This window comes from Lynx rufus, unplaced genomic scaffold (genome assembly GCF_022079265.1).
Source record: "Lynx rufus isolate CCGP_SWC_20201006 ecotype Redwood Valley unplaced genomic scaffold, mLynRuf1.p SCAF_13, whole genome shotgun sequence".
NCBI classification, from domain to species: domain Eukaryota; kingdom Metazoa; phylum Chordata; class Mammalia; order Carnivora; family Felidae; genus Lynx; species Lynx rufus.
Window position 1 is genome coordinate 33,927,629 of NW_025814827.1, and position 71,606 is coordinate 33,999,234.

The 71,606-nt window shown below is 43.9% G+C and overlaps 2 protein-coding genes across 4 annotated transcripts; one reads left to right on the forward strand and one right to left on the reverse strand.

Annotated features, from left to right (window-relative positions):
- Nucleotides 1-8,633: 8,633 nt before the first annotated feature.
- RPUSD2 (RNA pseudouridine synthase domain containing 2) lies at nucleotides 8,634-13,564 on the reverse strand. The gene is made up of 3 exons (XM_047074508.1): nucleotides 12,938-13,564; nucleotides 10,907-11,203; nucleotides 8,634-9,918 (listed from the first exon to the last, which is right to left on the reverse strand). The coding sequence occupies exons 1-3, from the start codon at nucleotides 13,562-13,564 to the stop codon at nucleotides 9,184-9,186; spliced, it is 1,659 nt and encodes a 552-aa protein (XP_046930464.1). The 3' UTR covers nucleotides 8,634-9,183.
- Nucleotides 13,565-20,944: 7,380 nt separating this feature from the next.
- CCDC32 (coiled-coil domain containing 32) lies at nucleotides 20,945-36,705 on the forward strand. Of its 3 annotated transcripts, none has more exons than XM_047075311.1 (4): nucleotides 20,945-21,003; nucleotides 23,062-23,312; nucleotides 27,707-27,863; nucleotides 31,104-31,749. In XM_047075311.1, exons 2-4 carry the CDS (start codon nucleotides 23,069-23,071, stop codon nucleotides 31,240-31,242), a joined length of 540 nt encoding a protein of 179 aa, XP_046931267.1. In that variant the 5' UTR covers nucleotides 20,945-21,003; nucleotides 23,062-23,068; the 3' UTR covers nucleotides 31,243-31,749. The 3 variants fall into 3 exon arrangements, with proteins under 3 accessions (XP_046931267.1, XP_046931268.1, XP_046931266.1); XM_047075312.1 differs by lacking the exon at nucleotides 31,104-31,749 and adding an exon at nucleotides 36,230-36,705 and having other exon boundaries at nucleotides 20,949-21,003; nucleotides 23,057-23,312; XM_047075310.1 differs by having other exon boundaries at nucleotides 20,949-21,003; nucleotides 23,057-23,312.
- The last annotated feature ends 34,901 nt before the right edge of the window (nucleotides 36,706-71,606 follow it).

Genomic DNA, 71,606 nt, shown 5'->3' on the forward strand with positions numbered 1-71,606 from the left:
ATTGTGGTATCATTTGTATTTCCTTGATGATGAGTGATGTTGAGAATTTTTCATGTGTCTGTTAGCCATCTGGATGTCTTCTTTGGAAAAGTGTCTATTTGTGTTTTGCCCATTTCTTCACTGGATTATTTGTTTTCTTGGGTGTTGAGTTCGATAAGTTCTTTATAGATTTTGGATACTAACCCTTTATCTGATAATGTCATTTGCAAATATCTTCTCCCATTCTGTTGGTTGCCTTTTAGTTTTGCTGATTGTTTCCTTAGCCATGCAGAAGCTTTTTCTCTTGATGTGTTCATTTTTGCTTTTGTTTCCTTTGCCTCTGGAGACGTGTTGAGTAAGAAGTTACTGCAGGCAAGGTCAAAGAGGTTTTTGCCTGCTTTCTCCTCTAGGATTTTGAGGACTTCCTATCTTACATTTAGGTCTTTCATCCATTTTGAGTTTATTTTTGTGTATGGTGTAAAAAAGTGGTCCAGGTTCAATCTTCCATATGTTGCCATCCAGTTTTCCCAACACCATTTCCTGAAGAGACTGTCTTTATTCCATTGGATATTCTTTCCTGCTCTGTCAAAGATTAGTTGGCCATATGTTTGTGGGTCCATTTCTGGGTTCTCTATTCTGTTCCATTGTTCCAAAAAACTAGTCTGTTTTTGTGCCACTGTTTTTGTGTCTTGATGATTACAGCTTTGCAATACATCTTGAAGTCTGGAATTGTGATGCCTCCAGCTTTGATTTTCTTTTTCAGGATTGCTTTGGCTATTCAGGGTCTTTTCTGGTTCCATACAAATTTTAGGATTGTTTGTTCTAGCTCTGTGAAGAATGCTGGTGTTATTTTGATAGGGATGGCATTGAATACGTAGATTGCTTTGGGTAGTATCAACATTTTAACAATATTTGTTCTTTCAATCCATGAGCATGGAATATTTTTCTATTTTTTTGTATCTTCTTCAATTTCTTTCATAAGCTTTCTATATTTTTCAGTGTAAGTGTTCTTTTTTTAATGTTTATTTTTGGGAGAGAGAGTGAGAGAGCACGCACAAGTGGGGGAGGGGCAGAAGAGGCTCTGAAGCGGGCTCTGCACTGACAGCAATGAACCCAATGTGGGGCTCAAATTCACAAACTGGGAGATCATGACCTGAGCCAAAGTCAGACCCTCAACAAACTGAGCCACCCAGGTGTCCCACAAAGCAAGTGTTCTAAGCAGAATGAGTGCTTTGGTGATGATATCTCTGACTGTAAACTTATCCATTTAAAACCTGGTCATATTCCTTAGGCTGCTCTGCTTTTGGTTTTCAATAATTCTATGTTCTACAAAATCCTCAGTCTTGGGTACCAGTGATCCAAACGCCAAAGAGGCTATAAAATGAGCCCATTTTCTCTTTGGGAGAAAAGGCTGACCCAAGCAAATCTAGGTCATTCATTGAGAGATTCAGACATTCCAGGAAACCCTTGGTTCCAATCCACAGTTGGAACTAAAGCCAACCTTGAAAATGCAGCTGCCAGACCAGCTGTTTTAGTCACTGCATTCACCTGTTTCTGCCTCTCACACTGCTTACTGGAAGGAATGCAAACTGGTATAATCTTTTTTGGAGGCAGTTTGATATTACCTATCAATGAATATTTAAAGCTATCAACCTCATATTACACTAAAAATGTATTCTACAGAAACACTGGTACAACTACAAACAGATGTAAGGATGTTCACTACAGTTTATAATAATGAAAAATTTCAAACACCTAAAATTCCACCAATAGGGGATGGTTGAAATTATAGTGTAGTCACACAATGTGATGCAATGAAGCTATTAAAAAAGATGTTCCAGAAAAGGGTGTTGCAGAACAATTTGTATGGCATGATCCTATTTTTATTAAAAAAATACATAAACATTTATGCATCTATAAACAGAAAACAGGAAGAGACCACTTAATTATTAAGAGTGGTAACCTCGAGAGTAGGGGTGAAGAGAGGGAGGCTATACTAAGAGTTAAATTTCTAAAAAGGGTATTATGGGGTGCCTGCGTGGCTTATTCAGTTGAACTGTGGACTCCTGATTTCAGTTCAGGTCATGATCCCAGGGTCGTGGGATGGAGCCCTGCACTGGGCTCTGCACTGATCACGGAGCCTGCTTCAGATTCCCTCTCTCTCCCTCTGCCCCTCTCCCCAGTTCACACACTCTCTCTCTAAAGTAAAAAACATAAATGAAAAAATTTAAAAAATTAAAAGGAGGCACCTGGGTAGCTCAGTCGGTTAAGCATCCGACTTTGGCTTATGTCATGATCTCACGGTTCATGAGTTTGAGCCCTGCATGGGGCTCTCTGCTGTCAGGGCAGAGCCCGCTTTGGATCTTCTATCTTCCAGTGTCTCTGCCCCTCTGCAGCTCTCTCTCTCTCAAAAATAAATAAAGTTTAAAAAATGTTAAAAAAATTAAAAGGATATATATTTTTTGATGCAAAAAGGTGATTTTATTAAAGCACGGGGACAGGAGCCATGGTCAGGAAGAGCTGCACCTAAAAGGATATCGTTTTACAAGGGGAAATACTATAGGAAAGATCAACTGGATTCAACCTGAGCTTCCTTAGGGCAATACCTTTTTCACAGGTTCTATATATTCTAGCACTTAGCCCAGCATTTGACTTGACAAAGAGACCAATTAGTACTATGTGCAAGATGGCAGAACACATGCGTGTGCATGGACACCTCTGTTTTTAAAAATCTTTTTTTTTAATGTTTTATTTATTTTTGAGACAGAGAGAGACAGAGCATGAATGGGGGAGGGTCAGAGAGAGAGGGAGACACAGAATCTGAAGCAGGCTCCAGGCTCTGAGCTGTCAGCACAGAGCCCAATGCGGGGCTCGAACTCACAAACTGCGAGATCATGACCTGAACCGAAGTCGGACCCTCAAACCGACTGAGCCACCCAGGCACCCCAACCTCTGTTTTTAAAGCATCTGCAGTGGAACTGTTGTCGTCAGGAACTCTTGTTTGCAATAAAGGCCTTTGAAGCAATGCTATTCAATAGAAACTTGTGTAATGATGGAAATGTTCTGTATCTGTGCTGTCTGATATGGTAGCCACTAGACCAAATGGCTTTAAAGCCCAGTATGTGGCTAGTGCAATGGAATAACTGCATATTAAATTTTATTTCATTTTAATTAATTTAATTTTTTTTTTCAACGTTTATTTATTTTTGGGACAGAGAGAGACAGAGCATGAACGGGGGAGGGGCAGAGAGAGAGGGAGACACAGAATTGGAAACAGGCTCCAGGCTCTGAGCCATCAGCCCAGAGCCAGACGCGGGGCTCGAACTCACGGACCGCGAGATCGTGACCTGAGCTGAAGTCGGACGCTTAACCGACTGTGCCACCCAGGCGCCCCATCATTTTAATTAATTTAAATTAAATAGCACATATGCCTAGGAGTAGACAATGAAGACTTGAAGGATCGGCTGAAATAAACAGGAAAATATACACATACACAAAATTTTGCATACTATTTCAAGAGATTCAGGGACCCTCTCAAGACCATCCATGTGTCCTGTCATCAAATACCTTTGAGGCTGACCAGAAGAATGAGAATAAGATAAACAGGACTAGAGAGGGAAAGAGTACAGAACTAAAGAGCTGAGATGGAAAATGCTACCATTCAGAACCCCAGAAGGCAAAAGACAAGATATGAAGATAGTTTCTGCCTCTTTCCTCCTCCCACCACAAAGAACATTTGCCTCACTGTTAACTGTTTGTTTGTCTTCCCCACAGTGGACCGTACACTGTAGACTATATACTCCCTAAGAGCAGGGACAACATCTATCTTACTCATCATTATATACAGAAAGCCCAGTATAAACCTAGCATACAGTTAGCACTCAAATATCTGCTGAATGAATGAGTTTTCCCAGGCATCTGATTCTTGCCAGTCCTAGGAAACCAGAGCTCCTGAGTTAAGGAGGGTCTTAGTGATAAAACGAATTGGCTGGCTCATGAGAGATACAGGGTTTTCACAAAATTGAGCAGATACTCAGATCCATGAAAATCTTGTCTCACCCAGGCTGTCCCTGTGCCTGATCGTTTGGAGTTGTTGATATACAAGCCATGGAAAGACTTCAATAGTGACAGTGAACCACACATACACTGGGGCCAGAGAGCCAAAAGTCCCCAAAGCCCTTCTCCTTGGATGTCTCCTCTATTTCCCTCCCTCTGGAATTCGCCTGCCTTCTCTCAGATTGCCCCTCCACCTGCAATCTTTCTCTTATGTCTCTACTGGGCAAATTCTGACTCATTATTTGATGCTTTCTCTCTCTGAGAAAACTGTGCTGGCACTTCCAGGCAGAATTATACCACATCTCCACTGGTTCCCTTTGTATTTTGCACATCTCATCATGTGTGCTCTGCCAGGGCAGGGCTAGTTATTCATTTTGTATCCCAGCATTAAATAATGTTTGGCATATCACAGGTGGCCAACCAGTATGGATCACAAAAAGAATATAAACTCATTTGTTTTTCCCCATCACGCCGTGACTGCTTAGTGTGTGCTGATCAAAGTCTACAGATTAGTTAATGAGTCTGTCTCATTCACACTGAAGAAGCCTGAAAACAAAAATTCAGGGGTACTCCAAAGAAATAGGAAATACACGACAGAGAAATAATAAAAGGAACAGAAAGCAGAAAACATGCACCTGAACAGAAGAGAAGTCAAAAGGCTGACCAGGTAGAAATGCAGGGCAAGAAATAAGCAGTAAGAACATCCTGAATATGGTAAAGGGACTTTAAGAAAAGCCCAGAGCTAACATCATACAATGGTGAAAGACTGAAAACTTTCCCCCTAAGCCACGGAGAAGACAAAAATGCCCACTTTCGCTCTGCTACTTCTATTCAACATTGTACTGGAATCACAATGAGATATCCAGAGCAATTAGACATAAAAAGAAATAAAAGGCATCCAATTGGAAAAGGAAGAAGTAAAATTATCTCTAGTCCCAGATGACATGAAAAAAATACACACACACCACCCCCCCCCCCCCCACATTAAGAATCCACACACAGGAGCACCTGGGTGGCTCTGTTGGTTAAATGTCCGACTTCGGCTCAGGTCATGATCTCGTGGTCCCTAAATTCAAGCCCTGTGTTGGGCTCTGTGCTGACAGCTCAGAGCCCGGAGCCTGCTTCAGATTCCGTCTCCTTCTCTCTCTGCCCCTCCCCTGCTCGTACTCTCTATTTCTCAAAAATAAATAAACATTAAAAAAAAGCGGGGGGTGGGCTGGGCACCTGGGTGGCTCAGTCAGTTAAGCTCTGACTTTGACTCTGGTCATGATCTCACGGTTCGTGGGTTCAAGCCCTGCGTTGGGCTCTGTGCTGACAGCTCAGAGCCTGGAGCCTGTTTCAGATCCTGTGTCTCCCTCTCTCTATGCCCTCCCCCTCTCACACTCTGTCTCCGTCTCTCCCTCTGTCAAATAAATAAACATCAAAAATTAAAAAAAAAAAAAAAAGAATCCACACACACAAAACTATTAAGCTAATAAATTCAGCAAAATTGCAGGATAAAAAACCAACACAAAAGTCAGTTGTAATTCTATACTCTTGCAATGAACTATCCAAATACAAAATTAAGAAAATTATTCATTTTATTATTTTTAGTTCATTTTAAATAGTATCAAAAAGAGTGCAGGTGCCTGGCTGGTTCAGTCAGAGGAGCATGTGACTCTTGACCTTGGGGTCATGAGTTCGAGTCCCGCATGGAGTGTAGAGATTACTTAAATAAATAAAACTTAAAAAAAAGAATAAGATGCTTGAGAATAAATTTAACCAAGGAGGTATAAGACTTGTACACTAGAAATGACAAAACATTGCCAGAAGAAATTAAAGATCAAAAAATTGGAAAGATATTCCATTTTCATGGATTGGAAGACTTAATAATGTTAAGATGGTAATATTACCTAAAATATTACCTGGGTGGCTCAGTCAGTTAAGCATCTGACTTTGGCTCAGGTCATGATCTCGCAGTTCAGGAGTTCAAGCCCCATGTCAGGCACCGTGCTGATAGCTTGGAGCCTGGAGTCTGCTTCAGATTCTGTGTGTCTCTCTCTGTCCCTCCCCTGCTCGTGCTCTGTCTCTCTCAAAAACAAATAAAAATATTAAAAATAATTAGTAGATTCAATTCAATCCCTATCAAATTCCTATCAGCCTCACAGTCCCAAAAGAAAAAACAGACAAAAGGTACTACATCAAACTTAAGAAACTTTTGTGGATCAAAGGACATAACCAATAATAAAAGGCAGCCTATGGAATGGGAGAAAATATTCATAAGCCATGTATCTGATAAGGGGTTAATATCCAGAATACGTAAAACTCCTACAATTTAGGGACAAAAAAAAATCAAACAACCTGATTGAAAAATGCACAAAGGATTTGAACAGACATTTTTCTAAATGAGGTACAAAAGGCCAACAAGAAAATGAAACGATGTTCAATGTCACTAATCATCAGGGAAATGCAAACCAAAACTACAATTAAATGATATCTCACACCCACATAAAGAAAACCCAAACAACAAAAAATAACAAGTGTTGACAAGGATGTGGAGAAATTAGAACACTTGTACATTGTTAACAGCATTGTAAAAAAGGTGAAACTAGTATGGAAAACAGTATAGTGGCTCCTCAAGAAATTAAAAATAGAAATACCATACAATCTAACAATCCTATTTCTTGATATATACTCAAAGAATTGAATGCAGGGTCTTCTTTTTTAAAAGTTTATTCATTTCTTTTGGGGGAGAGGGGCAGAGAGAGGGAGAAAGAGAATCCCAAGAAGCCTCTGTACTATCAGCCCAGAACCTGATGCAGGGCTTGATCCCCAAAACCCACGAAATCATGACCTGAGCTGAAATCAAATGTCGGACATTTAACTGAGACACTCAGGCGCCCAGAAGCAGAGTCTTAAAGAGATATTTGTTCACAGCAGCATTATTTATGAAGGCTAACAGGTGGAAGCAGCCCAAGCGTCCATCAGCAGATGAATGGATAAACAACATGTGGTACATACGTACAGTCTTAAAAAGGAAGAGATCCCGTCACAAGCTACGACATGGATGAACCTTGAGGACATTAAGCTAATGAAATGAGCCAATCACAAAAAGACAAATACTGCATGATTCCATTTATATGAGGTATGTAAAATGGTCAAGTTCACAGAAACAGAAAGTAGAATGGTGGTTGCCAGAGCCTGGAAGGAAGGGAAGAGAGGGGAGTTGTAGTTTAAAGGGTATAGAGTTTCAGTCATGCAAGACGAAAAAGTCCTGGAGATCTGTTTCACAACAATGTAAATATAATTAACATTATTGAACTGTACACTTAAAAAATAGCTAGGATGGTAAATTTTATGTCATGTAATTTTTACCAAAATAAAGATTTAATTTTTTCAAATATTTATTTTTGAGAGAGAGAGAAAGACAGAGACATCAGTGTGGGAGGGGCAGAGAGTGAAGGAAGACAGAGGATCCTAATCAGGCTCCGTGCTGACAGCAGAGCTGGATGTGGGGCTCGAACTCATGAACCATGAGATCATGACCTGAGCCAAAATTGGACACTTAACAGACTGAGCCACCCAGGCGCCCCCCAAAATTTGATTTTTAAAATCCCACTAGCCTTTTTGCAGGAATGGAAAAGTTTATCTTAAAATTCGTAAGAAATCAAGAGACTTGAAGAGCCAAAACAGTCTTGAAAAAGTTGGAAGACTCACTGTTCCTGATTTCAAAACTTATTACAAAGGGCATCTGGGTGGCTCAATCATCTGAGAGGCTGACTTCGACTCAGGTCCTGATCTCGCAGTTCGTGAGATTGAGCCCCGAGTTGGGCTCTGCACTGGCAACACAGAGCCTGCTTGGGATTGTCTCTCCCCCTCTCTCTGCCCCTCCCTTGTTCATGTGCATGCACTCCCTCTCTAAATAAATAAACATTAAAAAAATCAAACCCAATGGCCAATGACTTAATAAATTGTGCCTAAGTATAGACAACCTACAGAATGGGAGAAAATATTTGCAAATCATTTATCTGATAAGGGTCTTGTATCCAGAATATATGAATAACTCTTATAACTCAACAACAAAAGACAAACAACCCAATTCAAAAATGGCAGAAGACTTGAATAGACATTTCTCCAAAGATACATAAATGGCCAGGAAGCACATGGAAAGATGCTTGGAGATGCTCAATAGGGAAATGAAAATCAAAACCACAATGCATGAACACTTCACTCCCACTAACAGACCATAATCAAAACAACAGAAAGCAACAAATATTGGTGAAGATGGGGAGAAACTGAAACCCTTGTGCACTGCCAGTGGGAACGTAAGATGGCTCAGCTGTTGGGGTAAAAAGTTGGTGATTCCTCAAAAAGTTAAACATAGAAGGGCGCCTGGCTGGATCTCAGGGCTCTGAGTTCACGCCCCACGTTGGGTGTAGTGATTACTTAAATAAATATGAACGTTCATAACAGCACTATTCACAATAGCCAAAAGGTGGACACAACCCAAATGTCCATCAACTGATGAATGGATACACAAGTGTGGTATAACCATATAAGAGAAAAATATTATTTGGCCATAAAAAAGGAATGATGTACTGATACATGCTATAAATTGGACAAATCTTAAAAACACTATGCTAAGCAAAAGAACACAGACCTAAAAGGTCACATATTGTATGATTCAATTTCTATGAAAAGTCCAGAATTGGCGAATCCAGACAGACAGAAAGGAGATTAATGGTTATCAGAGCTGTGGGAGGAATGGGAAATGGGGAGTGACTGTTTAATAGTCATGGGTTTCCTTTTGGGTAGGGGAAATGTTTGGAAACTAAGTGAGAGGTGATGGTTGCACAACCTTGTGAATGTACCAAATGTCACTGAACTGCCTATCTTAAGATAGTTAATTGTACAATATGTTATTTTTACACACAAAAAAAGTAAGAAAACCAAGACACACAAGGTTTTAGAAAAAGGGATATATTTACAAACCAACAAGCTCCCAAACTCCAGCTAGAGGGAGAGGAAAGGAGGTAGCAAGTATAAGCAGATCCTTTATGAACCCAACCTCACTCGTGTAGAAACCCTGAGTACCAGCCCATAAGATCAGCTCCTACTCCATGGCCCATTTGTCTTCTAGTTCAAGAAGCAGTCCCTCGACCACAGCCTTCAGTCTTCTTGCCAGTCATCCTGTGCCCAGGCAGGCATGGGTGAAAAGTACTCAAACCCAGGCCCTTTATAACGGAGAGCGTGCAGGAACATCACAAGGTCCTGGGGCAAGGGGTCCTGTCGCACCAGCCGGCACTCTGCACACAGAGGGTCTATCTCTTGATTCACAAAATCAGTTTCGGCTGCCTTCCCTGGTGCCAAGGCCACTGTGTCCAGATCCTGAGGGGCTGCATCAACCACTCCATCCATCTTCTGGGCAGATGCAGCCAACTCTTCTAGGTGGTCCTTACCCAACTCTGAGGAGGGAGCTGTAGAGTCTATTAGTCCTGGGGACAGGTCGCCCTCACAGAGATCTAGCACATCCAGGCTCTGTTTGGCCTGGTGCTCTGCCACGAGATCCCGAAGCAGTTCCTCATCCGTTTTGGGAATGTGGCCGCCCCGGCCGCGGGATGGACCCCAGGCAACTGAGTTGTAGATGGGGTCATTGAGAATGGGGTGTCCCAGGAACTGGAGGTGGACTCGGATCTGGTGAGTGCGGCCTGTGAGTGGCCGGCACCGCACCACACTGGAGTGACCATTGTAGCTCAGTCTCTGGAATACTGTCTCACAGGGCTTGCCCCGAGTATCTACACGGCACACCCCTACCTTGTAAGATACCACCAAGATGGGTTCCTTGCAGGTCACTTCCTCAGTGGGGAACTCCCCCTCCACCCGGCACACGTACTCCTTCTCCAGCTACATTGGAAGGAAGAAGAAGAAAGTCAGCACAAAGCCCAAATTCATGAAGTTCAGACCCAATACAGTGACAAGAAATGCATCAGTGTCAGACAGAAGAGGATTCAAACCCCAGCTCCACCATTTGCCAGCTGCAGGATTCTAGGCACATTACTTAACCTCTTTAAATCCAATTGACTTGTCTAGAAAACCTACGATTATTGGGGTGCCTAGGTGGCTCAGTCAATTAAGTGTCTGCCTCTTGGTATTGTCTCAGGTCATGATTTCAAGGTATGAGTTTGAACCCTGTGTCAGGCTCCGTGATGATGACAGGGGGCCCGCTTGGGATTCTCTCTCTCTCTCTCTCTCTCTCTCTCTCTCTCTCTCTCTCTCTCTCCCCTCTCTCTCTGCCCCTTCCCCCTCCTCTCTTTCTCTCTCTTTCTCTCTCTCAAAATAAATAAATATACTTAAAATAAGTTATTTTAAAAAAAAGCATTTATCTCACAGGACTGTTAACAAGGATTCAGTGAGTTAGACTCTAATGTACTTGGTACTGAACCTGGTACACAGTAAACACTCAATAAATGTATTGCAATCAGATCCAAAAGTACAAGCCTCAAGACTATAGTCACTACCATTGAACTCTTCTTAAGTTTCTTCCAACTTCATCCAGAATTTTTCTACCAAGTAGACTCTCCCCACAACCTTAAAAATCTTAATCATCAAAAACAAACAAAACCGGAAAACACCTTGGTCAGCCTGTCAGCACTTTAAAACTTCAAAATGGCAAGCTACTAAGAAAGGCAGTATATATGCCATCTCAAAAGATCTTTTGAAACATAAGAGATAATAACCTGTCTTTGACATTTTCAGTGTTGACCTTCCTGAAGATAGGAAGATTGGCCAGATAACATGAAGGGCCACTTCAACAGAACTCAGTGACACAATTCTGATACAAAGCATTCATGAGCCCAGGAAGTGGCATGCAGGAGACAGAAACCCAGCTCACCTGCCGATCCCGAACCTGCTCATGAATTCTCTCTGAGACAGCCGCCGTCTTGGCAAACATGAGGACACCTGAGGTAAGGCGGTCCAACCGATGCAGTGGATGTAGCTCCTTGAGTTGGTGCTCCTTGCCCAGGATGAAGATGACAGTGTTGTGTCGGAAGCGGCCACAAGGGTGGACAGGAATGGAAGAAGGCTTGTCTACAACCACCACATCCTCATTCTCAGCCAGCAGGCGGACAGGTTCCGCTGTGACCGGTGGCTCATGCCTGTGCACTCTGTTCCGCAAGAAGTCATTGTCCTGCCAATGACAAAGGCAACTCATCAGCCCAGAGGCCAGCAACCTGTAATCAACTTCACACACCGCTTCCTGTTCCTTACTGACACACAATGGACACAGCACATCCTTAACCAGAAAATGCAGTGTGCATTGTGTATTCTTATTTTGCAAAAGTACAGATAGACACGCAGGCAGATAGTAGGCACTGAAGAAGTACTAGAAAGATATACACAAAAATGTTTTGGTATTTCTGGGTGGTGGTATTATGGATTTTTTTTTTGGTTTTGCTCATTTGTATTTTCTCTACAATAAAGTTATATTCAAAAAATAAAGTTTTAAAAAAAGATAAAGTTTTCTAAAATGGAGGGGAAAAACCTCCATAAAATCATCACTTACTGTGACCGTGAACAAACAACACCAAGATCTAAGTCCAGACATCTGGCCTTTAGACTTGAACTGCCACAGGCCCACTGCATGTCATTTAACTTCTCTGGGCCTCAGTTTCGTGATCTGTAAAATGTGAGGGTTAGGCCAGACCTGTACTTCTCCAAATAGGAATAGGAGAGGGGATTCAAACCACTCGATCTCCAAATGCTTACATTGTCTTGTCTCCCCTTACAACCTGGTGAGTCAGTGTTACTGACAGGGGTGTCTGGTAGCTCTTAGCTGTGATGGACTTTTAAATGGTCAAAGCACTGGGCTAGACAATTCTAGACTCTATCCCTGACATTTCACAACTGTACCGTATCAGGCTCTATGATAAGTATTAAAAAAATTTTTTTTTAAGTTTATTTATTTTGAAGTGCGGGGAGAGGTAGAGGAAGAGTGAGAGAGAGAGAATCCCAGACAGGCTCCACGCTGTCGCGCAAAGCCTGACTGGGGCTCCAACTCAGGAACTGTGAGATCATGACCTGAGCCAAAATCAATAGCCAGAGGCTTGGGATGCCTGAGTGGCTCAGTTGGTTAAGCATCTGACTTCGGCTCAGGTCACGATATTGCAGTTCATGGGTTCAAGCCCAAGCATCAGGCTCTGTGCTGACAGCTCAGAGCCTGGAGCCTGCTTCAGATTCTGGGTCTCCCTCTCTCTCTCCATCTCCTCTGATCACACCGTCTGTCAACAATAAATAAACGTTAAAAAAAAACATTAAAAAAAAAAAAAAGAGTCAGAGACTTAACCACTGAGCCAGCCAGGCGCCCTTTTACGATAAATAATTTAAGTAGTAGTTATAAGAACACAGGGTTTGGAGGTGACACTGTTGTCTTACCTCTTTGAAGTTCACTTTAGTTGTTTCCTCACAGGTAAAATGAGGTGGCAATACCTATCCCACAAGGCTGTCATTAGAATTTAATATTAAGTACATAAAATGCTTACCTTTGTGCTAGCACACAGTAAGAACACATAAAAGAGAGGCTCTGTTATTACTATTTGTACAGAGATCTATAATGCAAGATAGATATCAGTGCCAGTGCTACAAGGCAGTGCACAAAGGGAGCTTTGAAAATTCCAACTTCTGTCCCTTGGAAACAAGGTAGCCGCCTGGATGGAAAGGATAAATGGGCTGAGTTTTGAAGCACAGAGGCTACTTCTGCGGAGATGGGATGAGAGAAGAGGCCTCTTAAAAGAGTGTTCCAGGTGAAAGTGAAGATGCTTCAGAATTACCACGATTTTAATCCAGTAACTAAGCCCTATTTACTCTGAAAAGACCCCTGCCCCCTTTCCTCGCCTGCTTCCAGCCGGCCCCATCAGGACTCCACCTTGAGCACGATGTTGAGGTCCTGTACCGGCTCCTCGTTGAGGTGCAGGCGACCCGCCCGGACTGCGGCCTCGTAGTAGGCCAAGGGCTGAGCTCGGAATTCGGTGCTGAAGACGTGCAACAAGCTGTGGCCCACCCAGCGGCCTTTGCAGTAGGTCCGGAAGTCAAAGTAATAGGGCCGCACTTTGCGCAGGCCGCCCTCGAAGTAGTAGCTGGTCTCTGCAAAGTGCTCATCGCCGAAGCTCACCCCTGCCCGCCGCTTCTTCGGGGGTGGCACGACGCGCTCTCTGGTGGCGTCCCGTCGCTTCTTACGCTTGCCTGAGCCTGAAGCTGCAACTGGGGCCTGCTCCTCGCTCGCTTGGGTCGGCTTCCCGTCCTCCCGGGCCGGCTCCACTCCCGGGCCCACAGGCTCCGGGCTCCCGGAGAGCAGCTCACCACTCGCGTCGCCACTAACGTCTCCGTTTTGTTGAGCCGGAGTCTTCAGCCCGGCCGCTGCCTCGGCCCCAGTTGAGGATGTTTCCGCCATTGGACCCCTACAACCACCCCAAGTACTGGCAGCAATGAGACGCCGGAGGTTGAAGCACCCTTGTACGAGAACTGGCAGCCACGGCCGGCCTCTCAGCCACATGACCCGCGGCCTCCACGTTCTGCGTCGCGGTCTGAGGACGTCACCGGGCATCAGCCAATCAGCGAGGCCCAAGTGCCGAGGCGGGGACTGAGAAGAGAAGGCGTGAGAGAGGGAGAGAGTTGAAGGAGTGGAAATGTGAGTTGAGAGTCAGTGGGTGAGACTAAGGGAGTGAATTGAATTGAGAGGCAGTGAGAATAACTTACCAGAAGTGTAGATTCACGTAGATATGCTCAAAGTCCCTTGGATCTGGAAAAACGAAAGGAGCTTTACTCAAATGAGAATGAGGATTGCTAAACTCTTACTCTCCTGAGAAGCGCCGTGCTGTATACTTCAAAGCATGTTATAGTATGTGACTTATTACTCAATAAAGCTGTTATGTATGTATTTAAACGCACATGGGCGTACACACACACACGCACACACACTCCAGAAGCAATGTCTTTACATCTATCCTTCCCCCTAACAGTAGAATTAAAGAGCTTCCATTTGCCTTCCATATGCTCCTGTCCTGAGATTGAAACGGCAAGTGGATCAGTAGATGCCTTTGTCAGAGTTCTTAAATGCAAGATATGAAACCAACTCTGGTTAACTTCATCAGAGAGGGAATTAGTGAAAGGATATTAGTACTTCATAGAGTACATAAGAGAGCTGGAGAACAGGCTCAGAAACAGCCAAATCAAGAGAACACAAGTCCTCTGAAAACCAGCCACACGACATAAGGGTGAATAGTATGGAATGTGAACTATATTTCAATAAAGTAGTTTTTTTTTAAAGACTTTTTCAGAATGTGTCTGAAGCACAGAAAAGGAATGAGATACTAGAATGTTATAGAGAGGAAGTCCTTGTGGGATTGTATAAAGCCTTGCTTCTCAAAATGTGGTGTCTGGATGAGCAACATGGGAAACACCTGGCAACTTGTTGGAACTGCAGAATCTTGTTCCTTCTCCCCCCCCCCCCCCACCTACTGAATGAGAATCTGTATATTTTTAATGTTTATTTATTTTTGAGAGTGGGGGGGTAGCGGGAGGGGCAGAGAGAGAGTTGGAAGCAGGCTCCAGGCTCTGACCTGTCAGCACAGAATCTGATGCAGGGCTTGAAGTCACAGACTGCAAGATCATGACCTGAGCCGAAGTGGGTCACTTAACCAACTGAGCCACCCAGGGGCCCTGAGAACCTGTATTTTTTTTTTTAAAGAGGGTGGCAGAGGGAGAGGGAGAAAAAGAATCGTAAGCAGGTTCCATACCCAGCACAGAACCTGACGTGGGACTTGATCCCATTACTATGAGATCATGACCTGAGCTGAAATCAAGAGTTGGACGCTTAACTGACTGAGCCACCCAGATGCCCCTAAAATTTTTTAAATTATTATTTTTTATTTTTAGAGAGAGAGAGAGAAAGAGAGTGCAAGCAGGGGAGGGGCAGAGATACAGAGAGAATCCCAAGCAGGCTCCACATTGTCAGCGCAAAGCCTGATGTGGGTCTCAAAATTCACGAACTGTGAGATCATGACCTGAGCCAAAATGAAGAGTTGGATGCTTAACCACTGACTGAGCCACCCAGGCACCCCAAAAATCTGTATTTTAACAAGACTCTCAGATGATTTTTCTGCATATTAACGTTTGAGAAGCACTGGTATAGACCATGAAGAGTAGACATTTGTCATATTCTTTGGATATCCAGCATCTTCTTAACACTCTTCTTTTATGTGAGGAATTTCCCACATCATAAGTACTATCTCCAATGATGTGGTTGGTGCTAGAATGTATTATACTAAGCTAAATAAGTCAATCAGAGAAAAGACAAATACCATATGATTTCACTTACATGTGGAATTTAAGAAACAGAAGAACATATGGGAAGGGGTGGGGGGAGAGATGAGAGGGAAACAAACCACAACAGACTCTTAATGATAGAGAATAAACTATGGGTCGATAGAGGGCGGTAGGTGGGAGATGGGCTAGATGGAGGATGGGTACTAAGGAGGGCACTTGTGATGAGCACAGGGTATGGTATGTAAATGATGAATCACTGAACTCTACTCCTGAAACCAATATTGCATGGTATATTTAACTAAGATTTAAATAAAATTAAAAAAAAAAGTACAGCCTCCAAGAGGTGGAAGCCAGAAACTGGCCTTCCCAATTCCCTTGCAGCTTGGGCATTCATCACCTGGGCTCCACTGATCAGGCGGAGCCTTTGGCTCAGAGGCACACAGCAGAGGAAGCAGGCACAGTGTAGAACCCATGTGTGACAAGATAGCATTGGAAACATCTGATTTGTTTCTTTAAAAATTTTTTTCCATGTTTATTTTTGAGAGAGATAGAGAATAGGGAAGGAGCAGGGAGAGAGGTGGACACAGAATCCGAAGCAGGTTCCAGGTTCTGAGCTATCAGCACAGAGCCTGACATGGGGCTTGAACCCATGAACCACAAGGTCATGACCTGAGCTGAAGTGAGACACTTAACTGACTGAGCCACCCAGGAGCCCCTGGAAACATCTGCTTTGGAGGGCTAACAGCAGGGGATTATTGTGTCCAGTGCTCATCAGCAATGACCGCTGCAGTGTCTATGTTGAAAGGCATTTGGGTATTCCGTGAGCAGTCCCTCAGTGAAGTTTAGACACTGTTCCTTGCTGTATAGACCCCATGCCTCACACTGTGGTCCATCTTGATTTTCTGTGCACTACTTAATATCCTTTAATTCTGTACTCTACAATAGAGTAAAAATTAGCCACATGTGGCTATTTAAATTTACATTAAATAAAATGAAAGAAAATCTAAAATTCAGTTCTTCAGTTGTACAAACTGCATTTCAAGTGCTCAAGAGCCACATGAAACTACTGGCTACCTTTTAAAAAATTTTTATTTATTTATTTTGAGAGAGAGAGCAAGAGAGCACATAATGCATGCAAGCGGGAAAGGGGCATAGACAGAGAGAGAGAGAGAGAGAGAGAGAGAGAGAGACAATCACAAGCAGGCTCCATACTGTGAGCACAGAGCCCAGCGCAGGGCTCAATCTCACGAAGTATGAGATCAGGACCTGAGCCGAAATCAAGAGTTGGATGCTTCACCACCTGAGCCATCCAGGTGCCCCAAACTAGTGGCTACCTTATTGGACAACTCAGATACAGAAAATTTGTATCACCACAGAGAATTCTATTGGACAGAGCAGCTTTAATCTTTTTTTTTTTTTTTTTTTTTTACTGCTTATACTGGTTGAATGAATTCTATTGTTTGAACTAAGAACTCCAACTAACTTGCCATGATAAGGATTTAAGTCTTTAAGAGCAATGGGAAATCATCAAAGAGTCTGTCGTGTGCGCGCACGCGCGCGCGCGTGTGTGTGTAACATGATCTGATCTCCATTTTCAGATCACCTTGGTAGCACAGGGAAGAAGGAACTCAAGAGGGAATCATAGCTCTAGCTGCAGTTCTGTGTGGTCTTGGACTATGAGAGTTCTAATTCAAACACTCCCATACCAAATACATTTTGAACATTTCCTAGGCATCATTTGGTTCTGGAGATACAGAGGTAAAAAAGACATGGTTCCTGATCTTAATGACGGCCTACGCTGGTCAAGCATCATACAAATAAAAAACATATTTGTGCTAGGTTACGCTGCAGTTAATGCAGGGTCTGAGATAGAGGGATGTGACTGCCCTCATGTGGCTTCCCAGTATGAAGAGTCCTTGGGAAGTGGCAGATCACCATGGCTTTTGCAAGTCCAGGATCTGGTTTTGATTTATTCATCACACACACTAATTAAACTCAGGGGACATCAGTGAATCTGTAAGGGCACCAATATGTTAATTTACAACTGTAACTTTAACTTAGAAAATGTATTCTATTTCATACCAGTGACTATTTATACCTACTGTTAAAGGCACTCTTATGCTTGTTCAAGATATCTGAGAGGCCACATTTGAAATAAAAAAATTTGTTTGTGAGCAGAAAACCAGAGAAAAGGGCATAAGTGAGTCGAAAGGTTATGGAGTAGCTTGATGAAGTACCCGTAAACCTATGACAGTGACCTTTTCTATGAATCAGATGCTTCCAGATTAGGTCTTCAGTTCTGGTGGCAGTTGAAGGACTCTGGGGATCCCTCACTGGTAGACTTGGCTCTGGGCCCCCTACTTATTCCTTATAAATAAACACTGAAAAAAATCTTGCCTATTATTTGCTCCTTTGCTTCCTAATCTTCTTGCTTTCCACTTCCCTCTGTTTGCATATGCTCTCTAAGGATGGTTATAAATATGAGCAACAGAGTTCCTCATAGTTCCCTTTTACATGATGGTAGTTATTACCACAGTAGCCACTTTGGCTTTGGACACATCTAGAGACTTTATCCTCAGCCAAGTTATGTCTACCGATGGTTGGCTGATGTCTTTTCTCACTTGATTCTTTGAGAGAGAGTAACGGGCCCTGGGAATTGGGGGTGGATAGGTGGGGGGAGGAAGGGTTGCATCTCAGCGAATTGATAATCCCTGAAAGATATCGAAAGTCATCTTCTTTTAAAAAGCCTTCCTGACACACTCCCGTGGCACTCTCTCCTTTATGTACACCGGCCACACTTCTGTCATATCTTCTGTAACTCTTTGCTGTTATTTGTAAAGTTTTCTGCCCCCATGGCACACCCTCCTATACTTAGCTATAAAGACCTGTTGGACCCCTACCAACTCTTACTTATTTTGAATTCCCGCTTAACACAATGCCTGGAACACAACAGGGGCTTGATGTCTATTGACAAATTGAATAAGAAAAAGCTTCATTCTTAGCCTCTGCAATCAGATAACACAAAGAAATAAAAGGCATCCAAATCGGCCAGGAGGAGGTCAAACTTTCACTCTTTGCAGATGACATGATACTCTATATGGAAAACCCAAAAGATTCCACCAAAAAACTGCTAGAATTGATTCATGAATTCAACAAAATTTCAGGATATAAAATCAATGCACAGAAATCGGTTGCATTCCTATACACCAACAATGAAGTGACAGAAAGAGAAATCAAGGAATCGATCCCATTTACAGTTGCACCAAAAACCATAAAATACCTAGGAATAAATCTAACCAAAGAGGTGAAAAATCTATACACTGAAAACTATAGAAAGCTGATGAAAGAAATTGAAGAAGACACAAAGAAATGGTAAAAGATTCCATGCTCCTGGATAGGAAGAACAAATATTGTTAAAATGTCGATACTATCCAAAGCAATCTACATATTCAACGCGATCCCTATCAAAGTAACACCAGCATTCTTCACAGAGCTAGAACAAATAATCCTAAAATTTGTATGGAACCAGAAAAGACCCCGAATAGCCAAAGCAATCTTGAAAAAGAAAACCCAAGCAGGAGGCATCACAATCCCAGACTTCAAGCTATACTACAAAGCTGTAATCATCAAGACAGTATAGTACTGGCACAAGAACAGACACTCAGATCAAGGGAATAGAATAGAGAACCCAGAAATGGACCCACAAATGTATGGGCAACTAATCTTTGACAAAGCAGGAAAGAATATCCAACGGAACAAAGTCTCTTCAACAAGTGCTGCTGGGAAAACTGGACAGTGACATGCAGATAAATGAACCTGGACCACTTTCTTACACTATACACAAAAATAAACTCAAAGTGGATGAAAGACCTCAGTGTAAGACAGGAAGCCATCAAAATCCTCTAGGAGAAAGCAGGCAAAAATCTCTTTGATCTTGCCCGCAGCAATTTCTTACTCAACACGTCTCTGGAGGCAAGGGAAACAAAAGCAAAAATGAACTACTGGGACCTCATCAAAATAAAAAGCTTCTGCACAGCAAAGGAAACAATCAGCAAGACTAAAAGGCAACCAACAGAATGGGAGAAGATATTTGCAAATGACATATCAGATAAAGGGTTAGTATCCAAAATCTACAAAGAACTTATCAAACTCAACACCTGAAAAACAATCCAGTGAAGAAATGGGCAAAAGACATGAATAAACACTTCTCCAAAGAAGACATCCAGATGGCCAAACGACACATGAAAAAATGCTCAACATCACTCATCATCAGGGAAATACAAATCAAAACCACAATAAGATACCACCTTTCACCTGTCAGAATGGCTAACATTAAGAACTCAGGCAACAACAGATGTTGGCGAGGATGTGGAAAGAGGACCTCTTTTGCGTTGTTGGTGGGAATGCAAGCTGGTGCAGCTACTCTGGAAAACAGTATGGAGGTTCCTCAAAAAACTAAAAATATAACTACCCTATGACCCAGCAATTGCACTACTAGGCATTTATCCACGGGATATAGGTGTGCTGTCTCGAAGGGACACATGCACCCCCATGTTTATAGCAGTACTATCAACAATAGCCAAAGTATGGAAAGAGCCCAAATGTCCATCGATGGATGAATGGATAAAGCAGATGTGGTATATATATATATATATATATATATATATATATATACACAATGGAGTATTACTCAGCAATCAAAAAGAACGAAATCTTGCCATTTGCAACTACGTGGATGGAACTGGAGGGTACTATGCTAAGTGAAATTAGTCAGTCAGAGAAAGACAAAAATCATATGACTTCATTCATATGAGGGCTTTAAGAGACAAAACAGATGAACATAAGGGAAGAGAAACAAAAATAATATAAAAACAGGGAGGGGGACAAAACAAAAGAGATTCATAAATATGGAGAACAAACTGAGGGTTGCTGGAGGGTTTGTGGGAGGGGGGATGGGCTAAATGGCGAAGGGGCATTAAGGAATCTACTGAAATCAGTGCTTCACTATATACTAACTAATTTGGATGTAGATTTTAAAACATAAAAAATAAAGTTAAAATGTGAAAAAAAATAAATAAAACGTTAAAAAAATTTTTTTAAAGAAAAAAAAAGAAAAAGGTTCATAACTTGGCTAATAGGGCCTGGGTCTCCTGTGAGAATAAGGAAAGTAGTCGCCTCCATTCCCATCTGAGCTGCTGAAGTACTCTAATTTGGGTAGCAAAGGGCTGAAATTTTCACAGACAAAACACCAACCCAGAGAATTGCGGAGGAGGTGAATTTCCTCAGGGAACCAAGAAAACACAAAAGGCCTCGGCAACTGGGCTTCCCCTATCCGAGAAGGTGATGGCAGAAGGCGCTGTCCGCGCGCCAGGAATGCTCAGATGCGCGTGGAATCTACCTGCCCCAGGGAAGTTGGAGCCAAGGCCAAGTGACTGCCCTATATCCCGGCAACAAGTCCCGCCTACCTCTTTCTCTCACTCGGCCCCTCACTTCCTCACTTAGCCGAGCTCCCCTCAACCAATCGACGCACAGAACATCGTCAGGTTGGCCGGTGGTTGGAGGACTCCCGGGATCCATCACTCGGAGACTCCACCCCCCCCATTTCTTCACAGCCTTCAGCGACGGAACTGAGCCGAGCGTTTGTGGGCTGCTGGGCAGGCGGTTGCGGTAGGTGAAGAGGGGCAGGGGTACCTACAGTTTTAGATCCTCGGTCCGGGTCCTATCCCGGGATACCACAGAGGAGCTTCGGGGCCTGACTCGTATTGCCCAGCCAGGTCTTGAGGTCAGAGTGACGGAGGCCCGGGTCTGGACACTGGCATTGCCGGCTCTGTTCTGGACTTCCTAGAGAGAAGGGGGGAGGACTGGGGCTCCGGTGCGAGCAAAGTTTTGGTTTGGGTGGGTTCAAGCGACTTCCGGATGGGAGTGGAGGTTCACTGGGACCCCGGCATCAATTCATCCAGAGCCTCTGTGACATTTCTGCCCCTTTTACTTCTGGGCCCTTGCGCAGGCTGGGCTCTCTCCTGGAATTATTCAGACCTTACCCCAGGCAGCCTTCCTAATCTCAAAGGTCCTTCCTGAAGGAGGGTATCAGCCCAGGCTGTAAGACTAGATAGTTATGAAAGCCCCAGCAGCGAGGTATTGGATAAGAACATGGATTTTGGAGCGGCAGAGGTGTGGTTTCCAATCAAAGAATCACCATAGATGTCAGTAAGGTACCCTAGACTTTTGTTATCCTTCTGATCCTCAGTTTCTTCATCTGTAAACTGATGGAAATGCCTCTTCCAGTGTTTCTGACTATTAAAATAAGAACTTATAAAATAAGGTATATAGTCCAGCTTCTACATATAATGAGCACATGGGGCTTTGCATATGGCATTACTCTCTGACAGTATTTTCCAAACAGCATTTTTATTATCCTCATGTCTATGGAACTGTGCAAGACCTTTGATTCATGTCCTATTGAAAACAGAATTTAATTGGCTGAGGACAGAGTGGTTGCATTTTGGAGATCTTTGGAGCAAAGTGCAGAATATTTGTCTCCACTGGAAATGTCCTAGACATTTCTTTGTGTGTGTGCGTATGTGTGTGTTAAAACACTCATAATGTAAAAGGGCCCATTTTAACTGTTTAAAAAAATAATTTAAAAAAAATTATTTATTTACTTATTTAGGGAGAGGAAGAGTGAGAGGGGAGGAGGGAGAGAGACCAAATAGTCTCCATGCTCAGAGTGGAGCCCCCGACTTGGGGCTCAATCCCACGACTGTGAGATGGTGACCTGAGCTGAAATCAAGAGTTGGACACTTAACTGAGTGAGCCACCCAGTGCCCCTAAAATTTGTAAATTTTTATTTTTAGAGAGTGTGAGTGGGGGAGAGGGGCCGAGGGAGAGAGAATTCCAAGCAGGCTTTGTGCTGTCAGCTCTGAGCCCAATGGGGGGCTTGATCCCATGACTCTGGGATCAGGGACCTGAGCCGAAACGAAGAGCCAGACACTCCACTGACTGAGCCACCCAGGCGCCCCTCATTTTAACCATTTTTAGATGTACAATTCAGTGGTACTCACATGGGTGTGCAACCGTCATGATTATCCATCTCTAGAACTTCCCATTGAAACTCTGTACCCATTAAACGTAACTCCCATTTCCCCCTCCCCCAACCCCCTGGCCACCACCATTCTATTTTCTGTCTCTATGGATTTGACTGCACTAGGTACTTCTTACAAGTGGAATCATTTGATATTTGTCCTTTTGTGTCTGGCTTGAGAAATTTCATTTTTAAAAACAAACTTTATTATGAAAACAACTGGAATGCCGAGCCAGAAGAGGAACCCAATTGCCCTTTTGTCATCTTTATATCTATAACATAGGAATCTAATAAAAGACATTTTTTTTTCAACGTTTATTTATTTTTGGGACAGAGAGAGACAGAGCATGAACGGGGGAGGGGCAGAGAGAGAGGGAGACACAGAATCGGAAACAGGCTCCAGGCTCTGAGCCATCAGCCCAGAGCCTGATGCGGGCTCGAACTCCCGGACCGCGAGATCGTGACCTGGCTGAAGTCGGACGCTTAACCGACTGCGCCACCCGGGCGCCCCAAGACATTTTAAGTTTAGAGAAACTTCTTAAAAGCCTATTACCTTCCTTCAGTAGGGAAACAAATATCTCAGTACTGCATACTTATACTGTATCCTTAGAGCCAGTCCTTACAGTTCTGTTTTTCCAGCTCAGATTCCAAATGAAAATGTTTGAGAGCGTTGACTCTACAGCTACAAAATCTGGCCCTGATCTTTGGGCTGAAATCTGTTCCTGTCTGCCAAATCCTGATCAAGAAGATGGTGCCAACAATGCCTTTTCAGACTCCTTTATGGATTCTTACCCTGCAGGCACAGGCCAGAGGGAGGCCCCAGATTTTGCTGATCAGCCAGCTACAAAGCCTTGGGCTCCCTTGCAGGATTCAGAAGTGTATTTAGCATCTCTAGGTGAGTTAAATTACTTTCTTTTATGTTTTTAATCATAAGCTGGTGGTTGTAAGGAAGCATGTTAAAGTTACATCAAACCTGTTTTTTTAACATGTATTTTTCTAATGTGTATTTATTTTTGAGAGAGAGAGGGAGACAGAGTGAGAGCGGGGGAGGGGCAGAGAGAGGGAGACACAGAATCCAAAGCAGGCTCCTGACTCTGGGCTGTCAGCATAGATCCTGACATGGGGCTCGGGCTCGAACTCACAGACTGCGAGATCCTGACATGAACCGAAGTCAGATGTTTTAACTGAGTGAGCCACCCAGGCGCCCCTCAAACCTGGTTTCTAATCTTAATTATTATTATTATCATTTTGTATTATTATTTTATTTATTTATTTTTATTTATTTTTATGTTTACTTTTGAGAGAGAGAGAGAGACACAGAGTGTGAGCAGGGGAGGGGCAGAGAGAGAGAGAGAGAGAGAGAGAGAGAGAGAGAGAGAGAATCTGAAGCAAGCTCCAGGCTCTGAGCCATCAGCACACAGCCCTATCTGGAACTCAAACTCACAAACCGTGAGATCGTGACCTGAGCCGAAGTCGCTTAACCAACTGACCCACCCAGGTGCCCATTATCATAATTTTTTAATGTTTATTTATTTTTGAGAGAGAGAGACAGTGTGAGTAGGAGGAGGGACAGAGAAAGAGGAGAGAGAGAATCCCAAGCAGGCTCCGTGTTGTCAGCACTGTGCCGGACACAGGGCTCAATCTCATGAACTGTGAGATCATGACCTGAGCTGAAATCAAGAGTCAGCCGCTTAACTGACTGAGCCACCCAGTTGCCCCCTTAATTAGTATTATTTTTAGTCCTCACCACATGTATTTGTCAGATATAATCCTAGGGGGTTTCAGGTTGGTTGTTGGGAAGGAGCACCCTTTTCCTTGTATATCCCTTAAAACTCTCTTTGTTACCTCCTGCCTCTGACTGTATTATCTGAATTCTGCTTCATTTCTTGCCATTCTGTACAATCCTCTTGCCTACTATTGGTGGCCCATATAGTCAGATAACTCAAAAGTGTCAAACATTATGCCATCCTGAAAGAAAAGGGCATGGCCCCAGAGCTGCATTTGGATTTCTGATGAAACTATTATATTGAAAAATTGTTGTACTAAAAAACTGTTGTATTAAATAGGTTGATTGTTGGAATGGGACCATGTTGACATAAAATTCATTCTACCTCTTGTTAGTTGTTTAATTTTGAAAATATTTCCTGAATACATCTTCTGTCCTGTGGCCTTAAGTATTAATATTTAGAGAGACTCCAAATACAGGAAAGAGATTCAGATTGTCCCATGCAAGGGGAAAGAAAAATATCAGTCTAGGGCAGTGACTGCTTTCGAATTGTGGTATCCTTTTATTATTAAACACCCATGAGATTCATCCTTGTGTCACAAAACCAAACCTAGGAATAATTATTTAAGAAAGGAAAGGCAATTCAGGAAGAAGCTTTTGAGGAAGGACAGAAAGAAGAGTCAGAATAGAGTTTACAGGATCTGTAAGAAAAAGATATGAGAGAAACACAAGAGGAATGATGGATAATGAGAAATATAAGGGTGTAATGTGAAATTTATCGGGAAGCCACCAACGTTAGGATAGTAATACTTGCAGCCTGCAGCCCTGGCCAAGGTTGTTGACAATTGTGTTCTTTTTTTTTTTTTTTTTTTTGAGATAGAGGGCACAAGTGAGTGAGGGCAGAGAGAGAGAGAGAGAAGGAGAGGGAGAATCCCATCAGGGGCAAAGAGAGAGGGAGAGAGAAAGGGGCTCACCTGGGCTCATGTTTTACCCAAAGCCAGACTCGAGCTCACCTGATGTTGGACTCAAACTCACGAACTATGAGATCATGACCTGAGCCGAAGTCACATGCTTAACAGCTGAGTCACCCAGGCACCCCTCTTTTTTTTTCAATGTTTGTTTATTTTTTATGAGAAAGAGAGAGAGAGAGTGGGGAAGGGGCAGAGAGAGAGGGAGAGAGAGCCTGACATAGGGCTCGATCCTACAAATTGTGAGATCGTGGCCTGAGCTGAAATCAAGAGTCAGATGCTTAACTGACTGAGCCACCCAGGCGTCCCACACAATTCTGTTCAGTGGTAGTCAGAACGATGATAAGGAGAAGAAGCAATCATCTGAGAAAGCTGGAGAACCACATCCTGCAGCTTGTTGGTACTCTGTGCCCAGGAGATGTAAGAAAGTTTAATGGATTTGGTGATGATTTGATTGGTCAAGACTGGTTTTGGAAGTTAAAACTCCACTGATCTTTTCTAAAATCAGTTAAGAAGATGATTAAGGGGTTCCTGGCTGGCTCAGTCTGTAGAGCATAGGACTTTTCATCTGGGTGATTGTAAGTTTGGGCCCCATGTTGAGTGTAGAGAATACTTAAAAATAAAATCTTAAAAAAAAAAAAAAAGATGATTAAAATTTCATTCTCTGAGGAAGACAGGAGCCATTTCTGTGCCTATGGCACAGTCTGGGAGACATTGGCAGGCAGACTTGGAGTATGCAGTGGTATCTATTTCTACCTGCCCAACTTAGATCACAACCGATTAGGGACTCAGCACACTCAGAGAGGGGAAGACTTTGCCAGCCCAAAAGAGTACCTTCCACCTTGAGAACCAAGGCCAGATAATACATTGTTTTTATTGCCAAATAAACCTATATCAAAAAGAATCCACTAAGAGCACCAATTATAAAACCTTAGCCAGCTCATGGGGCGTCTGGGTGGCTCAGTCAGTTAAGCGACTGACTACAGCTCAGTTCATGATCTCATGGTTTGTGACTTTGAGCCCCACGTCGGGCTCTGTACAGACAGCTCAGAACCTGGAGCCTGCTTCGGAATCTGTGTCTCCCTCTCTCTCTGCCCCTCCCCCACTCACACCCTGTCTGTCTGTCTGTCTCTCTCTCTCTCAAAAATAAATAAATATATTTTTTAAAAGTATTAAAAAAAAAAAAACTTAGCCAGCTCAGTGGGAGATCTACATAATTCTTTTCACATCCTCAAGGAGGCAAAAACTCCTCAAATATTTAACTTTTATCAATTGCAGGTTTTTTACATGGGCGAGCTCTTGGTGGTAACTTGCAGCAACAAAAGGTGGTTATTGCTTTGATCTGTGGATGGCAGATGATGTGGCCTGTTTAGAAATGAAAACAGAGGTGCCTGGGTGGTTCAGTTGGTTAAGTGACCAACTCTTGATTTCAGCTCAGGTCACGATCTCACAGTTTGTGAGATAGAGCCCTGCATCAGGCTCTGAGCTGAGCCTGCCTGGGATTCTGTCTCCCTCTCTCTCCCTGCCCCTGCCCTGCTCTCTCTCTCTCTCTCTCTTTCAAAATAAATAAGTAAACATTAAAAAAAAAAAAAGTGAAAACAGGGGGCTCCAGACTAGCTTAGTCGGAGGAATATGTAACTGTTGATCTCGGGGTTATAATTTCAAGCCCCACATTGGGTGTAGAGATTATTTAAAATAAATAAATAAAATTTTAAAAAGAAGAAATGAAAACAGGATTGCAAATCATAAAGTTTCTGTTTGGGTCTGGGCTTGATATTATTCCCCACTCCCCCCTCCAAAAGGCCATCATTGACACATTTATTATAGTTGAAGGCAAGACTGAATTAAGGCAGAAGGCAAATGGTGATGCTGTTCCTTCTGATCTTCAGTTGTTCAACAATTACACTTAAAATGCACAGAACAATAAGTAAACATCTATCATCAGGAAGCCATGTAGACCATTCATTGGAATTAGAAGATGTTTGTTTTTATAAGGTCCCAACATCCAGGCCACAAGTTGAGTAACTGTAAAAAACGTTGGGAGATTTTCTTTTATGAAGAATTTAATCGCACATAGAGATCTTCAAGGTCTCTGATTATTGAGTTCCCATCAAGTCAATTTTAGTGTCTAATGAACCATTGGATCTTTCATTATTTTCTCTAATTCTTTCTCCTGAGGTTTGGAAACTACTTCATGTCATTGTAACAAAAAGAAAAACCACTTACTCCTCAGAGAGACTATATTCAAGGAGTTGACACATGTCAAGCCAGGGAAAACAAGTAATTCCTTAGAGAGATACCTGCTGGCTTCTGTGATTTCAAAGAAGACATGCCACTGATTTATTTATGAGAGCCTATGGCTTTTTCCCTTTCTGGGGTTAAATGTTTCTCTGATACAATCCAGAGTTAAGACATTGTGAAGGAAAAAGAAAAATGTACATTTCCCTGTACATGTCCTCAGAAAAAATGAGCTCTTTTGCAGGGAGTGTGAATATACTCATCAGTGAGAGAATTTTTAAGTTGTCATGTTGCATTTTAGATTTAGTTTCATTTTATACTCACTTTCCTTGTTAACTTCTCCTCATCTGTTTTTAGAGAAGAAACTGAGAAGAATCAAAGGTTTAAATCAGGAAGTAACTTCTAAGGACATGCTTCGAACCTTGGCCCAAGCCAAGAAGGAATGCTGGGATCGATTCCTCCAGGAGAAGTTAGCATCAGAGTTCTTTGTGGATGGATTTGATTCTGATGAGAGGTAATTGGTTCTCAGTCCAGTTCCAGGTGACAGTATTTCACTGAGGGCATTTCTCTTTCTCTGAAGAATTCAGGGAGAGTGACATTTGAGTCGAGATATTGGTTAATATCAACATCAGCTTTTCTGAGCTTAAAACTCATCCTTTTTTAAGGTTGCTCTCTTTGCTCTTGGTCCAGTAGCAGATTTTTGATAGTATTTTTTTTTTAATTTTTTTTTTTTTCCAACATTTATTTATTTTTGGGACAGAGAGAGACAGAGCATGAACGGGGGAGGGGCAGAGAGAGAGGGAGACACAGAATCGGAAACAGGCTCCAGGCTCCGAGCCATCAGCCCAGAGCCCGACGCGGGGCTCGAACTCACGGACCGCGAGATCGTGACCTGGCCGAAGTCGGACGCTCAACCGACTGCGCCACCCAGGCGCCCCTTTTGATAGTATTTTTGCAAAAAAGCAAATACCCCACCTACATCTTGATCACAGATTGGACAGAATTGAGGATAAAGCATTGTCTTCTTTTCCAAGTATACAATGTACTTGAGAAAGTAGTAACCAATCATCAACTGGAACAGTATCTTACCTGTAACTCCCTATTGCCTTACAGAGTTTCTATCACCTTGTAGGCATTCAAATTTGTATAGACTGAATTTGTATAGCATGAATTTCCTAAGCATCTACTGTGTGAAGGCACTGTGCTTGATGCTATGGGGCTGGGGGTGCTGGGGCAGAGGGGAGATGTAAAGAAATTTTAGAGATCCCTTTTTTTTCCTTTGGTCCCCACAACTATTTGGAGAGAGATGACAAATATATATAAAGATGAACCTAACAAAATAAGGCAGCATAAGAAAAGAGCCGGGTGAGTGGAAGTGACAGAGCATGCTTTGGGAGTTGAGAGACCACTGAGCTCCCTGTGGGCTCTGGTGTTTGTGCCAGAGAAGAAGGCAGGACTTGAACAGTATCTTCAGGGGGTGGCGGATGCGGAGAGGAGGAGAGGGCATCCTGCCACAAAGAGCTGCATGGTGCCCAACACCCGGGAGAGTCGCTCTGCCACTTACTGGCTGTGTGTCCTTAAGGAAGTAACCTGTGTGTGCCTCAGTTTCCTGCTTTACAGAGCAGGAATAGTAACAGGAATATGTAATAGTAATATGCTTTTCAGGAATAGTAACTCTTACCTCTTGGGTTATTATGAGGGTTAAATGAGTTACTGTGTATAAAGTGCTTAGAACAGACCTGGCCCCTGGTAAGTACTATATAAGTGTTAGCTATTATCATTGGTCTTGATGGAATTTTAAAGTTCAGTAAGAAATTATTCAAAAAAATTGGTGAGGGAAGTAAAAACCCGAATTTGAAACAAAAGGTCTTAGGGAAACATGACCTAAGTTTGCAACATACCATTAATGTTGATTTTAAAAAGCCCCATGATGTCAGATGAAGCTATGGCTGCTGAAATCATGGACAGTAGGGAAATAAAACTTGATAGCTACATTTTACTTTTTTTTCTAAGTTTGTTTATTTATTTTTGAGAGAGAGAGAGAGAGAGAGAGAGAGAGAGCATGGAAAGGGCAGAGAGACAGACAGAGACAGAGAGAGAGAATCCCAAGCAGGCTCCTCACTGTTAACGAGTAGCCCGATGAACTCATGAGCTGTAAGATCATGACTTGAGCTGAAATCAGATGCTTAACCAGCTGAGCCACCCAGGTGCCCCTACATTTTGCTTTTTAATTTGCAAAGTGCTTTTACTTACATTATCTTAAATATTGCATTGGCGTGCCCTTAGATTCTTCAGAAATCATGTGGCATCTAAAGTCAGGCCAACTACCTACCCTCTGAGGGTTCAGAAAATAAAACACATGTTGCTTTTTTCTGTCTCTAAAGACTCAATCCTGTTGAGCCTTCAACTGCCCCAAACACAAAAGACTTGAAGATGTACACATTCCCAACACACTAATAACTTGGTATTCGATTCTTGCGCCCCTTGAATGTTTGCCTCCTCTCCAATTCTGAGAAGAAAAGACAAAGTTTTCTCCTATGTGATTCTCAAGTAGGAATTCTTTTTCTCTGAAATCAGATCAGCACCAAGGCTCAAGGTCATGTTTCTGTGTGTTTATCAATACCTAAAATGATATGATGTTCCCTTTTCTATAGAAGCAATTGAAACAATTCTATGAAAAGTGTTGTAGATGAAGATTAAATGCCCCTGGAGTACCTTAGTCCCCTGAGCTGTGGGCACTTGTTTCCAAGCTCCATCTGTGGGAACACGTCTTTCTATCAGTGTTAGAACAAGCACACCAGAAATAGATTTGCATTTATTTGCAGACTTCAACATTTATAATTTAAACAGAGACCATTTTGTAGTGGAATTGTGTGGTTCTTCATGTACGTGAAGGCCAGGTAGGTGACCCTCATCATGGCATGCTTTTGGCCCAGGAGTAATGGGCTGAGAAATCCTATTGTCTACACCAGGATTCCCCCATTTTAGGTGTCTCAAATCTGCTGGTGATGGCTTTACTTCTGGGCTCGAGACTTTGGGCTATTTAAGAGCATAGAATAAGGTTTATATTATTTGTGGTCATTTGTCGTTTACCATGAGTATCTAATAAGCTTTAGAGTGGAGGATCTTGGGTAATTAAGGAAGGTGGGAGGGGGCACTTCTCCTCTCTGCACAGATGCAAAGGAAAAAAGAGCCCTCTGGCATAGTGGCTATTTCTTTGTGGGAGAAATTGCTGTGCAGATGTTTCCATCTTGGGGACTTGCTATAGGATGAAATAAACAAACAAAAAACCCACAAAAATGGTGCTTAGTGCAACTAAGTGCTGTAAGTATAATCGAGTCTCAGACTGCCTCAGGTATAGGAGATTTCAAGATGCTCCACTAATAGTTTGGTATTTATTTGAACGTTTCCTCCCTCTGACAGTTTCTCTCCACTCCAGTTTTGAGGAAGAAAAGACAGGACTGAGACATAAGCTCTTCAGCTATTCTCGTCAAGCCTTCAGAGGCTCTGCATTTGAAGGGGCCTGGTGCTGCTTATAGCCAAAGTGCCCACTAGGGGGTAAATTATGCTGCCGAGCTGCCAGGATGCACAGCTGTCAGAGGAAGATCGGCGTTCTCCCCGTTAGCAGTGAAAAACAATTGTAGGAAGAAATTGGTGGTGGGCGGGAAGGCAGTATTTGAGTAACTGAGATAATCATTAAGTGATTAATCAGCCAGGTCTGATGCGGCCACCCTTTTCTCCTGCTTTCTCCTAGCACCTTGGAACATTTCAAGAGGTGGCTCCAGCCAGATAAAGTAGCCATCAGTACAGAGGAGGTCCAGTATCTGATTCCTCCAGAGTCCCAGGTTGAGAAGCCAGTGGCCGGGGACCAGCCAGCAGCCGCGGAACAGTAAATTGCACACACGCATGCCAAGCAGCTGTCTTGGGTCCAGAGGAAACAGCGGAGCAGCAAGGAGAAATCTAAGGAGGGAGGGTAGCCCACGCTCCCACTCAACAAAGCAAACAGCTGTGGGCCCCTGAGGACTGGCTTGGGGCTGGCATGTGTGACTGTCCTGGATAAAGTGACTGACCCAGCACATGCTGGATCAAAATACCGCTTTCCTCTGTGTCTCACACCTTGCCTGAGCCCTGTTGCTACAGGTGAGAAGTCTGCTAAGAATCTAGTGAAGGAGCAAGTATGAAAGTATTTGGAGAAACTGATATCCTTGTGTAGAATATATAAGCTCAGTGAGCCATATTTTTGCTTGCCTCTTCTGGATGTTCCTGCCTGTATCCCAAGTATTTCTTTGGTTAATGGTCAGTGGTAAGTGAGGCCAAGGAGAATCAAATCTGCCTCCTTGGATCCACACCCCATGTGGGGCTCCTCTAAGTTTGTAATAAATATAGAGACTTTAGGAAAAGAGGCCGCACTTTTCCTTTGTCTGATTTGTTCCTTGTGGAGAAAAGGGACAACAGTGTGACAACTTGAGTGTTTGTGTGTATATGTATATATATTTTTTTTTTTAATTTTTTTTTTCAACGTTTATTTATTTTTGGGACAGAGAGAGACAGAGCATGAACGGGGGAGGGTCAGAGAGAGAGAGGGAGACACAGAATCGGAAACAGGCTCCAGGCTCTGAGCCATCAGCCCAGAGCCCGACGCGGGGCTCAAACTCATGGACCGCAAGATCGTGACCTGGCTGAAGTCGGACGCCCAACCGACTGCGCCACCCAGGCGCCCCATATGTATATATTTTTATTTCATGCATGGTTTCTCCCCTAACTTCCTCTTGCACTTAAAAAGGGCCAAGCTTCAGATTAGACTTGTAAATTTGGTGTTGGTATTTGACACCCCTTCTGAATAGTTCCAAGCTTCTTGCGGCAGCTTTCCTGGCTGAGCCTGTGCTTCTCTGTTTATAGTGTTCATGTTCAGTCCGTGTTGTCTACATAAAGCTTTTGTGATGAGAATAGCTGTGTGTGTGGTGCTCTTGAACTGCTTCTCCCCCAGAGAGATGCTCCCATTTAGTGGGGAGGTAAAGACAAGTATTTGACAATGCAGGAGACCTGAGAAACTTTGCAGCCTTCTATTTTTGACATGAGCTCTCTGACAAGCCAAACCTCACCTCAGTGCTCTTAGGGTAGGATTCTGTGGCCAGATTTCTGCAGCTCTGACTCCATGGAGCTTCTTCCCAGGTAACAGGTTTCAAATCCCTAATGATGGAACAGAGTGACCATAAAAATCTTCAGAGAACATGTGGTCATATCTAAATCAAGTATTTGCACTGTCAAAGGATGGGAATCAACCAGATAATTCCATGTATTTGCTGAATTATATGAATTTAGGGGGAGGTGGCAATTTCCAGATATATTTTCCTTCTTTAAAATTGATAATGGGGGCACCTGGGTGGCCCAGTTGGTTGAGTGTCTGTCTCTTAATTTGGGCTCAGGCTGTGATCCCAGGGTGGTGGGATCAAGCCCTAGGTCTCTCTCTGCCCCGCTCCCCCCCTCTAAAAATAAAAAGAAAAATTTGATTAATGGTATTAGCTTTATTCCTACTGCTTTTTAAAAAATGTTTACTTATTTTTGAGAGAGAGAGAGGGTGAGCAGGGGAGGGGCAGAGAGAGAGGGAGACAGAGAATCTGAAGCAGGCTCAGAGCTGTCAGCGCAGAGCCCGACGTGGGGCTAGAACTCAAGAACTCTGAGCTCATGACCTGAGCCAAAGTTGGACGCTTGACCAACTAAGCCACCCAGGTGCCCTCTACTGCTTTTTACTTTTATTTTTTAAAAAATTTTATTTTTTCCTCTACTGCTTTTTAATAGTAGGATACCTTTGACATAGAGAGCAACCGTCTGTGGTCCCCAAACACTTTGGGGAAGGCAGACACTGACAGTCATCTGGCCCTGGACTGAGCTTGCAAGTTTCTGTCTCTGCCTGGGGTTCAGGTGCTGGACCACACTTCCTTTGGGGCCATCTGATGGCTCTCATTGGATAGATTTTTTTTTTTTTTAAAGACTGAGTTTTCTTCTCCCTTCATGATAAACAAAAATGACTCTTTCTCAAGTAACAACAATTTAAGAAAAAAGCAATAAGGTCCTAAAACACCCTCCTAAAGAGCAATCATCAGACAGAGAATGTATCTACACCAGAAAATAGTGTTTTTGTAGTTCAGTCAAGATTCCAGCTTTGCCTTTTCCCTACCTCCCATTTCCTAAGAAACAGAAATTTTAGTATGAGAAGGTGGGAAACTGAGTTAGAGGAACTGAAGTGGAGTTAGAGGAACTGCAGGACTGGAAGGCTTTTAGCCCCACGTGAAAATCTGGGTGAGGTATGGGATGAAAGTCCTAGATCTTCAGCTACCTGCTCACTTAACTCTTTAAAAATTTTTTTTACATTTATTTATTTTTGAGAGACAGAGCACAAGCGGGGAAGGGGCAGAGAGAGAAGGAGACACAGAATCTGAAGCAGGCTCCAGGCTCTGAGCAAGCATTTAGCACAGAGCCCGACAAGGGGCTCAAACCCAGGAACCATGAGATCATGACCTGAGCCGAAGTCAGTCACTTAACCAGCTGAGCCACCCAGGCGCCCCTCACTTAACGCTTTAATAGAGGCAGATTTCCACAGAAAGGAGTTCAGCGAGTTGCAACTATGGTTTCTTTTCTTCTTCTTCTTTTTTTTTTCATTTTATTTTTGAAAGAATGAAAGCACAAGCGGGGGAGGGGCCGAGGATCCAAAGTGGGCTCCTCGCTGACAGCAGTGAGCCCAATGCAGGGCTTAAACTCAGGAGCCATGAGATTACAACCTGAGCCAAAGTTGGGCTCTCAACCAGCTGAGCCACCCAGGTGCCCCACAACTATGGTTTAGAGGTGACAACCTGAGGGATGGCTCTTAAAACAAGTGAAGCACAATTTACCAAAAAATTTAAGTTTTTATTTATTTGTAATCTCTACACCCTATGTGGGGCTCAAACCCACGAACCCAAGTTCATCCTCCAACTGAGGACGCTCCTCCAACTGAGCCAGCCAGGCACCCCATAGCGAAACCAAATTTGATACTAGCTTCCAAAGCTAGTTTTTTAATATAGACTTAACTTAGACTATTAAAATGGTACTAAATTTGAATCTAAGAGTCTCAGGTGCTATCTTTATCTGCCTTGTGGCTTACTGTGTGATCACAAGTCAAATGATCTCTTTATATTCCAATTCTCTTTCAGAAATTGGACTAAATGTAGGAAAAATTCTACTGGCCAGAAACGCTGATCTTTTTTCTTTGACCCTGGAAATTTCCAAGGAACTCCAGTTAGCACTTCCTCAAATCAGATTTGAGTTGAGAGGGCTCCCTAAGTGAAACAGAGCAAATGGAGCAATATTTAATGCTAAACCACAGAGCCAAGGGAGGACAACTTTTGCCAATAGGGCAAAGCAGAAATGATGTGGCATACCCAAAGAAGGTTGGGTTAGAGCCAGGGAGGAAAGGTGAGTGACTGCCACACTGTTCTCTCCTGCCACATGGCACGCTCATCACCCAGGGCTTTGGTAGGATCAGGGCTGGAATGGCACAGGCTTGCATCCAGTACCTGTTCCAGAAATAGGCTCTGGATGTAGGGACAGCAAGTAAACAAACATCCCACCAGCTGTTGCTGAGGTGTGCCTCTCCCAGGCAGGCCTGCCCACCAGGACTGTTGCTGGAAAAGGGAAAATGCCCTGGGGCCACTCCCTGGCCCTGCCTTGGAGTGGCTCCCCAAGATTAAGAAAAGCTCCAGCCACATGAAACAGGCAATATTTTCCTGAAAATTCCAAACCATCCCAGCCAGCTTTGTCCCTACTTGAGTTTAAGATTCAAGACAGGACACTGCCATAGCAATCTTAGGTCTGTGGGAGAGTTGTTTACTTGAACCCAGAAGTGGGTTATTTCAGGCACGGATTCATTCACCTAGCCAATATTTGTTGAGACCCTGCACTGTGCATGGTGGTGAATAAAGTGAAACCACATCTTCCCACACAATGATGGAAGGAGAGAGATGGCCTAGCTAATTAGTGCTGTCATCACTGGTGCTGCGGAGTCAAGACGTAAGCACAGGGAGCTTTAGAGCATGGGGAAGAAGATAGGAGAACCCTAGGCCAGTCAGGGTGGGAAGTAGGAGAGAGGCTGTGTTAGGGAAGCCAAGTCCAGAAAAATGAGTAGCAGTCAGACCATGAAAATAGAGGGAGAAGAACATGGGGACAGAGAAAAGTCCCAGAAGAGGAAAACAGCATGTACATTGGCCTAAAGGCAAAAGAAAGTTTGGAGACCAGAAAGTAGTTCAGTGTAGCTGGAGCATGAAGGAGAAAGAAGGAAACATCCAAAGGTGAGGTTGGGAAATTAATAAACAAGGCCAGGTATGAAGGGCTTCATAAGCCATGTTAAGGAGCTTGGGTTTTATTGTGGGGACAAGGAGATAATGGGTCATTTTAAGAGGGGTAGTGACAGGATCAGATTTGCATCTAGAAAGATGCAAGCTATGGTTGCCATGGGTATGACATGATTATACTGATGAGGGGAGCACAGATTCACACTTGGCAATGATATGTCTATATGAAATAATGCAATTGATGGCTTGTGGTCTTATTTGTATTTTCTAGCTTGATTTCTTTGAAGCTATTGTTTCACGATTACAGAACAAACAGAATCATGTTTGGCAGACCTCAGAGGTGGCCATATCAACATAGCACATCCCACCCTTTCATCTTAAAGTATGATGGGGACATGCCTCTCTTGGGATGTTGGGTCAGCACTCCCTCCCCTTGAACCTGGGTATGACTATGTAAGTGCCTTGCTAATCGAGTACAGCACAAATAATGTGACTTCTGAGGCTAGGTCATGAAAGCACTCCTCTCTCTCTCTCTCAACATGTTCCTTGGTAGTTCTGAGCCAACACAGAAGATGTTTGGCAACCTTGAGGACACCATACTATAGAAACGCCATGGAGAGACAGAGGGGCTGGCTCTCAGCAGTTTAGCCCCCAGCATGAATCTTCCCACCCAGGCATCAGACATGTGAGAGATTCAGATGATTTCAGACCCCAACCTTCAAGCTACCCCAGTTGACACCAGGTGGAACAGAGACAAGCTGTCCCTGAGAAGCCCCGCAGATTTATGAACAAAATAAATGCCGTGGTTTGAGCCATTGGGTTTGGAGCTGGTTTGTTACACAACAATAGGTAACTGGCACACCATGACCTACGTTTCGGATTTTATGTAGCTAATTTCAGGTATTTTATTTTTCAGTCCCTTTTAGTTTCTAATGGTTACAGAATTTTAATACTTAATTCTGGATGCAGTATGGAGAGGAGCAAAATTGGATGCAGGGGCCAGCTGTGAGGTGACTGCGGTTGTCTAAGAAAGAGATGACTGACCTGAGGACTTTCATCTCCACTTAGGGTAGAGAATCCTGCAGGAAAATGCCACTCCCCTGCCCGGGGATGAGAAATAGCCGAATTATCTACAAAACCGTAGCTTTTCTTGCGTCTGCAGGAAGCTGAGGTCACAAGACAATGAAATAAAGCCTCTTCAAGGAGAGAGAGACACACATGAACAGTCTCAACTTTAGCAGAGCACGGAAGAAAGAGGTGGCCATCATACAAGTGGGTAAGAAGAAATCAACAAAAACTTTAACAAAAGCTAAAAGGCTACACATGGGCTAGTGTGTCAGTTTAGAATAGCTGGAGACTATTCCAGACACAGGAGAGTTTGTACTCACAGTGTTTTTCCAGAGGCCTCCCCGGAGGTTCAGAGAAAAACTGGGAGCTGGGCAGGAAATGGGAGAGGGCTTTCCTCCGTGGTGGTGCAAGCATGCAGAAGTTGATTAAGGCAGCTGCTTGGCAAAGGCAAAAAGCCTCAGCTGCTTCCAGAATCCCTCTCTTAAGCAAAAGCCTTAAGCTGCTAAGGAAGGGGCAACAGATTCTTGCTTTAGGGGGAGTAATGAAAGCAAAACTCACCTGCTTTGGGGTGAGGAGTAAAAACATTTCTGTCCTTCTTTGCCACAGGCAAAGATCCACTGCTCTGGTGAGGAAGAATGGAAGCAAAATCCCTCTATCCCAAAGGGAGCAGCGGGCAACTATGGGGCTGAGGATTCAAGCAAGGGTCTGCTCTGTTGGGGGAGCGGGCAAGAAACTGGCCACAAAAACCAACTGCAGATAGTAAGGCAGAATTTGGCTTTCTGAGGGAACAGGGGCAGAAATAATGAGAAAGCCTCACTCCTGACCTTGGGATGTGCCTGAGACTAAAGCTGAACCAGGATAACAGAGACACACGCCCTCAACCCACCCCCACTGCGTGTCTTGCCCCTCCAGGAGCCTGGCTCCACATGACAAGCAAGAGCACTCCACTGCTGGTGTAGGGCAGGCATGCAGGGATGGTTGAGGTCCGTGGAGCAGGAACCCAGAAAAATCCTCTGACACACCAGTCCACACTCTAAGCAGCCCACTACCAGAGGGATTCAAAGCCTGTGATGCACTAAGGTAATGGTGGGAACAACATAGCCCAAACCATACCTGACCCCGAACTAAACAGACTCAACCCCTCAGACCAACAGAAGAGGCATGGCCACTTCCAGACATAAATAACATTTACCTCAGTCTCTACTGTTTATATGCGATGGGCATTCAATAAAAATTTATGACGCATATGAAAAAGAAGAAAAATAAAAATCCATCGTCAAAAGTTACAGAAATCAGGGCACCTGGGTGGCTCAGACGGTTAAGCACCCGACTCTTGATTTTGGCTCAGGCCATGATCTCATGGTTCATGAGTTTGAGCCCCACGTGGGGCTCTGCGCTGGCTGTGCAGAGCCTGCTTGGGATTCTCTCTCTCTCCCTCTGTCTCTGCCCCTCCCCTGCTTGTTCTTTCTCTCTCTCTCTCTCTCTCTCTCTCTCTCTCAAAAAAAAAAAAAAAGTTACAGAAATCAACAGAACCAGATTCACAGATGACACAGATTTTGGAGTTACCAGATAGGGACTTTAAAATAATAATAACTAATATGTGAAAAGGTCTAGTGGGAAAGGGTGGGCAATTTGCATGAACATTTAGGGAGTCTTGGCAGAGACACAGAAACTATGAGAAAGTCCAATGCGAATGCTAGAAATAGGCACTCCTGGATGGCTCAGTCAGTATAGCATCCTACTCTTGATCCTAGGGTCGTGAGTTCAAGTTCCGTGTTGGGCACAGAGCCTACTTAAAAAAATGCTAGAAATAAAAAACATGATATCAGAGATGAATTCCTTCAAGTTTTTCCATAGTAGGTACAGCTGAGGGGAAAAAAAAAAACAACGAACTTGAGAGAGGTCAGTAGAAACCATCCAAGCTGAAACACAAAGAGGGGCAAAAAGGAGTGGGAGTAAAAAAAGAAAACCAAGCTTCTAAGATCTGTGGGAAAATATCAATCAGTCTGATATACGTGTAATTTGAGTCCCAGAAAGAGCGAATGGTGCGGAAGAAATATTTGACGAGATGATAGTAACGCAAACGAGGATGTGGTCTGAGCCTAGAGAGAAGTGGATAAAGGAAGCATTTGGAGGGGAAGAACCACTGGAACTCAGTATCCTGGTGGAATGAAGTGTGAGAGAGTAGGAGTGGAGCCTGACACCTGGGTTTGGCACAAGGGAGTGTGGGGTGGCTAGCAAGTGGTGTTGCTGGGTTTGGAATTTCTAGCCTGGCTTAGCTCTCCGAAGCCTGTGCTCCTTGGAGGCACCACACTGCCTCCTATAGGCTGCACTGGAGCGACAGGTGGGTGGGTCTCTGCTCCTTGAGGCCCCACCCTCCAGCTGGAGGCCATCTTAAGCGGTGGTACTTCCCACCATGAGTCAATGTGTGGCTGAGATATACTCATCTCCTGGCATTCTCCCCACCTCCTTTTCCCAAGTGCTACAGGTCACAGATTGTTCGGAAGTAAAGTTTTTCTCTTCCCAAACAGACTCTTTGCTCCCTTCATGCTGACCTGATCCACTTAAAAAAATCAGTTATTTTGCAGATAAGCAGGGAGGGAGGAGGCAGAGATAGGTAAGAGGGATGGTACCTATGTGGGCATGCATGTGTGCACAGGTAAAGAGATGGGTTACTGAGAGTGTATCATCATTTTATTTTTTCCTTTATTGTATTGTATTTATTAGTATTATTTTTTAAATAGGCTCCATGCCCAACATGAGGCTTGAACTCATGACCCTGAGATCAAGAGCTGCATGCTCTATCTACTGAGCCAGACAGGCACCCTGAGTTTTGAGCATTTTAAAGAATAGAACCAGGGAGCCTGGGTGGCTCCATCAGTTGAGCATCTGACTCTTGATTTTGGCTCAGGTTGTGATCCCAGGGTTGTGGGATCAAGCCCCACATTGGGCTCCACACTGAGCGTAGAGCCTGCTTGCGATTCTCTTCCTCTCTCTCTCCCCCTCTCACATGCCCTTTCTCTCTCTAAAATAAATAAATAAATAAATAAGGACCACTTTTGGTTTTTTATCTTATGTCCTTTTTGGATGAGATTATCTATTATTTTGAGAGAGAGAGAGAGAGAGAGAGAGAGAGAGAGAGAGAGAGAATGAGTGGGAGAGGGGAAGAGAGAGAGGGAGACACAGAATCCGAAGCAGGCTCCAGGCTCTGAGCTGTCAGCACAGAGCCGGAAGTGGGGCTTGAACTCATGAACCGCAAGATCACAACCTGAGCCAAAGTCAGCCGCTTAACCGACTGAGCTACCCAGGTGCCCCTGGATGAGATTATCAATTGGTATCTCAGCAGAATGCCAAGGTGCAGCATAGCCTTCAGCAGAGCATCTGGTCAACTAAATCATGAGATCTGGGAGACAGGATGGAAGGTGTAGGTTGGATTAGAGTACAGTAGTGTAAATTCTTAGTTGTTTGAAAAACCATCTAAAAATTGTGCTCATTGACTAATAAACTGACACGATGCTCATATCTTCTTTGTTTCCTTTTCTTCTTCTTCTCCCCCTTCTCCCTTACCCCCTCCTCCCCCTCCTCCCCTCCTCCTCCTTCTTCTTCTTCTTCCTCCTCACTCTGCTGAGCTGAACATTTTTATTAATGATTTGGATAAGTGCATAGAAGACATCCTTACTAAAAGTGAGAGGATAGGTAATTGACTGACCAACAGAATCAGACTCTAAATTTTTGTAGACTGAAATGATGGGACAAAGTATGAAATCTAATAAGGATAAATATGAAGCCCTTCGTTTAGGATTTAAAAAGTAACTACACAATTAGAGGACACAAAAAGAACTGTGTATTAGTTTGTTCTAGTAACAGAAAACAGACTCAATCTAGATTAAACCATAAAGGGACATTGATTGATAAGGACAGAAGTAGAGCTGGCCTCAAGGTCATCTGGATCCAAATACTCAAGTAATATCTTCAATCTCTTCTTTCTTTCACTCTTAACTTCTATTTCTTTGTGTGTAGGTATAGCAGATATAGACCTGGGAGTTCTTTACATCATCCCAGCTTAGCAAATCCAGCCCTTCCAACTCCATATAATAAATCCCAGGGAAGGATTCTGATTGGCCTGGCCTGAGTCACATGCTAATCATCAAACCAATTGCTGTGACCAGGGAAAGGACTGGCTTTCACTGGCTGAGCCTAGGTCATGGGCCAAAACATATGGCTAGAGGCACAGGGTACCGTGGTTGGCAATCCCACCAGAACCATTTGAAAATGGGAAGTGAGAGAGAGTTGCTGTTACCTGAAGAAAAGCAAAAGGGATGCTGAGAAACCAAAACAACAGATGTTCAATGTCTTTACAGTTCAGTTGAGTCAGTAGTGTTGTGTACCTGCCAAAGTTTATAATTCTAGGAATCAATAGTGGAAATGTACTTAGGGCTATAATAGTATAAAAATAAATTCTGCACTGGCCATACGACTCTGAAGTATCATTTGGGCACTATGAAAGAGGAACACTGACAAACTCACAGTGCTGCCTGGAGTAGGGGTCCAGGGTAAGGAGGCCCAGAAGATCATCTCATTTGAAGAAAGGTCAAGGCAATAAAATTTGGCCTGGAAAGAGAAGATATGATAAACATGGTTGGCCTTAAAATATTTGGAGGAGTCTTGAGCAGAAAAATGAAACACTGACATACAAAGGACAAACTAGGACCACTGGGGGTAAGTTTCAGGGAGAGCAATCACAATTCAGTGTAAGGTAAACTTTCTAATAGCTGTCCAATAATATATGTTCAATCAGGCATCAGAGATATTGTAAAGGGATTCCTTTATTTCATAGAAAGTTGGATCAGATGACCCCTAAGGTCCTTTCCAGTTATGAAAGTCTATGGTTGTCCATCAGAGACCTACAGGTGCTTGCTGCTAATAAGTCAGCCCTGGACTCCGCAAAATCTTGGAGGAGGAGCTGTTGAGTTCTTTAGATGATAATGACCTCCTTAGATGATAATGACCTCTTCCAACAAACATCTGATCACCTACCAACAATCAGTCAGAGGCACAGCTCTCCAACAATTCTTATCTTAGCCCAGCCATGTGGGACAGACTTTTTGGCAGGGAAGATCACAGAAAGACAGCCCTTGTGCTATTTTATGTCTTCTGAACACATACCATCAGACAAGGTCTTGGATGTAGACAGTTTATTTTAGGGGGTGGGCAAGAATAATGGAGCAAAGAGAATGAGATGGTGAAGGGTCTAGTGAGTGGTTCCTTGTGGGTAGTTAGGGCTCAGTCCCTCTGGGATCACTCTGAGGCACATAAAAGATCACAGCTCAGAATTTCTCCCACTGAGCGATGGGGAAATATGGCTATAATTCCACCAGTCCCCATCCCTCAGTGGTTGAGGTTTGTCTTTTGGGAGTGTTAATCTCCTACTACTTCTAGGCTGCCCTGCAGAGGCTGAGAAAAGCCTCCCACAGAGAAGGAGAAGGATGGTCTATTAGGATTCCTGGACCCAATTCCAACGGGGGTGGGTTGGGTTCTCACACACACAGCGCCAAGCAATTCTCATACATCAGCAGGGTGTCCAAGAATTCAACTCAATTCGGACACTATCTTCCTGGAGATGGCATCAGATTCACAAGTTAAGGGTTCAGTCCCACAAAATTGCCTCCCACCCCAGGCTGTTATTTGTTCTTCTGACCGATTGGAGGTTTCAACTACCTCTTCCTTAGGTTCAATTAATTTACTAGGGTGGCTCACAGAACTCAGGGAAACACTTAACATTTATTTATCAGTTTATTAAAGGATGTGATAGTCAACAGTCAGATGAAGAGATACATAAGGTGAGGTATGAGGAAAGGGCACGAAGCTTCCATGCCCTCTCCAAGCACACCATTCTCCATAATCTTCATGTGTTCACCAACTCCAAAGCTCTCGCAACTCAGTCCTTTTGGGTTATTATGGAGGTTTCATTGCATAGTCATGATTGACTGAGTCATTGGCCATTGGCTGATTCAGTCTACAGTCTCCCCTCCCCAGACGTTGGGGTGGAGGTGGCAGTAGGACTGAAAGTTCCAACACTCTAATCACAAAGTTGTTTCTCCTGGAAACCAGGTGCTGCCTTTGGGTGGAGTCTATAAGTCAACTTCAGTAATTACAAGACACCATTTTCACCTTTATGGCTGTGAAGTATTTTCAGGAACTGTGGATGAAGACCAAATATATCTGAGAAAGATACTTTGGTCATCTGAATGACTAAATATACATTTCTTACAAATCATTATATCATAAATAGGAAACTGTGAACATGTTCTGGAACTGTCCATCACAGCCGCAGTTGGACATAGAGGTGGGCTGAAGGGATGTGGGGTAGGGCATCAACAACATCTGCCACAGTCCCTTTCCCATTCAGTCCGGGACCTATCTTCCAGGGACAGCATGGGACCTTTGATTTTCACATTCTAGCTTCTGTGGCCCAAGGAGTTCTCCAAGTTGGCTAATTCAGCATAGCCTTATCTGATGTCCACCCACAGCTATGTTGAGCTGAAGTCTCCCTTCTGGGCCAAGTTTCCTCACTGGGCTGTCTGCTCTGAGGCTACCAAGGCACTAGGCTGTCTAGGCTGCCACCTGTTCTATTCTACACCCACATGTGAGCCTGGAACATGGTGACATTAGAGATACTGGTTGTACTGTTCATTCTACAATGGTCAAGGACAGAACTGGTTGGAGGCTGGATGGGCTCCAAGTTTCCTCTGCTTATGGGCTATTATTTCTTAAGAAGAAAAGGCTAAGAATGACTGAGAATTCAAAGACCCTGAGAGACCTCACTCAAAGCCTTAGAGACACTTCTAAGATAGGAAATTAATGACCTAATGTTGGAGGCAAAATTCCTGGCCAGCCCTGGAGGACCAATCCTAGTTGGTCTGTGACTCCAGTTAGTGCTCCTCTGGCCTCCTGGGTGAGCACTCCAAACACTCCCCTCCCCTATTCCTCTCACCCTCTTACCCCTGCATTCCCAACCGGTACTCAGTGTTTCCGGTCACCCCTTCTCTCCTCCTTCATATTAGTTAACTGCCCCCCGCCCAGGGGCTACGTCACCTCTGATGGTCATACTCAAACTCCCTAATTTTGCCTCATTTCTTACCATCCTACTCAGTGCTCTAATACCCATTCCACCACCTGGGAGAAAGGAGGCTGAGCTGTAGGTATTTATGGTGAGTTTGGGGTGAAATGGAACCAAGGGCCTCCCTAAGGCAAGGAGGGGCTGGGTGTGGGTGTGTGCTGGGGTGGGGTTCAACTTCACCATTGTTAGCTTAGGGCAAGGCAAATGGATGGCAAATGTGACCCAGCCAGAGAAAGAGCCCGGCCAGCAAATCACCTGAGATCCCACCTGAGACCTTGGGGAGGTGAGACAAATACTGGATCTGAGCCCGGCTCAGGACAAGGCACTTTACTGGGATGGGAGCAAGGCAGTGTGGGCCAACTCCTGTCACAATTGTCCCCTTTCCCCTTTCTGCCTCCCTCAGGCCATCTCCATTACTCTTCAGTGGGGGCTTCTCTCATCCTTGTTGTCATGAGTCCCCTGTGCCTCTCTTTGTCTCTTTTCTTGTTTCTGTCTCAGACTCTGCTGTGCTTTGTTCATCATCCCTCAGTCCTGCATCACTGAGACCCTGTCACCATCTCACTTTTTTGCCTCTTCACATTCTCTGGGTCCCTAAATATGCCTTATTTCTCTTTGTCTCTGTCGGTGTGTGTGCCTCTGACTTGATCTGTTTTTCTATATCTGTCTGTCCATATTCCCAGAAGACCTATAACTCCAGAACAGCTGGCTGGAGTGGCTTTTCTGAGAACGGAGCCTGGGACAGCCACCCAACATGCTGAGTAGAGGTGGCTAAGGACATTTCCAGCCCAGGAGTCGTCATGGTAACAGCCAGGGCGGGCCAGGCAGGGGACGTGCAGAACCACGTGGGCTTGACCTTTCTGTGGTGTCACGTTTGAGCGGGAGCTGGGGAAAAACAGCAACAACTGCTTCCCTCTGGCCAAGCCCTGGGGCTTCCAGGCTGGGCTGAAAGGAGAGAGGGAGAGAGGAAGAGAGAACTGGGACAGCTGGCAACAGAGCGCGTGGACAGACGCGTTAGCCAGAGCCATCCAGAGAATCCGCTGGAGAGCGGGGCGAGCACAGGCACGCACACACAGCTCCGGGTCGTCACCGAGACTCCCATTGTGAACTGACCTGTGGAGGGCACCAGACATCACTGCTGCAGGCTCAGCTCGCGCTTCTCCAGCCTCCGCTCTGGGTAGGTGGTTAGTAAAGGTCAGTCCCCCACACTCAGAGCTCCCCTCCACACTCCTTCAGATCAAATGTCACTTTTTCCATATTGCAAAAGCCTCTGTTGCTCTAAAGAAAATATGCTAAAAGAAAAAGGAACCAAATGATTCTTTCAAAAATAGAAATATTATAAATGCAAAAGTCCAAAGAAAGATACTCAAAATAAAAGGCAATCCTCCCTCTACTTCCCCCAGCTCTGAAGTTCCCTCCACAGTCGCTTCCCATGCCTGTCAAGTCAGGGGGAAGAGACGAGGCTGGGTCCCAGATCCACTTCTCTGACAAGGGCACAAGAAGGGAAGCCAGATATTTTGTTTCCCATGTATGAAGGAGGCTTGGACTCACAGCCCTCCTCCCCGTCCAGATATACCCGTTCCACTCCTTACACCTTTCTCCTACAGGGCAGACATACAGGCACCGGGAAGAGGTGTCCACAGGTGTCCTGTTGACCCTGTGACCCCTTAAGGGAGAGGCAAGGGGTACAGGGCAGCCTCAGGTTAGCTCCGTAAAGAACACAGCTCACCTGTGGATCTCATTTCCAAACTTTTGAGCCGTGGCCATGCAAGAGATCTCAAGCCTTTTGGGAAACACTGCCTTGGAAAACAAGACCACCAGCTCAGAATGAAAACGAAGCTTGTCGTGAACTGAAAAATCTACATGCAGGAAAGTCATGAAGTGGGCACTCACCAGCCAAGAGGTGGCTGACTTAACACAGCAGCATTCCAGGCTCCTTTTATTCATCAGTCAGCCCAAAATACCCTTGGAGAACTTCATCATGTCACTCAGATAAGGAAAGGGGAAGTCTTTTGATTCTTGGCAGGAGAGGGGACGGCCATAACCCAGCGGTCATAAGCTACCATACTTTGGGGTGCCTGAGTGGCTCAGTCGATTGAGCGTCTGACTCTTGATCTCAGCTCAGGTCTTGATCTCAGAGTTGTGAGTTCAAGCCCTTCATTGAGCTCTGTGCTGGGCATGAAGCCTACTTAAAAAAAAGTTAGCATGCTTCCAAAAGGCTATTTGAAATGAGTCCTGATTGTATATATTTGAAAGTGGTCACAATGTTACTGAAGATTCAGCATTTTTGAGGCTAACCTTTCTTTCTCTGACTCATAGGTTTACATGTTTGGGAAGTGGTTGATATAACCTCTCAGCTCTGCCCCTACAGAATCATCACTGAATATTTCTATCCCTTACCTGGGGACAGAGTAGGTTTTGGGGACCTTCAGGTACCTGTGACTCTTGGAGCAGCTGGCAGAGGACAGGAAGGAAAAGGGTGACCGCCGCCCCACATGAGGCCCAGGCTCCAGCCTAGCAACGGTCACCCCTCTCCCCTGGCTGCAGTTGCGTCCCTGTGTGAGCATGGGGCCTTTTCCTTCTGCCTAATCCCCTTCCCTCTAGCTCTGGCTTTTCTCCATCAGCCCCTCAACTCACCCCTGATCCCTCTCCTGCTCAGCACCTGGGGCTGGGACAGCTCCCCACGGATTCTGATAGTCTGGGAGCATCTGTGCACCTGCAAGTGGTGTAAGCTGGGGAATGTGAGTCAGACTGGCAATTGCTCCCACCAGGCCAGCGACCCCTAGAATCCATCCCTCCTCTCTCCACTCAAGCTATGCATCAGGTCTGCCTCACCGTCTGGATCTGAATGCTCACTGCGCTAGGACAGGCCATCTGCTATTTCATGCCCATGCCTTCACTGGCTCTGTTCCCTTTGCCAAAAAGCTCTTTTCTGGTGAATCTGTGTTCTGCTTCAAGACATGACTCGATTGCCACTATACAAGCAGAGCTATCCTCAATCTACCCAGGCTACTCTGTTTCCCTTAGAATTTGTTCTTACCACTATCATAGCAGTCATATCTCTCCACATCTGCCCCCTCCCTGGAGGGTATGCTGTCTGGAAGAGACTGGGTCATATGGATCTGTGGGTCTCCAGAACTTGGCTCAGTGTTGCTCACTCAGTATTTGTTATTGCTGTTGGTCCTCACCCAGAGTGGAGCCTTGGTCTAGGGTATGAGCCAGAGAAGGTCTCAGAAGCCTCCCCAGAAGCAATGGTATATCTGCATGGCAATGAATAGTGGGTGGCGCGTATCATGCTGCCCCTGCCTTGAGAGACCACAGTCCCATCCTGATGCAGGTCCTGTTGTGCCAGGCTGGTTGCAAAACAGGATACTTCTCACCTCTGACAAAAGCACAGCTTTGGCCCACTGGCGCCTCATGGGCTAGAGAAGCAACACCTGGCCGGCATCTGGATGCTTCCTCCCCAGCTTTGGGCAGCTGAATCCTACAGTTATTCCCTCATTATTTGGCTTTACTGACTCCCCCTTGCTGCACTAAACAGAGCCCTGGGGAGTGGGCTCAGAGTGGGAAGAGAAGGCTGGAGGCATCCTTCGTGTCCTCCTCCCTCTCCCTCCTCCTGGCTGGCTGCAGCTGTGCTGTGTGATGGGGAGCTGAGCACAGTCTTAATTACCGTTCAGCCCTGCTCATTAGTGCCTCTGGAAGCCAGAGAAGCCCCGAGTTAGGACGTTGTGATCACAGTGGAGGCCAGGACCTCAGATTTCCCGGGTGATCACAAGTCCCGTTTCTCAGGGATTGGGTCTGTGTAACTGGGGATCCCTTTTTGGGCCTCCAGAGGGAGACGCCCCTCTCTGGGATGGGAAATGGGCTGGAGATGGAGAGAAGAGAGGGAAAGCTAGGCCCCCGCATGGGTTCTCGCTCGTGTGTGCACAGCATCATGGAGACAACATATGGTGGAATGTGTGAAACTCCAGTGCAATCAGAGAAAAATGAACACATGATTAAATAAACCAAATGTGCTCAAATTCAGCACATTGATGACTTACCCACCTTCTGGGGGACTTAAGCAGGGGGCATTGTTCAGCCACTCTGTTTTTCTTTTCTTTTCTTTTTTTTCTTTTTCTGCAGTGAAATGGAAAAAAGAACTGGAAAGTGCTGAATACTGAACAAAAGGGAACTGAGGGAAGGAGAGGAGGGGTGGACCCTGGAAATTATAAATGAATAGGCCTGCTACAATATCTGGGACAAGTCCTTCACAATACCAACTTGTAAACACCCTAGAAGATCGTATGAGATAATACGCATGAAAGCACTTTTTGAACCGTAAAAGGCTTTAGAAATATAAGGCATTATTAGGTGATATTTCTGCTCAGTGCAGGCTATAAAATAGGTGCTTCGGGGAGGCTGGAGATTTATGATAATGACTCATCACCCACAAAGTACTCGCACAATTTAGGCTGCATCATTTAATTAGTCATTGCCTCTCATATACACTACTGCGGAAGCCTTCTAAAGGGCCTCCCTACCTCCACCTTCTCGCTAGTTGCATATATCTTACATGCCACCACCAGCTTAACTTTCCTGAGGTGGAGCTCAGGTCAAATACTTGCAATGCTCCTCTTTCCCACTTCATAGAGCCTGGGGACCTTGTCTTAGCAGTCAAGATCCTCCAGACTCTGGTCCCACACGACTCTCCCAGCCTGATTTCCCTCCTTCCATCCTGGCAGATACAGACTTAGGGAGATCAAGTCACTTATCCAACACCACACAGACATTAAGCGGCAGATCCCAAGATCAAGCCATCAAACCCCAGACACTTGACTGCAAAACCATTGCTCTTTCTAGCCCCTCACCTTTTCCCTTTGATGGATACAGATGAATGAAGATCTTCCCACACACAGCTTTTTCTCTTCTTTGGAAACAATTTCCTCAGGACAAATTCCCAGGAGTTGGGATTACTAAGTCAAAAGACATTAATATTTTGGGGCTCCTGGATGGCTCAGTCAGCTAAACATCCGACTTCAGCTCAGGTCGTGATCTCAGAGTCCGTGGGTTCAAGTCCCACATGGGGCTCTGTGCTGACAGCTCAGAGCCTGGAGCCTGCTTCAGATTCTGTGTCTCCCTCTCTCTCTGTTTCTCCCTCTCTCTCAAAAATAAATAAACATCAAAAAAAATAAATAAAGTAGGGGCACCTGGGTGGCTCGGTCGGTTAAGCTTCTGAGCCCGGGTCACGATCTCACGGTCCGTGAGTTTGAGCCCGCGTCGGGCTCTGTGCTGACAGCTCGGAGCCTGGAGCCTGTTTCGGATTCTGTGTCTCCCTCTCTCTCTGACCCTCCCCTGTTCATGCTCTGCCTCTCTCTGTCTCAAAAATAAATAAACGTAAAAAAAAAAATAAAAAAAACACGTTAGAGATAACAATACTTTAAAAAAAGACATCAATATTTTTATGGCTGCATGAATTGACATATGCCTGGCCAAAGGGTTGAGCTGATTTATATTTTAGCCAATGATAAATACATACAGCTTTTACCAGACCCTACTTGCCACTGGGGGTAACCTTTGAATGACTTGCATATTAAATAAGGTATTTCTTTGTTTTAGTTTGAGTTTCTTTGACTATTGAGGTAGAATATTTTCCAATGATTCTGTCTCCTATTTGTACTTTACCTTATGCAGAGTGTGTGTTCATATCTGTGGCTCATATAATTATTAAAGTCTTTGTGTTTCCAAAACTGCAACTGGGGGTGGGGGTGGGGGTGGGGAAAGAAGAAGAAGAAGAAGAAGAAGAAGAAGAAGAAGAAAAGGCAGTTTTTAAGAGCAGATATGGTGGACTCTGTGACAACAGAGCAGAGATCCCTAACTATAAAGGCAGGTAAATAAACTGTACCTTGAATAAATCTGTAAAACAAAATTGAGGTCAAATGATTTAAAATACAATCTGCAATTAAAGGGAGCATTTTGGAAAAGGCATTTCCTGGACTCAGTCAATACTTTTCCTGACCCTACCAGTGTGTCCTAACACTAACATTCACTACTTAATGTCCGAGTCATTTTGGTGACTACATATTTGTCCTGAAACAGCGATGCTTTATTTTTTTATGGTGTACTAAAGAGTACTTTATTTTCTGGGGCACCTGGGTGGCTCAGTTGGTTGAGCATCTGACTTTGGATCAGGTCATGATCTCACCATTCAAGGGTTTGAACCTCGTGTGGGGCTCTGTGCTGACAGCTCAGAGCCTGGATCCTGCTTGAGATTCTGTCTCCCTCTCTCTGCCCCTCCCCCCACTCACACACTGTCTCTCCCTGTCTCTCTCAAAAATAAATAAACATTAAAAAAAAAAAGACTACTTTATTTTCTGACTAGGTAATGTATACACATGGTACAAAGGTCAAAAGATATAAAAAGATATGGAGTGAAAACAACATCTCCCTCTTCTCCTGCCTTCTAATCATCACATTTCTTCCCCTGGGAATAGATGCTGTTTCCAACTCCTTGTGTATCCTTTAGGGACATTCTATGCATATATGAGCCTGTATGTGTATATTCTTAATAGAAATGATAACATATGATACAGCATACAATATGTGCTGATCTGTGTTTTACTGTTTTGAGAACATTCCATATCCGTAGATAGAAAGTTTAAATACATTTTTAAAAATGGAATGTCAAGTGGGTGTGCTCTACTCTAAGAAAACCCAATAAACAAAAATCTACATATGTAAGGCAACATTTCAGGAAGTATTTACTTCACAAAAGAAGCTTCTATTTGCATAGAAATCCTCTGTTGGGCCAACCTCACATATTTCAGTTATGATTCATTTCATCGATAATATGTTTATGTATTTACACAGACACAGTCTATGAAAAACAAAGGCCATTTAACTTGGAAATTATTTACTAAGCAAATAAATTGTTAAAGATTATACTTTGGTCAAAATGATATCTCCTGCCCCGTCAGAAAGTGCGATTATATGTTTGAAAAAGTTGATTCTACCTAAGTCTTGTATTAAAAGAATTCACAAATGCAATAATTCTAAGTGTAATAATTCCACCTGTCCAGTCTGCAATTTGTTCGACAAACATCAACAGTATGACATGTAAAAGAAAAGGCTTTCAGTGTTAGCTGATGTGAGATGTGCAGTCCAGGGTCAACAGGACCTCTCGGTGGCATCCAGCTCACCCAGGTCCTCCGTCCTAACATGGCACAAGACTGGACTTTTGTCCTGGATCACGTCAGATGGTTGGGGCATGCCCTACCAATATCCCCAACTTCTTCCAATCACCAACCACAGGGCTGGTGTCTATGGGTTTACTGAAAACTGTCCTGTGTTTTCAGCCCATGCCAGCTTTAGGGGTTTAAGTCTCAGGTGTTTACCACCTGTGTGTAAAGCAGCTTTTCTTGTTCGCTCTGACATTACTTTGAGGAGCCAAACTGGCACTGTTTGTGGAATGAGCCATTGTCCACCCTGTCTGTGCTTGGTATGATCTTTTAAACTTTGATCTTATGTCTCCTTAGCATTGACTTTTTCAGACTTAGGGTCCCAGCTTTTCTTTTTTAAAAAATTTTCTTTATTAAAAAAAAATTTTTTTAAACACTTATTCATTTTTGAGAGTGAGAGAGACAGACCATGAGCAGGGGAGGGGCAGAGAGAGAAGGAAACACAGAACCCAAAGCAGGTTCCAGGCTCTGAGCTGTCAGCACAGGGCCCGATGCGGGGCTCGTATTCATGGAGTATGAGATCATGACCTGAGCTAAAGTCAGATGCTTAACCGACTGAGCCACCCAGGCACCCCATGGGTCCTAGCTCTTCTAATGACCACTTTCTAATTGTATAGTTAGAATGTATCCTAAAGGTAACTTTATTCCCTCATGTGTTCATTCATGTGGTATTCACTCTCTTCTCCAAATCTTTGCTCAAATGTTACTCCCTCAATGTGGCCTGCCCTAATTACTCCATTGAAAATTAAAACACCCTCTTCTCCTGTAATCCCTTATTCTCCTTACTGTGCTCTCTTTTCCCATATTACTTAGCACCGACTGACATAACATATGCTTTTCTTATTTACTACGTATGTTTTTTATTGTACATCTTCTTCCCCTAGGATATAAGCTCCATTTTGTCTGTTGAATTGCTAATGTGTCCCAAGAATCTAGAACGGTTCCTGGAGCATAGTAGGCCTTCCATAAATACAGTATGTGTTGAAAGAATAAATGACATGAACTCCTGCCATGAATGACCTCCATAGGGCCTAAGCACGTTGAGGCCTCCAAGGGTAAACTGCTGTGAGCCCTACCCTCAAAGGGCCCATAGGCTAGCCTCAGTGTTGGGGACATGGAATTAATAACTACAGTCCAAGATAGAAACTGCAGTACAGAAAAAAGAGCCATGCAGTTAGAGGAGGAAGAAGAGAAGGCTTCAGTGGTGGAAGAGCCAAGGGAAGGCATGAGCAGAGGAGTCAGAGAGACTGGATTTGAATGCTGAATCTGCCCTGCGTGAGTGGGGTTGGCTTGTTATAAGCTCCGTACCCACAAGCTGGGGGTAAAAATATTTATCTTAGTATGATTGTGAGGGGCAAATAAGATAAGGCCTGTGGTGGATAGCCCCTGATACAAAGTTCATGATGAACTCAGATCAATCCCCTGCTTCCTCTGGAGTGTCCACCAATGGGAAAGCATAAATTATGACCTGTAATGGTATTTTGTAAGTCATTTAGATGATAGTTACCAGGACCGTGTAACAGCAGAGACAACAGTTTGCGACCGATGTCAAGTAAAAACAAACACACAAACAAAAAACAGACTACAAAATTGTCCGTGATTACAACTGGGTACAAATAATTCAAAATTTACACAAACATGAAGTCCATTCTTGGGCTAGTCAGGTGTGGATGAGAATTAATGTACCTAAGTATGCTTCTTTGAGTTTTATAATTCTACTTTTTTGTCACCATTTAATTTTGATACGGTTTCAAACTTACAGAAAAGTTGCACGGTATAAGTAATTTCCAAATACCTTTTATCCAGATGCACCATTCGCACGTGCGCTCTCTCTCTCTGCATGTGTATACGCGTTACCTAAGAATAAAGACATTCTCTCACATGACCACAGGATAGATTTCTTACTGTTTTTACAAACAAAAGGGCAGAGAGACTGTACCTTCCTGAGATCCTGGGCCACATTCTCACTAGGCTCAGGATACAAGACTCTTCTCCGTAGTCTTCGGGCCTCTCACATCTGAAAACACCAGCCAGCTACCCAGTGGCAGAGCCCCCTTCACATCGCTGGCAAAGCAAGTGGTGCATTGTGCCCCCCCCAACCCTCAGGTCGGGGAGGGGCTGAGATGGTACCACCCTGAGGAGCCTCATGTTTGGGGACTAAAATCCTGATGGTGTAAGGCCACAGGGGTTTTTATGACCCCGGAAGTGTGTCCACTGAGCTGAGCTTCCCTGGGGGAACAAATGCACTCTCAAAGGAAAGACGCTGAGCTGCCTGCCGGCTCCCCACTTGGAGTCTGCTGAAAATATTTCTCCAAACCATTGAGTTCTGAGGACCAGTCTACAAGTACTGGAGCCAGAAACGGTTAAACAAATCTGCCCTTGGAATTCCTAGGCGTAGAGCCACGGTAATACAAGGACTGTTTAAGTGGATGCTTTGTTGGGAGGAATGAAGTCTATGCTGAGGGCCCTGGGCAGTGACTAGCGCAGCGGCCAGCTGGGAGGGTGGAAGAGATTTCTCATGAGCTCGTGGACAAGGTCTGCACACATATCATCCGTTCATAAACGCCTCTGCCAGCACCAGGGTAACAGTCCTTTAGTCTCTTCCCCTGATCCCTTTGAGTTACTAGACTCAGGGGGGTTCCTCTCTCCATATCTGTAGCCTCCACCTCATGCCCAGTCAGGACAAGTGCAGGCAGAACAGATCGCACACGCCGCAGCCCATGGGAAGGAATTTAGGACCATTCCAGACCACACAACTGGTCTGGTTCTGGCCTTGACACCCAGGTCAGTACTCAAACTCCTGGGTTAACAGTGGCCTTACCCTTGCTGTTCTTTCCTTCACCCTCAGGGGCCCCTTCCTCCCTGGCTCTGTTACTTGTTAACTTTGTGATTTGGAGAAATTGGCCTCACTGGGTGTGTTTCCTCACCTGTAAATGAGATAATGGCATTTACCTTAGAGGGTGTGGTGGTAAGGGAGAAAACAGACCGTGGATATAAAAGTACACAACGAATCTGAGCAAGCGTCGGTAATAGCTGAAGCTCACCCATGAGAACAGCTAGAACTTGACCTTTCTTAATTTGTATCCCCGAAGTGCCCTGTGCTGAGGGTTGCAAGCTGCTCGGTCAGGATAAACGGCTGAGGCTGATAACTATCGAAAAGGTTATTGCCCATTTTCACCTATCAACTTGATAATATTAACTTCTAGACCACAGGGAGCAGAATCCTCTCATATACTAGTAGTAGGAGAATAAATGGACACAATCTTGTTACCTGGAAACAATTAGAAATATTCAGCACATTCTCTTTAATTAAGCAATTCTCCCCATAGGAGTCTACCAGAAATATTCACAAATATGCACAAGGTCACATGACAAAGGCACTCATTGTAGCATTATTTGTAGTAGAAAAGTATACGGAGACCATCTGAATGCCCCCAATTAGGAAACTAGTTAAAGAAATCATGGAGTTGTAATGCTGCCACGCTATCAGGCACCATGCAGCTGTTGAAAATAATGACAGATCCCAAAGCAACCCACAGATTCAAGGCAATCCCTATCAAAATTCCAATGGCATTTTTCACAGAAATAGAAAAAATAATCCTAAAATCTGTGTAGAGCCATAAAAGACCCCAAATAGCCAAAGAAATCTTGAGAAAGAAGAATAAAGCTGGAAGCATCACACTTCTGATTTTAAACTATATTACAAAGTCATAGTAATCAAAACAGTATGATATTGACATAAAAACAGACACAGATCAGTGGAACAGAATAGAGAGTCCACAAATAAACCCATGCACACGCAGTTAATTAATTTATGACAAAGGAGCCAAGAATATACAATGGGGAAAGGATAGTCTCTTCAATAAATGGTTCTGGGAAAACTGGACAGCGACATGCAAAAGAATGAAATTGGACCACTATCTTACACCATACACAAAAATCAACTCAAAATGGATTAAAGACTTGAATGTAAGACCTGAAGCCATAAAACTCCTGGAATAAAACATAGGCAGTAAGCTCCTTGACATCAGTCTTGGTCATGATTTTTTGAATATGACAGCAAAAGCAGAAGCAACAAAAGCAAAAATAAACACGTGGGGCCACATCACACTAAAAGGCTTCTGCACAGCAAAGGAAACCATCCACAAAATGAAAGGGCAACCCAGGTGATGAGAGAAAATATTTGCAAGTCATGTAACTGACAAGGGATTAACATCCAAAATACATAAAGAAATACAATTTAATAGCAAATAACAAACAAACATCATAAGATGGGCAGAGGAACTAAATAGACATTTTTCCAAAGAAGGCATACAAATGTCCAACAGGTATGCGAAAAGTGAGCACCCCACAGGTGCTTGCTATCACTAATCATCAGAAAAATGCAAATCAAAACCACAATAAGATACCTTACACCTGTTAGACTGGCTGTCATTCAAAAGACAAGAGACAACAAGTGTGGGAGGGATGTAGAAAGGGAACCCTTGTGCACTGTTGACAGGAATGTAAATTGGTCCAGCCACTGTACCAGTACCAGGAGAACAGTACGGAGGTTCCTGAAAAAATTAAAAAATAGAACTACCATATGATCCAGAAATTCCATTTCTGGGTATATATCCAAAGGAAACAAAATCACTATCTCAAAAGGATATCTGCACCCCCATTTCCATTGCAATGTTATTTACAACAGCCAAGACAAGGAAACTAAATGTCCATCAACAGATGAATGGATAAAAAACTGTGATATATATATACACAATGGAATATTATTCAGCCACAAAGAAGGAAGGAATTCCTGGCATTTGCAACAACATGAATGGATCTTGAGGGCATTAAGCTTAGTGAAATAAGAGAGAAAGAGAAAGACAAATATTGTATTATCTCACTTATATTTGAAATCTAAAAAAACAAACTCACAGAAATAGAGAAGGGATTGGTGGTTGCCAGAGCCAGTGGGTAAGAGAGTGGGGAAAATGGGGAAAGGGAGTCAAAAGGTACAAACGTCCAGTTATAAAATAAGCAAGTTCTGGGGATGTAACGTACAGCATGGTGGGTATAGTTAACAATAGCGTGTTGTATATTTGAAAGTTGTTAAGAGAGTAGATCTTAAAAGTTCTCGTCATGGGGCGCCTGGGTGGCTCAGTCTGTTAAGCATCCAACTTCAGCTCAGGTCACAATCTCATGGCTTGTGGATTCTAGCCCTGTGTCAGGCTCTGTGCTAAGAGCTCAGAGCCTAGAGCCTGCTTCAGATTCTTGTCTCCCTCTCTCTCTGCCCCTCCCTCACTTGTTCTCTTTCACTCTCTTTCAAAAATAAAATAGGCATTTTAAAAAATTAAAAAAAATAGTTGTACCAATCTAATTCTTTCTACAGATCCACAGTATAAAGCAAAACTGAAAAATACGTTTTAACCTAAGTCTATGACTTAGACTCATAACCCTGCTTATGTCTAATTCCCTAACCTTAGGAAATCTGTTCATTGCATCCCACCCAATAATGGTGATAGAAATAGCTAGAGGTACTTCGATCAATTTATATTTATCAGAGCATTAAATACATCAAAATGCTAAGTGTGCTAATGTTTTCCAGTGATGAAAAAAATGACAGATCATTATGTATTGACACAGAAAGATTTTATGCTTTTAAGCAAAAACTGCAAGTTGCAGATTTTCAGCGATCTAAAAGTGCCTAGCATATAGGAGCTAATCAACGAATACTTGTTGAATTGAAAGAAAATGATCCCAGTCTGCTGAAAAGAAAAAAACTGACCACCCCAACCCACACTCGTAAACAAGTCCATATATTTTCACGTGCCTAAATAAAGTTCCGGAAGGACAGCGGCCACAGTCAGCTGTGTTTATCCCTGGGTACAAGCAGCTTTAACTTTGCCTGGCTCTGGTCTCCAGAGCCCACATCCCTTGAGGTGAGGTTGCAGTGGGCAACCCACATAGACACCAGGCAGCTCACTAGAGATGCCTTTGTAGGGGGTCTTCAGTTCTGCTCTCTCAGTGGGAAAGAACAGGAAAGCCCAACCTACTCCCAACCACTACTCGAGGTAACTACAGGGTCAGGGGGAAAAAAGCTAAGGGCAAATGCAATTATTCGGGACGCTGTTTTATTTATACCTAAGCAGGGACACTAGAGTATGAACCCCCAGTGGCCTGGGTCTTGGGTGGGCCAGACATTATGAGTGGGTGGCTTCTAAGATTTGATGAACCCCCAAATTAAAATTCATCAAAATTAAAACTTAAAAGATTAAAAACTTTTGTGCCTCAAAAGAACACTATCACAAAAGTAAGAAGACAACCTACAGAATAAGACAGAATATTTGCAAATCAGATGTCTGATAAGGGGCTTATATTTAGGGTGTATAAAGAGCTCGTCCAACCCAACAATAAAACGGCAAATAATCCAACCAAAAAATGAGCAAAGGGTCTGAACAGACATTTCACCAAAGAAGATACGCAAATGGTCCCGAGCCATCAGGGAAATACAACTCAAACCACAATGAGATACCACTTCACACTTAGTAGGAGGACTGTGACCAAAAAGACAGGTAACAAGTGTTTGGAACATGGAGAAATTGGAATCAACATATATTGCCCCTGGAAAATAGCCTGGTAGTTCCTCAAAACATTGAACATCGAGTTACCTAGGTACATACCCCGGGGGAAAAATGAAACCATGTATCCACCCACACACAAAAACTTGTACACGAGTGCTCATGGTAGCATTATTCATAATAACCCCAAAGTGGAAAGAACCTAAATATCCATCAGTTGATGAATGGATAAGTAAAAGTCCACACAATGGAATATTATTCAGCAATAAAAAGGACTTAACCACTGCTATATGTGACAACACGGATGACTCTTCAAAACATAATGCTAAGTCAGCCACTAAAGAGCATATGTTGTATGATTCCATTTACTGTGTATGAAATTTCTGGAACAGGAAAATGTATGGAGACAGCAGAGCAGGGCTTGCTGCGGTCTGGGGAGGGAATGTGGGGGCAGGTGGGGAATGACTGCTAATTGATACAGTAGTATAATGACCGTGAAAATTGATGGGGGTGATGGTTGCAAAACTCTGTGAATATATTAAAACATTAATTTTTGCACTTCAAACAATTAGGCGATCTATAAAAAATTGTGCAAATGTCCACTTTTATAAATTATTAAATATGTTCTTAATTGGGAAACAATTTTATAAATACAGTTACATTATTGTTTTGTAGATAAAGCACTTTTTAAAAAAAGTCCACAGAGCATAACACAAAATGATACCATTATTCAATGCACTTCATACTGGTTAGGTCATTTGCTGAAATTATATCTGTATAGTGCATTGATCCTGCTTCAAAGGAAGGTATAGCAAGGATTTCCAGCATGATGAACAATGTGTGGACTGAAAAGCAGAAGAAAGCATGCATAGAATTGGGTATGAAGTAAATATTATGCTTTCTTCAACATTCTATCCATAATTGTTGTTTTGAAATAAAAGAACATATTCTAAATATTAACACACACCAAGAAAAATGACATAATCAGTAAAACATGCAGAATACATTCTTAACACATTCTCTCTCTCTCTCTCTCTCTCTCTCACACACACACACACACACACACACACACACACACACACTCTGGCGGCCCTGTCACATCTAGAAACAACCAGGCAACTGTCCGTGGGGAGGCTTCCCGGTATCCCCAAAGAAAGGAACATTTCCTGACTTGCCATTGCCACTGCGGGCACTAGTTACACTCCTAACCCAGGTACAGAGTGGGGAGGAGACCCTGTATTCGCCAGATTGCCTTTCTTTTTTCAGGGAGTGCTCTTGTGTTTTTCAGGCTAAGAGGCTGAGACTGGGGTAAGGGAGGCAGAGGACACTCAGGGGTGCGATAGAGGGTGCTAAAGAGCCGCCCTCAGCGAGCAGCACTGCCACCTTGTGGCCTAGGATGGTCCCACCTCTGGGCGAGGCTCCAGGAACCCCCAGGGGGGATGCTTCATACTAGGTAGAAGAAAACATTGGGTAATTCAGTAACATCTCTTCAAACATGATTTTTGTCTTCTTAACATAAAGACAATTCATGCTCGCTTTACAAATTCCAGAAAGTTGAAACAAGAAAAAATAAAAACTACCTGTAAATCCAACCTGGAGAGAGAATCAAGGTTGAGCACTTGGATGTGTATTTTTCCAGTCTTTTTTTTTTTTTAAACAAAAATAGGATTAGACAGTACATACCATTTTTCCTTCTTTTTTTTTTTAACTTTATTTATTTATTTTGAAAGAGAGACAAAGAGAGCGCGAGTGAGCAGGGGAGGGGCAGAGAGAGAGAGGAAGAGAGAGAGAATCCCAAGCAGGCTCTGCAATGTCAGCTCGGAGTCCCGTTTTGGGGCTGGAACTCAGGAACTGGGAGATCATGACCTGAGCTGAAATCAAGTGTTGATAGCTTACCTGACCCAGCTACCCAGGCACCCCCATACCATTTTTTCATAAGCTAAATATATTGTACCAATATCTTTCGACTTGTTAAACATGGTTCTGCAATGTTTTTTTTTCTAATTAAGGAAAAAGAATGGGCTCCTATATACAAGTCATCCAGCCTCAAACATTGTCAACACATGGTTGATCTCACAACATTTTTGATGCCTGTGCTACATTCCTTTCTTTAGGTGACTGGCCCATAGTTTATCTAATCAACAATAAAGAGGTGAGCATTTAAATTATACAGTTTCTTCACTGATGTATTATTATACTGGCATGAACAACCCTGTTGCTGAATCTTTACAGAAGCCCATAGTTATTTTCTTGGGTAAATACCCAAGTTAAAGTTGTTATGAAGTTTGTAAGATTTGTCATATATTATCCAGACACTTTCCAGAAAGGCTGAATTAGGAGCCTTTTTTTTTTAAGTTTATTTATTTATTTTGAGAGAGGGAGAGAGAGAGCAAGGGAAGGGGAGAGAGAGAGAGGGAGAGAGAGGATCCCAAGCAGGCTCCTCACTGTCAGCGCAGAGCCCAGTATGGGGCTTGAACTCACAAACTATGAGATCATGACCTGAGCTGAAATCAAGAGTCGGCTGCTTAACCTAATGAGCCACCCAGGTGCCCCTAGGAGCCTTTTTAAATATATAAAAAAAAAATTGAGGACCTTCTCCACATATAACAGTGAAGAGAAACTAGCAGAGAAAACTTAGAATAATAAAAATACTACAAATTCAGCAACATTTTAAAGGGAGTTTTAGTCTTATTAATCACAATTACACCTATATATTTTTCCTTCATATTTTTAATTTTCAAAAATCCAAAACCACCAAAAAGTTGAAAGAATAGTACCATGAGCATCCCTAAACCTTCTATCAAGCATCAACAATTTTTAACATTTTACCACTTTGCTCTTTCGCGCTTTAGATGTATGAATGAATTTTCATGGAACCTTTCTTCAAGTTTTATTCACTAAATTATTTTATTTTATTTTAGAGAGAGAGAAAGCACACACAAGCAAGGGAGAGGGGCAGAGGGAGAGAGAGAATCTTAAACAGGCTCCGCATTCAGCCTGGAGCGCCACACAGGGCTTGATCCCACGACTCTGGGGTCATGACCTGAGCCGAAATCAAGTCAGATGCTCAACCAACTAAGCCACCCAGGCACCCCTAGAGCTTTATTTATTGAAGTAATCTCTGTACCCAAAGTGGGACTTGAACTCCCAGAGATCAAGAGTTGCATGGCCTTCCCACTGAGCCAGCCAGGCACCCCTTGCTGAACGTTTTGAAAGTAAATTGCAAACATCATGCCCCCTCCCCCCTAAATACATTAGCATGCATCTCCTAAAATAAGGGCATTCCCTTACATAATTACAGAACCATTATCATACCTAAGAAAACTAACAATAATTCCATATGTCATCTAATATTAATTTACATGAAAATTTCCCCTATTGTCCCCAATTATAGTTTTGAAGAAAATCGGATTCGATCAAAGCTCATGAATTGTTGCAACGTTTAATCCAGATTAGTCACTCCTTTCTTTTTTCCAAGACAGTGTCCTTTTGTAGGCCAACTTTCTTATAGAATGGTTCACATTCTGGATTTAGTGGTTGTTTCCTCATTGAGTTGTTCAACTTGTTCCTCTGTCCCCTGTGTTTTCTGCAAATTGGAAGTTAGGTCCAGAGGCCTTCTATAAAAGAGGTGTGCCATACTTAATTATATGGTGTCCTGATTGTACGCTGTTCTTCCCTCTGAGGTACATGGCTTATATAGTACTCAAGTATTTGTTAGATAAATGAATAATTTGCTTGCATCCTTGTGCAGTGATTTTTAAGAGGCACTATATGGATCACTGGTGATCTTGAAGATATTTTCTCTCCTTTTTTAAGTTTATTTATTTATTTGAAAGAGACAGAGACAGCATGAGTGGAGGAGGGGCAGACAAAGGGAAAGAGAGAAAATCCCAAGCAGTCTCTATGCTGCCAGCACAGAGCCCGACTTTGGGCTTGAACCCACGAAACTGGGAGATCATGACCTGAGCGGAAACCAAGGGTCAGATTCTTAACCGACTGAGCCACCCAGGCGCCCCTTGAAGATATTTTCAACAGATATGAGCAAATGAGGAAAACAGGGCTATGGAATGAGTTTTCCAAAAAGCCAATTTTATTTCATTGAAAAGACTTGCTAATTCACCTGACAAATTACTTACCAAATTCCAAAGGGAAAAATAGCAATTTAACAGTGGGGAAACACAGTTGCCACCATTCTAACCAAGTGATCAAAATTAACATTTCTCAAAGTATGACAAACCAATGTCATGTGCCTCTTGATGTGATATACTGAGAAAGGACACATCACTTCTGTGGTATTCTTGGCAAAAACGCATTACCTGAATATAATCATGAGGAAACATCAAACTCCAACTAAGGGACATTCTACATAGTAACTGGCCTGTACTGAAAAAAAAAAAAAAAAAAAAGCCAATATCATGAAAGACAAAGAAAGGCTGAGGAACTGCTCAGATTGAAGGAGACTAAAGAGACATGACAGCTAAATGCAATATGAGATTCTGGATGGGATCCTGAACCAGAGAAAACAATAGCTATTAGAAGGAGGAGAAGGGGAAGCAGGAGGAGGAGGAAGAGGGGGAGGAGAGAGAAAGGAAGAAGAGAAGGAGAGGGGGAGGAGAGGAGGAAGTGGAGAAGGAGGAGGAAGAGGGGGAGGAGAGAGAGAGGAGGAGGAGGAGGTGGGAGGGAGGAGAGGGCTGTAACAGCGGGGTGGGGAGGGACATTATTGGGACATCTGGCAAAATTCGAAGAAGGTACATAGATTAGATAATGGTATTGTATCAAAGATGCTAAATTTCCTGATTTTGATAATAGTACTGTGGTATTTCAGGGTTAAGAGGGGCCATATCTACAATTTACTTTCAAATGGTTTAGGTAATACATTTATTGGTATAGAGACTTCTCTCTCTCTCTCTCTGTTGGTGTGTGTGTGCCCGTGTGTGTAGAGAAAGAGAGAGAACAATAAACCAAATATGGCAGAATGTTAGTACTTTGTAAATCCGAGTGAAGGGTATATAGGAATTCATTGTACTATTCTTGCAATATTTCTGTAAGTTTGCAATCATTTCAAAACAAAAACTCAAAAAAAATGTTTTAAGTTTATTTAGTTCGAGAGAGACAGAGACAGAGAGAGAGAAAGAGAGAGAGGACAAGTGGAGGAGAGGCAGAGAGAAAGGGAGAGAGAGAATCCCAAGCAGGCTCCACACCGTCAGTGCAGAACCCCACATGGGGCTCGAGTTCACTATGAGATCACGACCTGAGCTGAGATCAAGAGTTGGCTTAACCGACTGAGCCACCCAGGTACCCCTCAAAAAAAAAAAAACTTTTTAAAAAGCACAATGTTAGTAATGCATCTATGTCATTCCCATATTATTGGAATTAAAGTTTATGGATAAATGAAATGATGGTGATAGTAGATGGTACTTACTGTCAGTAAACTTCTCGGCAAAGTAAAAAGTTAGAAACTCCAGTGCTTTTTCCTGGTGTATAAAAATCTGGAAATATGAGAAGCACTATTTTAATGTGTATCCCTGAAAGGATGGACTCCTGTCTTCATCCAGAGGCAGGACACAGTGTGTCCTCAGTAAGGGGCCAAGAATAGCCCTGTGGTGGCCTTATGGGGCATGAGGGAACTTTGCACATATCTTCTTGGGCACCCATCCATAGCACATGTCCCGAGTGCCCTTGGAAAGGGGAGTCCTGCCTCTTTTGGCATGTGACCGGCTGTCTAGCCTAGGTGTGGTGGGGCGCACCAGAGCTGATCATAGGGACAAAGTTGACAACATTGTCTCTTTTTGGAGACAGCAACAACCGAGAGAGAAAACCATGGCAAGTGATAAAGGTAGGCTCTTAAATTAAGCCCTGGGCTACATGGGGCTTGAGTCTTGATTGAAGGGGTAGGATTTAGCCAAGCTAGGGGAGAGGGTGATGACCTTCCCTCGGGGGCCCATGAATACAGTCAGTAGGTGCTCAGAAAGTGGCAATGTTGCCTCCATAAACTCCAGGAAACGGGCAGCCAAGACTCTGAGAATTAAACCAGCTGTTACTTCCTTTACCAGTTTTTGGTGGGAATGTTTAGCTGACCAAACAGCAACCCAGGTTGTACTAGAGGGAAGGATGAGGCAAGCTCCCCTCCTCCCCCATCATCCCAGGAGGTCCTTGGAAGATGCTGGACCCTCAAAAGCAGGTGAGGTTAGGAAAACAGGGCTCCATCCCTTTGGGCAGAAAAGGCAGGAACCGAAATCTGCTCTGTGAACCCCAGCAGGCCTGCTGGGCAGGAAGAGAGGTTCCTGCCACACCTCTGGATTCCACTGACAGCTCTGTGAGTGAGCACAAGTGAGAGTACAGACTGGGGGTGGGGCCCAGAGCAGGGTGGAAGGTGGAGTCTCAAGTGGGGACACATACAGGTCACATAAATTCCATCAGGCAGAGTCAGGAGAATCTTCTGTGCTCGACTGGGCCAGTGATCCCAGATGCAAGGAGGGGTTTGGTGGGGGGAGGCTGAGTCAGGGACCCTGATGACAGCTGGGAGAGGGCAATGTTTGGAGTCCCTGTTAAGGACGGATAGTGGTGACTTGGAGAAATAGGAAACCAGAAATAACCACGAGGTTGTGAAAACAGGGATGGGAATGGGGTTGGGGGTCGAGCACCAGTCTTATTGCTGAAGGAGCTAAGTGAACTTGAGCTGTGGTGAGGGTCAAGCGTCAAGGGTGGAGCTGAGGAAGGGTCTGGGGGAGACTGGGTCACTGGGGAAGACAGTGATGATGGGCGCGGGGGGGGGGGCGTGGGGTGGGATGGGGAGGACAAAGGCGAAGAGGGAAACCGTAGGTCCCTACAGATGGACGTTCAGCAGGTGAGAGTGTCAGAGGCCGGAGAGCTCACGCCTATCCTCAAAACAGAAGTTTGGGGAGCAGAGGGTCATGGCAGAGGCGGGTGGGATGTGGTCATGGGGAGAGCTCAGGAACTCCTGACGTCCTCCGTGGGTGGGAGGCTGCCTGCTTGGCCTTGCCTGCAGGAGGGCTGGCTCTTGTCACTGCTGCATCACCAGCTGAGCACACTGAGGCGGTGACCCTGTTTCACACAGGCCTGTCCCAATCCAAGCAACGTCGGGAGAGTAGTTTTAGATCTGCGGTGTAAAACGTTCTGTTCCGACCAGACAGAGCACAGGCCCCCGGGGAGGCACACGGCCGCGCTCTCCGCCCGCGGCGGTTATCCGGTTGGCGGCCCCCCTCCCTGCCGGCCGCCGGGGCCAAGAGGGCGCCCAGTCTCCGCCCCGTCGGCGGCGGCCGAACCGGCTGCGCGAGATCCACGCAGAGGCGGCCGGCACGTTCCCGCCGGCTCAGCGCCAGGGGGCGGTGCTGCGAGCGAAAGGAGCCGAGACCTTGACCCCAGCCCGGCCCGTGGGGAGAGAGCGCTGGGCCCTGCGGCGCGTCCTTTCGCACTCCCCCGGCTCGCTGGCTGGGGAGTCCGGGTGGCCGAGGGCCACAGTGAGGACAGCTCGAGGAGAACACAGGGTCCTGTCACCTGCCCGAGCTGTGGGCCTCTGTGGCCAGCTCCCGGGGAAGGCGTGGGCGAGATTCACAGCGGGGCGCGACAGCTGAGAGGCGGCTCGGGGCTCCCTGCGCGGCGCCGGTGACCGGCACGAAGCCAGAGTGGAGCGTGAGAGGGAATCATTGGCGCCCCAGACAGGGAGGTTTTGCTGGCCCACGGGTGAGGCCAACTGGAGCTCACCCTCAGCCACGTCCCCACCCCACGCGCCCACTCCGGGGCGCAAAGACGCTGCTGTTGTCATAGAAACACTCGCTTCGGCGCTCAGACCTCAGCTCACCGTTTGCAGTGAGGCAGGTTCTTCAGCCAGTCCGGTCCACACGACGTTAAATGTCTGTCATTTATTAAGCCTGTACCCTGCACTCAGGACTGTGCCAGACACACAGATCCACCAGATTTGGGTGTTTGCAGCCTACCTTTCCTCCCTGTGCCACCCTTGAAGCAGGATTTACCAACTCCCCTCACTCCTCCAAAAGGTCCACTTACACAAGAGCTTTATCTTGTAGACTGTTTTTTTTTTTTTTTTTTTTTTTTTTTTTTTGGAGGCGTAGAGAGGAGACCAAAGAAGGGGAATTTTACGCATACAGCAGGGTGCAGTATTTCCTTCCATTAGACATCTCTTCCCTGATTCGCCTTTTAGGGTGTTCCTCATCCACCCTTCCTCTGAGAGGGCTCTGAATCTTGCCCAGTCCCAAGCACTCCCTCCAAGATTTTCCTCTCAGCGTCGGCATCTCTCCCCCTTCCTCATGGAGAGAAGAGCAGCTAGGTCCTGCCTTCCTAGGAATGCTCTTGAAGAGGCATGCTCTCACCCACGCTGGACATGGCGCTAAACAAAGACCCTCACATCACCAGCGTTCCCCTTCTGCAGAGATCAGCAATAGTTTTTATTTCTGAAACGCAGTACTTTCTCTCATACAATTGTCCCCCAAATCCACATGGGGTAGGTATTATTCCTATTTTACAGATGAGGAAACTGAGGCTTGGAGAGGTTAAGTAACATCCTCAATATCACATGTAATAAGGACTGAACCAGCATTTAAACAGAAGCAGTCAAGCTCTTTCTCCTGTCCTAAGCAGTCTCATGGTAAGGCAGTTTAAATAGCTACATCTGAAAAAATTAAAAAAAAAAAAGGGGGGGGGGCGCCTGGGTGGCTCAGTGGGTTAAGCATCCCACTTCGGCTCAGGTCATGATCTCTCCTGTTTCACGAGTTCAAGCCCCATGCCAGGCTCTGTGCTGACAGCTCAGAGCCTGGAGCCTGCTTTGGATTCTGTGTCTCCCTCTTTTTCTCTATCCCTTCCCCACTCACACTCTGTTTCTCTCTCTCAAAAATAAATAAACATTAAAAAAAAAAGATATAGAACATTTCCATCACTCCAGAAAGTTCCCTCTGCCCTTCTCAGTCTATACCATCCAACAATACCACTGTTTCTGATTTCTTATACCACAGATTAGCTTTTTTTTTTTTTTTACAGAACTTCATTTAAATGGAATCATAGTCCAGCTTATTTAGCATAACCCATTTGAGATTAGTCATGCTTAAGCATGTAGGTATCATCAGTAGTTTGTTCTTTTTGTTGCTGAGGAGTATCCTGTTGTATGAATACATCACAGTGTGTTTTCAGTTATTTGTTGATGGACATTTGAGTTGTTTCTAGTCTTTGGCTGTTGTGAATTAAGCTGCTATAAACATTTGTAGGCAACTGTTTCCGTGGACAAAGATTTTCGTTTCTCTTGGTACTTACAAGTTGAATAGTGTCTATTTAACTTTATAGGACACTGTCAAATCACTTTCTAAAGGTTGTAAAGGTTGATATCATAAAAAGAGGAAACTGAGGCCCTGCCAGGTTCATTTATTGCCCCCAAAATAACTTGTCCAACTATGTGTGTTCTGGAGTCTTTCTCTAGTGGGGGATAACGGAGAAGAGAAAGCTGGGGCCGGGAAGAGGACAGGCTGTAAGGTGTGAGGGAAGAGGATGCTACTATACCCAAGGGGAGCCAGCCTTGAGGGGCCCTCTCCCCGTCCTGGGGGAGGGCCGTGTGCAGTCCAGCTGGGCCCCTGGGATCCAGCCTGGGGTGTGGCCGACCACACCCCCTGGCCCGCCTCAGCTCTCTCAGACTTCCGCACCAGGAAGCAAGGCAGTAAGCTGCCCTTTCCACCCCGGCTCCGGGTGAAACACCAGAGCTCTTTGCCCGGGATAATTCTCTGCGGATTCTGCAGGGGGGATCCACTCCACTTCCAGAGGCTGGTGGAGGACGGGTTTCCACCTCTTGGAGGGGATCCGGGAGCCCCCTCCGGCCTTGGCCTTGGCCCGCGTCTTTCAGACTTGGCTGCCCCTGCTGCCGCCGACGCCAGCAGCCTGCACAGCACGCGCTGGCCTCTTGCGTCTTTTTGTCTCTTCTCCACTAAGTGATTCTTCAGGAGGCAGCTCACATGAAGAAGCGAGATCACATTTGTATCATAAAATCAAACATCTCAGCTGAATTATCCTTTGGCTGGAAAGACACCAATTCAAAGATTCTAACAATAGCGTTGTTGACATTGAAACAGGAGTGGAGGAAATAGATTTTTTATAGAGAGGAAATCGATTTTTAAATGTTGGCGTTTTATACAGACAGCCATTTGAACCAGAAAATACCATCTAACATACAATAGGTAATTGACTAAATAGAGAGCAAACACATTTTCATCAATGAGATGGAAACTGCCTTTTTTAAAAATCTGAAGATACACTCTCAGGAGGCCCAATTTACCTGGCAAGCTTCTATCTTACTTGTCCTTTCGTGCTAATATTTTGATTTATTTGAAAGGAAGAAGGGAAAATGCATAAGAAGTGCTCATGATGAAAGAGATGAAAGTCTGAGAGGCCTAATCAATCAACAAGTTGTCCTCAGACCCCTGCTGGCTGCCTAGGTTAGCCTATGTGGAGGCTCCAGCAGAGGTGAGGGCTGGTGGTTTTGCTGAGAAGACAAGATTTGGGCAGAAGAAGCAATTACTGAGTCATACAAGATGATCTATACCATACAATAAAGTCACTGGCCATGAAAATTCACATTTCCCAAGACCATCATCATCCTACCAACACTGCATTCAAAGTTCTCTGAGATCTCATTACTTTTTAAAATTTAGCTTATTGATTAGGCAATACATTACCCAGGTTCAAACATTAGGAGATTTTTTGAAACATTTTCACAAAAGTCTCCTTCCTATGGTAGGAAGTCTCCTTTCACATTTTCACAAAAGTCTCCTTCCTTAGCTACTGGTTTTCATCTGCCCCTCCTCCACTGTTATTTATCTGATCCCAGAGTTTCTTTAGGTGCCAGTAAGCACACAGGAATAATCTCCCCTTTTTTGCACAAAATGTAGCATACTGTTCACACGGTTCTGCATCTTGCTTTTTCCCCTTAATGTATCTTGAAGATCTTTCCATGTCAGCATACAGAGAGGTTCCTCATAAAAAAAAATGTACTTTTCATAGTATGATAATGTTCCACTGTATGAATGAGCCATGAATTAATTATCCAGTCCTCTTATCTATAGATATTTAGATTGTTTCCAGTGTTTTTGCTATTAAAAACAATAAGACAAGGAGCCTGGGTGGCTCAGTCATTAAGCATCTGACTTTGGCTCAGGTCATGATCTCACGGTTTTGAGTTCCAGCCCTACATCTGGTGAGCTTGTGTCCCGCTTCGGGTGAGCCCCACTTCTCTCTCTCTCTCTCTCTCTCTGCCCCTCAGGGAATTCTCTTTCTCTGCCCCTTGCTCACTTGTGCCCTCTCTCTCTCTCAAAACAAAACAAAAACCGAAAAAACAATAAGGCAATGAATGACCCACTATACATGTAATTTTGCACGTTATATTTTTGAGATACATTCCTTGAAGTGGATTTGCTGGGTGTAAATGTAAGTGCATTTTCGGTTTTGAGGGATATTATCAAATTGCTCTCCACAGAGATTGTCCCACATGACCCTCCCCTGTTTCCCCACGCCCTCGCCTACACAGTGTCGTATGAAAAGTTTAGATTTTTGCCAAACTCTTAGTGAAGATGTTCTCTCAGTGTCGTTTTCACTTACACTTATGAATGAGGTTGACCATCTTGTCATATAAGTAAGGGTCTTTGTATTTCTTTTCCGTGTATAATCTTTTATATCCTTTGCTCATTTTTCTGCTAGAGTTTTAGTGGGTTTTGTTTCTGGTTTTTGTTTCATTTTCAAGAGTCCTCTGTATAACAGGGAAATAAGATTTTCGTTATTCAAGTTGCAGATATTTCCCCAAATTTTACATTGTCTTTTGAAGCTTTGCTTACAGTATTTTTGCCATGCAGGAGTGTTTCCTTTTTAGTGTGGTTAAATATATCAATCATTTTGTGTGTGTGGTTGCTGGGACTTAGTCATAGATAAAATGACCTTCCCACTTTAAGGGAGGAGCTTATGAAAATAACAGAATTATTATATTTTTAAGAGACTATTTTTAAAAGTTTATTGATTTATTATTTATTTAAATAATCTCTACACCCACCATGGGGCTTAAACCCACAGCCCCCAAATCAAGAACTGAGTGCTCCACTGACTGAGCCGGCCAGGTGCCCCTTTATAAGACTCTTTACAAGGCATTTATTGCATATCATTGATTCCCTGCCTGCCTCACATTAGTACATAAGATAAGTAAGCAAGATATGATAAAAGTGACTGCTCTTTTAAACAGAAAAATGTCCATATTCAGATATTTTTAGATGGTTTTACTTATTATGTTTTCATCACATAAAGAACAGAGATTTAATTCCTTGACCAATTGCCAGATTCAGAGCTGGAGAGCTGATTCAGAGCTGGGAAATCTCAACTTAGGGTATATTTTTATAGAATGTATGCTTTCACATCAAAGGAAGAAGTATTCGTGAAGGGAATTGATGCCTCTACTCTATATAAAACTATTACAATAAATATTTTTGAACAGAATACTCAGGTAAGGTACAATCATAACAAACTCTGGACCCACCTCAATCCATCAAAAATCAATACATATTTAGCAGATGCCTGCTGTGGCGAGGCACTGCTAAGCACTGTGGGGAATATAGAGAAATTGCAGGGTCATTGTTCATGTTTACCCTTTAATATTTTACATAATTTTGCACATATTTATATGACAATTTAGGTATTAAGTCATCTTTCTAAGACAAATCACCCAGAAACGTTGGCCAGGAGAGAGCAGATATGAATAACGACGTGGTTTTTGTTACTAAAATTAAAAAAGGAAAAGAGGCGATACTTCGCTTCTCTTTTACCAACTTCAGGGGTGATACAGAGGAGGCCAGACTGCAGTCTCCCTTGAATTGATGCATCTCCCTTGAATTGATGTATCTTGAGTTCTCTCTACATCTACCCTCCTAATGGAGTGAATGGAGGTGGATGCTAGTCATCTTGCCACGCCCTCCTTCGTTCTCCAATGCCTAATTCATTCCAACTCGAGGGAACACTTTTATGACCATTGCTTTTGGGGCAATAATGTAGTATCCCTATAAAACATGAGCAATTACGCAATCTTTTACTATCCCTATTTCTTAGGTAGTGCAGTGTGTTATCGAATGTGCTTGGGGGAAGCAGTGACAATAGGTATATTGAATGGTGAAGTCTCCAAACACATTCAGACATTTTTGCATTCATCCTTATGGATATAATTTCCATCCATTAGGTAGTAGAGATGGAGGGCAGTCTATGAGACTCCATGCTCCTTTTTCATCATACAGTGTTTTTCTAGAAAGGGGCTCCCCAACCAGGAACTGTATTTCTAGCTCCTCTTATGTCTAGGAGGGACCACGTGCTAAATTCACACTGATGGAATATGAACAGAAGTCACTGTGTACCACTTTCAAGCCAGGTTTAAGAAATGTAGGTTTCTTGCTTCAGATTCTCTGCCCCTCCCCCACTCGTACTCTATCTCCCCAAAATAAATAAAACATTAAAAAAAAAAAAAAAGAAATGTAGGTTTCTTAAGTTGTCTCTTTGCTGACCGGCTGCAGAGGATAACAAAGCCCTGGGAGATGGTATAATGCTGTGATGGTGATGGGGAGGGGCGGGGATGCCCCGAGCCTAAATCACTAGAGGAAGAATAAATACCAACTGAAACCATTAACATTGGACTGTTATGAGGGAGAAATATACCACTGTGGTGTTAAATCTCTGAAATGTTGGGGTTCAGACATTACAGCAGGTAGCATCACCCTAACTGAAACGAAAATCCTTTCATTATAGGGTGCTTTCTCCTGGGCTATCACTTCAATATGGAATGTAGATCAGTCGTCTATCTCAGCTACATAAGTTTGGTCCCTCGGTCCTTATGAAGGTTATCATTAAGTTGACTGTTCTTTCTTTAGCCATGTTCTCATTTAGTGACCTGGATGAACAATACAAAGTCTAAAATGAAATTTTCAG

Coding starts and splice junctions, on each gene's coding strand:
- RPUSD2 (XM_047074508.1), bottom strand. CDS start 13,564: ATGTGGCTGAGAGGCCGGCCGTGGCTGCCAGTTCTCGTACAAGGGTGC. Junction 11,204..12,937: donor ACCTCAACATCGTGCTCAAG/GTGGAGTCCTGA, acceptor TGTCATTGGCAG/GACAATGACTTCTTGCGGAA. Junction 9,919..10,906: donor AGCAGGTTCGGGATCGGCAG/GTGAGCTGGGTT, acceptor CTTCCAATGTAG/CTGGAGAAGGAGTACGTGTG.
- CCDC32 (XM_047075311.1), top strand. CDS start 23,069: ATGAAAATGTTTGAGAGCGTTGACTCTACAGCTACAAAATCTGGCCCT. Junction 23,313..27,706: donor AGTGTATTTAGCATCTCTAG/GTGAGTTAAATT, acceptor ATCTGTTTTTAG/AGAAGAAACTGAGAAGAATC. Junction 27,864..31,103: donor GGATTTGATTCTGATGAGAG/GTAATTGGTTCT, acceptor GCTTTCTCCTAG/CACCTTGGAACATTTCAAGA.